Here is a 72,089-nt window from a genome sequence, read left to right on the forward strand (position 1 = left end):
CCTCTAGACACTCCACTGGCTTGGCTTGGGTTCATGCTGAACTAAATGGAAACATGCTTGTTCCTCTCCCAGACAGCAATTACCACTGTGCCAGGTTTGATACATTAACAACAAGCTTGCCTTTTCTGTTCAGCTAATTTAAAATATTGTTACTGTTCAATGACCAAAGTATCTGTAGGTGTGCAGAAAGGAGGACAATAACAGCATTAAGAGAAGAACTCCATTATAGTCTTTTTAGTGGTTCGGTTTCAGGATTTGTCCATCTTAAAGGGCAGGCCAATGTTTATTGACTCAGAGGGAAGTCCCACAGAGTTCACGGGGTCCTACTCTCAGTGCAATGTGAGTAATAGGATAATCCACAGGGCTCACAAAGTGCTTGAGCAACAGTTCTTACCAGAGACTTGGGATCTTTTCAGCTGGAAGTGGTGGGGGCTGAGCCTACAAGTTCTTGCATGCAGTTAGTTGCTCCACCACTGGGCTAAGACTCATTTTGAAGCTAGGAAATTCCAATTTCTGGATCTCCTTCTGGATGGCTTCTGGTCCCCCATCATGATTGCAAGGGGTCAGGAACAGAATCTGGCAATGGGGCTCTGCACCAGAGCTCTTTCAATTTCCTAGCATTTGTGCAAAGTGCAATTGACCACCGGCGGGCACATGTTGACACGCTCCACTCAGGTATTGGATATACTGTGATCCTGTGTCACACGCAACTACAATTGCAGGAGAAGCAGAGTGGGTTGGGGAAGGGGTGCGGGGCCAAGGTGTCAGCTACATGCAAGTTTGAAGGAGCAAAGGATGCTAAGAGAGAGGACTCTCCCGCACCTCAAAAAATGTAAGGAGAAAGGGATGAGGAGAGGGAGGATTCAGTGCTGCCCGCAGTCATTCTCGCAACTCCTGTGGGGCAAAATCTATTCCCCACTATACAAAAGCAATTCCTGAAACCAACTGTAGCCCCTTCCCCATTCAGACCAAGTCCATGTGATTTACTTCTGAGGAGGGCATGCTTTTAACCCATTACACTTTTCAGAGAGAGGGAGGGAGGGAGGGAGGGAGAGCAGAACTGCATTTAATCTCTAACGTACTGGGAAAGCCAGAGAAAGCAAGAAGCCTTTGGTGGGCAAGAGAGAGGCAAGAAAGCAACTGAAGGCTGATCTAGATCACCTCCTTTGAGTTGCAGCAGATAGAAGATAGAATAGCGGAAATTGCACAAGGAGGGTTGTTTGGTCTGTGCAGTGTGACACACCAGTGAGACAAGCATTACCATGCTGGTAAAAATGCTAAAGAATCTGCTCAATTTCTGGGAAAGGGAAGACAAATGTGGAATCTTTTACTCCATGTTCTCACTGATCTTGTTTCAGCAGAACACAGCTGAGAATATCCATCTGTAGGACACCAGGTTGTCTCAATCTGCAATAGGATATAAGGAATGAGGGCAGGTCAGTCTTATAAGCTTACAGCCACCGAGGACAAGCCGTCATGAGTCTGAGGTGGCGGCTTCCAACAGCAGATCGTTAGCCCCTCAGCCGATTTATACATTATGGATTAACCTGCATGGAGGCTGCCATTTCTCCCATGCATATGCCTGGTCCCACAGCCCCTGCTAACCCAGTTCTCATGACACAGCCTAGGACAAGCTGGGTGAATGCAAACACCAGGCAAAAATGGAATCTATTTGCCTAGTAAATTTTGATGGGCCTTTAGTTGTACAATTATGGCATTTTTACAGGTAGGTGGCTGTGTTTGTGAAGTTGTCCGCTTGATGTACCATATTAACTTGGCTGCAATGGGTAGAATATATCCATCCAAGTCACTGCTTTTCCTTCATTAAACAGTTCTGTCTATATAGATCACAGCTTTCCTCAGACCAAACCTGAATTGAACTTGAGAGAGAGTGTTGATCTGAGGGACTTAAGACCTTCTGCAGGAACTTACCTGTTTTGGGGCATTTGGTGCAGAGAAAGCCCACTTAAACCCAAGTATCCTTAAGGCTGCACAAATGAAGCATAGTCGGCTTGTGCTGTCCGCATCACTTGCCACTGCCTTGGTACTGGGAAGGAGGAGGGGCTGTGGAGGGATTCCAGTTTCATTTGGGGCCCAGTCTTTTCCCTACACCACCAGTTAGACTGAAGCCTTAAGAACATGAGCCATGGGAGTGATAGGAGAGCACTCTTAAGCGATTAGCAGAAAATCTTGATGATGTGGAAGACAACTCTGACTTGAAGCTTATTCATGTAGGCATTTGTAAATGGGTGTCCTGCAACAGCAGGGCTTGGACCCAGTGGCCTTCATGGCACCTTCCAACTCTACTAATCTATGATCTGAAGAGAGAAGGAAGGTGGAGAGAGAGGAGATAGCCATGGAGGTAGGATTAATCCCAGCCGGAACTTGTGTGTGTGTAGAGTGCAATTCTATGCACCATTAGGCTGCACCTATTCTAATTAACCTATTGTTAATCTAATGGACAGCCAAAGTGGGGGTGGGGGGGGCATTCAATTGCAGTTGTGAGTTTTTGGGGTGTCCAACCCATACAAAAACCCAAGAACACTACTTCTTTGTGTATGCTTTCAATTAAACGGATTTCAATACTTTTATCCAGAATACTTTTATTATATGGATCATCCTATACAATGGCATTTTGATAATGGGGAAACATTTACAAACGGGGGAGGGGATGCGGTTGTAGGACTTCTATTATTCTCTCCCTCCCCCCACCATGCACGCTGCACCTCACACTCATTTCAAAAGGTTGCTACCGAATACAGAGAGGTTATTGCTTTTGTCAACGCACCACAGATCAGATATAAATCTTCAGTGGCAAGAATAGAGGATGTTTCATCCTTTCTTTGTAAAAAGTCTTTTAAATATCCAGCTTAAAACAAAACTGTACATAGCCTAGTAGTGTATTGAGCGTACCCATTACCTTTCAGGGAGCAGGGAGGAGACTTTAAAATTTAAAGTCTATTTAATAAAAAAAGTATTAAAATGTTCACCATTATGTACAAATCCCATTAAATTACACATAAATAAATATATACATTCAACACATTGTTTTCCCTTATACACATAAAACCTCCCTGGATATATATATATATATATTTATTTATTTATATATATAATATTTGGCCTATATAGGCAGAAAATAATTAAAAATTATGTGCCTATTTTTTCAAGTTTTTTCCTATTTTAAAAAACACAAGACCTGATGATGCGTATAAAGCTGCAACAGCCTGGCTTTTTTTTTTCCTTCCTTTTTTTAACTGGATGGAAGTTTCTACTTTTTCATTTTTAGTTTTAGCTTGAATTAATTTCTCCTTGTGAAAAAAAGCTCTGTTACACCATACTTTAGTGCTTGCTGCCTCCCTTTGCATCAATCATGCAGAAACCACACTGACATGAGAGACTATGTCCAGAAGTCTGAATAAAAAAGTGAGGCCAAGCTGACAAATTCCAACCTTCCGAACCCTGGCATTCGCCCGAGTAGAACATCATCCCCAGCTGAAGGGAGCTGTGATCAACACATTTGGGTGGTAGCTGAGCTGGGGAAGTCCACAGTATTGCGTGTCCTACGAGGCTCAGTCTCAAGCTGTTCCGTTGGAGACTATGAATCTGGGTGACTGGTCAGGAATGCTGACACAGCCTGGGGTTAACACTGTTGTTTTCCAGAGACCTATAAGCTTCTCAGAACCTGGAGAGCTCTCCCATGGTAAGGTCTGTTAGAGCATGACCTAGTCCTCTTGCAGACTCCGGCATCCCAGGGGGCTCACGGAGTTTCTTAGTGCCCACTCTCCCCCTGGGTACATGACCGCACACTCTGAACAGTGCATGGACTAATAAGCCAACACATACCCCCCCCCCCCCCCGAGAGGGCCTTGCTACAAAAGCAGCCTGCATTTGGCCTATTGCAGACATGACATGAAACCACTTTAATGAGCTTGTTCTTTGTCTGTGCGCCTCCCCATCCCAGCTGACCCTGCAGCTGAGCAGCAGGGAGAAAAAAAGATTGAAAATATCTGACTCCTGTTTAACTATCTGGAAAGGATACACTATGATTAGCGTGAACTGTGATTCATTGAAACAAGCCAGGATTAAACCTTGGTTTAATGAGCCAAGTTTTTTTAATAACCATAATTTCAATAACCCATGATTTGTTCCTTTTCAGACACAACCCTGGCTAGTGGCGCATAGGAAGGAGCTTATTTCCAACTATCTTCCCACGGTTGCACAAGAGAAAAGGGAGTGTAAAGCCTGAGGCTTGAGAAGCACTCATGCACATAGCTCTAGAACATGGATGGACAACATGCAGTCTCTGCCACTCTATCCCTTGGCGGGTGTTCAAGGATAGGCTGGACGTCCACATGGTGGGCATGTCGTGAGCGGAGCCGGCTGGCGCCGGAGGTCAGACTAGATGGCCCGGGAGACCCCTTCTGACTCGCTCTGTTTTCTATGTTTCTATCCCCACAAATCAGAGGCGGCCGGGGAAAGGCATGCGTAGCAATTACGGGATGCAAGCTAAATTTGACCCTTTCATTGTTCTGCAGTGGTTACAGAGTAACCAAAGCATTACATATACTCTCCATGGACAACATTTTTAAAAAGATATTTTATTATTCATTCATATCCAGCCTCTGGGGAGGTGACCTACGAAAGGAGAAGTACAGGAGGCAAAAGAGGGCCTCTGTTTGAATGCGTCATGCCTATGAAAAGCCCAAAGGGTCAATGTTAGCCTGCCTGCAGGATGTGTTTGACCCTTTTAGTGCTCCGTAAAGGGCACAGAGCCACCAAAAGGAAAATTCATCCATTATGGACACAAATTTTCCAGAAGATTCGATTTTTAAAATTATTTCTTTTATTCATTTATGTATGGCCCACTAAAGGAAGGCGACAAGGGTAAAATGCCCACTGAAGAATTTCAGTTTGGCAGGAAAAGCATCCATACTGACTATGAATTGCCCAAAGGTGTGAAAATAGCTTGCCTGCAAGCTAGATTTGGCCCTTTGGATGCTCCGTAGTAGGTATGAAGTGAACAAAAATTCAGATTTAGCCACTATGGGCACCCTTTTAAAAATATTTATTTTTGGGATGGAGGGGTGCAGCCTACAGAGGGAGGGTGCCCATGGGCCAGTGGACCTTTGCACTTGCCCACTCCCACGCTAGATTAACGGTTTAGAGTTGAGTCTCAGTCGAGCCAAGGTACCCAAGAGGAAAGGACGGATCTTGCCCAGGTATCTAGAAACAGCACGTAACAGACTTCCATGCAATAAAAAATAGCACCAGTTTTTAGTGTTTAAAGATAGTTGCACCCATGTTACCTTCTGGTACTTGGTCCCACAATTTCTGCATAGAAGCAGCTTTCAAGAAGAGAGGGGGGGGGAACCCAACATGTGTATCTCATGAAGGATCCAAAAATGTACGCTTGAAAAATAAACACACCTCAAAGCAAATTGTAACAGATATCTACATGCCCTCCTGGCAAGAAGATCTTAAGTCTGTGTGTGAGAACGGCTTTAGGAAGCTTCCCTCCTGTCTGTCTGTCTGGCTGTCTGTCTGTCTGTCTGTCTCTCACTTCCGATGCTTGTCCATCTTCTCAATGCTTTTATTGGTTTCTGCCGGGCTCTGTTCCCCTGCATTCATGTAGCTTTTGTCCGCGATTTTGAGCGCTTCGTTCAGGTAGTTCTGGACAGATGTCATGGCAGCACAGATTGCAGCACTTCCAAAGCCGTGCGTGATGAGGCTGAAGTGAGTCAAGCAGCCTTGGATGCCAGGGTCCAAAATCGGGCTTGGCCTTGTGTTACCAAGAGGGGTTCGGTCCTGGGTGAGGAGCTCGGTGAATTCTTTACAGATCTGTCTGCAAAAGACACACAGACGCATGTCACCAGAAGAGGCATCAGCAACAGTACACCAATCGGAAAAAGCGGCCCTTCACCTGTACTTCAGGAAGAGGGAAGTTCTGGTCCAAGGGCCAGTTCCAGGCATCTGGGATTCCCCCACCTCCTTCCCACCAAACAAAGATCCATTTGGTAGTTTCCTGACTTTTGTGTCTTTCCCCCTTCATTTGAAAAGTCTGAAATGCCTCTCCCAAGGCTTAGCTATTGATAGCAAGGAGCTTTCAGCTAAATATGCTGCCTTTTTTTTTTTTTTTTGCTCCATCCCTTTTGCTTTTGGCACCACCCACCACTGAAGTGCAGTCAGTTCCCCAAGAGTTCTTCCCAAATAAGATTTGGCCCCCAGCCTTCTCCATCCCCACTCTCCAGAGATATACAACTAGCTTAATGAGTGAGGGGATCACAACCAGTGGTGCAAAACAGAATGGCCCAGCATTTCTGCCCCCAAAATACCCCCCAGGAGAAATGTTTCATGCACACACGCACGTGCGTGCGCACACCCTTAAATATTGCAGCCAGACAGGTGTAGGCAGAGGTTTGGAGCAATGCTTGCGTGAGCAAATAATCGATAAGTAGCTGCCCACCCCGTTTTCTGCTTAGAACATCCATGGGAGTAGGTAGTGCCAGACCAGTTGTCCCTAGAGCCAAGGAGTATTCACAGTGACGACCAGCTGTTTTTCAATGTTGAAGACAGGGGACTTTTCCAGATGTGCCTAGAGACACCGGGGATGGAATGCCTGGGTGCCAACGCCCATAGGCATGGTTCACAGAGACCAAACTGTGCACTCAAACCTTCTGCATGCAAAATGTGGGTTCCACCACCAACGTAGAGGACTTCCACATGGGAATTGGACCCACAGCCTTGACATTACCTGCATCACGGCCTGACCAACTGAGCCACTTGTACAATTGACCTGCCTGGTGTACTCGGAACGTAAGTTGCCTCGTACTAGGTCATCCCAACGGTCCAGTTATGAACCACTCTAATGGCCTATTTATGCTTGCTCTAACAGGCAAGACCCTCTCCGGGACCTCAGGCAGAGATGGCACCATCACCCCAATCCTGATCCTTCTAAGTGGAGAAGTCTGTGCTCCGTCACTGAGACTGGGTCTCAGGAGAGCAATGTGCTGGCACAAGCGCACCCAGCAACCATCATCCTGAAGGAAGAATCAGCCTGGGATCTCTCCTGTCTCCGGATGTGCTGAATCAGGCTTGCTCTCGATCGGAGACATAAATATGCCCCCACTGCCCTGTGGCAAGGTAGTCCAGATTCTACAATGACAAAATGGAAAAATGTAGACCAGGACAAGCCATGAATTAAAACAGATCTCTGTGGTCTTTCTGGATTATTGCCTGATTACAAAAATCTGGCCAGTTTCCCCCTCCCCCTTAAACATAGTTTATTGATTAATCAAATCTGCATCCAGAAAAAGGCCTTTTAAAAAAGCATTTTCAGGGGATGACTATGTCGGCTGGAGCTAGCAAAGATCACAGGAAAGCCTCAGCCGTGTGGCAGTTTTGCTTCCTGTGTGAAAGACACAACAGAATGACCCTTTTGAGATGGCGCTTCCAAAAGTGCGTGTTCAAAAAAAGGTCAACCAAATAAAAACCTGCTAGTAGATTAACCAGGGCTACTTTTTAGTGTATCCCAATGGGATTATTTAGTATAATCAGCAACACACTGTAGCTCCAGTTTGCAGTAGGGGAGGGGGGAGTGCAGAAGGAAGAACAAGGCTGAAGGCCTTTGGCACAGCTGCTTTAAGTCTGGAACAAAACAACCTACCCAGTCCAGGGAAGGAGGGTGGAGGAACTGCTTGCTCCCCAAGTTTTGCCACACCCAAGCTGGCAAGGTAGAACATAGGGAAGAGGCATTCTTCTTTTCGGTGCCCTTAAAAAAAAAAAAAAACTACCCCCCTTCCATTTCTCCCAATGGGAGGGAAAGAAACTTTAAAGACTGGCGTTCATGGAAGGTATGGTTGGGCACTGGCTGAGGCCCCTCACCCAAACAATGGCCCAGTGACACAAACTCTATAGACTCACTCCTCCTCTGTGACCAGTTTCCCCCAGCCATCCTCCTGTTCTGGCCCAGACAATGGGAGATGAGAAAGAGGGGCAGACAGTACCACGCCTGCTTGCTCACGGGCCCTCTGGCTATGAAGCAAGCAAGGTGTAGCGAGGAAAAGTGATGCGTAGCAACAGCAGCTGGTGGTGAGAAGAAGGGGGGCTAGGAGGATGTCTCCGAAACCTGGAGCCAGCACCAAAGCCAAGCCACGTCCAGGCTGGGAAGAATTTCGTCCCATTCTAAGGGGGAAACGGAAGGCTCTAGATCCTGAAGACTGGAAGCACTTCTTCATGCATCCCTGGATGGCTTTTGTTTTGCCCTCTCTACCGAAATTCCACTGGTGGAGGGTAAGTAGAATGCTTGCAGCACAGAGGAAGCTTCTGTCTCTGTGAGCTAGGAAGGGAACTGCAAAATTTTGAAGCCTGGGGACACCACCAGGGAACCAGAGGGCTGCATGCCATTTTGCCTTCAAAGGAACGGAGGGTTGCTTCTGCAGGGCTCAATCCAATGTTACTCCTACATTAGGAGTAGGTTCATTGAAAAGAATGGAACTTGAGCTAGACTAATGCCCACTCTCCTCACTTTCATTTTATTCTCTAGTGGGGAGGGCAGGGGAGGGCAGGGAAAAAACAGATCCTTGACGGGGGTGAAAGAAAGGGAGGGAATATTGTGCAGTAGCAACAGAAAAGCAACACCCACCATTAATGAACAAAATTGCATTGCAATTTTTCAATAGACTGTTTTAAAAGATCCATAACCCTAGTTATCTATAGTATGTATTCCTATATATTAGCATGTAACAGAACATACAACTATTATTCAAATGCAGCAAAACCCCCACATTCACTGTTTCAGTTACTGCGGTTTCACTTAACCATGGCTGACCATAGTCCAAAAATGAGATGCAATGCAGTGCAGTGCAGCCTACTCGATTTCATGAGCCTTGTGCACACAGGGAGGGATGAGCGGCAGCTGGGAAGGGGAGTGTTCCCCATGCAGATGTTTCCTCTCATCCCCCGCCCCATCCATCCATGCACAGCACATTAGGGTGCAAAACTCCAATATTGTCCAGGCAGCATGACAGTGGAACCAGTTGCCTAGAGAGGTGGTGGGCTCTCCCACACTAGAGACATTCAGAAAGAAACTGGACAGCCATCTGAGCGGGATGGTGTAAATTAGTGTCCTGCAACAGCAGGGGGCTGGACCCATGGCCTTCATGGCCCCTTCCAACTCTACTATGCTATGATTCTATGAAACATTTTTCTCATGATCCCCTGCATAATAATAAAGCACTCCACTTATCAGGAAATGTGGGTGCTCCAGTTCACAACAGTATTTTTAGTTAAGAGCCCATGTAACATATTTATGGACAAAAAATGTAAGCCGATGTAACTGTTTCATCTGAACCAATGCTTTCCATGTACAGACACCCCCGAAGCTGCAAAAACAGCAGGACCAAATCTGTTTTCTAACAAATGTTTCAATGGCACATCTTGCCAGGCAGCAGAAATTTAGCACACCAAGTAGTAAATGACAGAAAATTAGCCTTGGGACTAACAAACAGATCCAAAGTAAAAATCAGCCTGTCTCTCCAAGTCTGACAAACAAAAGTTCTTTGCCAATTTTTAAAACCTGGATTCCCCCATAAAGTTAACCGCGTATGAGGAAATATATCAGACTACAGCTCATGTGAAAATATTCGCCGTAGCAGTCTAGCTGCCACTTGGTACAGGAAGAGTCCAGTGCAATCCACTTGGGAAGAGGATCCAGAAAAGAAGATTCCAGAACTGACCGGGGAAAGGCACCTAATCTATGCACCAAAGACCACAGTCTAGTACAAGCCAATAAATGGCCTGATGGTACAAGGAAAGGTCAGGAAGACCTAATCCACCCTCTTTGATCAAAACTGCATCCTTTTGGGGATGTGTGTGATAAGAAAGAAAACCCTTAAATGTATGAAGCAAATCATTAAGCTTCTAGAAATATTTGCCAAATATAAATGAATACTATGCAAAACAAACAATTTGAGGTATAACATTCATTTTGATGCATATTTACTCTAGTCAATAGACTTTCTGTAAATGCCCATCTGTCAATGTCCCTTGAGACCTCATTAATTAACTTATTCAAATTAAACTTAATACTTTGTGATATGTTTCTTGGGACAAAAATAGCCACAGCACACAATCTAAATTGTCAGTTGGCTAACACACTGTGTGGTGTGTCCTCTCTAACAGACATGAATTCCAGCTTTGACAAGTTAAATAGACTAACCAGATAACTGTGCAAAACTGTTAAGCATCTGCACCAAACCAGAACAGAAGAATGGAATTGCAAAATAAACAATAGAAGATCATTAGCACAGAGAATAAATTTATATTCTAATGCATTGTGCCCAAATCCAGGAAAACTAGAATCTTTCGAACAGCACACACCAGAGTTTCCAAACATAAATTGAATATCAATGGAAAAGTAGGAGATCCCTTCATAGTGCCTCTCTCTCAAGACAAAAGCAGAAAACAAAACTCAAGACAAACCACCAAAACTCCAGACAAACCTCTCTCAAGACAAAAGCAGAAAACAAAACTCAAGACAAACCACCACTGGGCCTAACTCTGGCTCTAGGAGCTCTGTATACAATTTTAACTCATTTCTAAAATTCTGGAGGAAATTTACAATTTCTCAGTGTGGTAAAGATCAGTTCTGAATACATTCTATCAAAGGTTTCCTTTGCATTCAGAGATAATGCCAGCTGTATCCGTTCTATTCTTATTTAATGCAATCAGATCCACAAGGGGATGTACCCAAGAGGCTCTGAATGTTCCACAGTTAGGAAAAAAACCCCACAGGGATCACTGGGATTTGTGCCATTATGCAAGAGGCACATAGTACCTATTGAACTCAAAACATTTCCCAAGATACAATTAAAATGAAAAGCCACTTAACTTCCTCCCGTTGACTTTTTAAGCACCACTTTCAAATAACCACTTTTCTATCCAGCTGCAAATGAAAAAACACGCAACACTCTTTTGTTCAGAAAAGGCTGTAATCCTCATAAGAGCTAACATACAATGCAGTGAGACGGCACAGTTGCCCTCAAAATTTCTTCCTGAGTATCTCCTCCGATACTCAAAGAGTATCTCAAAGTTCACTTTGATGAAAATTTCACCAGCAGATTCAGTGAACATAAATAAAACAAGCTGAACCCCAAAGTGGCCACAAAAAAAATTAATGTGATGTGTTAGACTACAACTCCCAGATTCCCCCAGCCAGGAGATTATGGGAGCTGTAGTTCAACCCATCCTGAGACGGCCACAATACAGAAGGCAGAGTTATATAGAGTATCTCAAAGTTCACTTTGATGAAAATTTCACCAGCAGATTCAGTGAACATAAATAAAACAAGCTGAACCCCAAAGTGGCCACAAAAAAAATTAATGTGATGTGTTAGACTACAACTCCCAGATTCCCCCAGCCAGGAGATTATGGGAGCTGTAGTTCAACCCATCCTGAGACGGCCACAATACAGAAGGCAGAGTTATATAGAATATCAGGGTCTATCCAACATCTTTGGTTTCTTCAACAAAATAACTAAACCCATAGAACAGTTCAATTTTACAAAAATCCTGAGACAAAACCACAGAAAACCCAAAAAGCAGACTTTTGATATAGAAAATGGGAAGAGCAGCATTTTGCTTGAGGGTAAATTTGCTGCTTTAAAAAGCACTACATGATCCATGTTTAGGTAGCTCTTCAACTTCAGCCTAAGCAAGAGAGTCGTCCAACTGGCTCTTTATTACTGGGTTCTGTAATCATGGGGACCCAATCTGCTCTTCACCGAGCAGTTGAGCATTGAATGTTGTTAAATACCAGGCTGTTGAGACATACTGTTCTGAATCCAGCTGAGATAACAAACCATGGGGAACAACCCACCGTTCCTGGGTCAACAACAGACCATGGGTTGTTCATGGCTTGTTAGCATAGTGGGATCAGACAACAGAATGACCAGTAATAACCCACAGTTCAACAACAGCCTACACTCAATCCATAGTCAGCCTTTGAGTATGATTTCTTGTGTTGTCTGAACCCAGTCATTCTGATCAGATCCATTCAGCATCTTTGGGAACCCATGCTTCTATTGTTATCTTCAAAAGGAAGTCACCAGTCCTTTCAGCTGCCGAGCTAAGTTTGAAAGCATTGCTCAATTCCTTATGCAATGTAAAAAGGTCACTCTGCTTTGCACAATCCACATTGCAGAGTTTGGCTTTTCCAGATGGCATGCAGGTCACAACTTAACTTCTAATTTGGGGGCTGGGAGAAGAAACGTATCCCACAGGCTGTAGATTTTGGGAGAGGCTGTACCACGACCACCTGTGGTCGCTCCTTACTCCCCACATTAATTGAGAACCCAGGCCCTGGCCCAGAACTCAGCTCTAATTTGCAGGTAGTATTTTGCATTCACATGTCCTTGGTGTGCCCACTTAAGAGCTGCTGCTCTCTAAATTACAAAAGCAAGAGAAGAATTTCCTAGAAGAAAGGAATATAAGAACTCTCTGTCTCAAAACAGCAGTCCCCTTGGATCAGAAACATGTCACAGTCACTTTATTGTTGTTACTGAAACTCACTGGGCAAAAGTCAAATAACTAAATAAATAAGCCTCATTTGGATTGTGGTAAAGGGACACACTCAACAGTTGAGAGTTGGCCCATCCAGGCCCAGGATCATTTTGGTTCTCCTGCTGAAGATGTGCAGACACAAGCAACAGAGATATTTCCGTGCAATCTTATCAGATGCCAACCTCCCAAACTTAAGCACCAAGTGGAAGTTTGCCAACTTTAAATGTTTCTAAAGTTCTGGTATAGATTGCTCCTTACTCCCCAAATTAATTTGAGAGCCCAGGCCTTGGCTCTGGCCCAGACCTCGGCTTTAGTTTGCAGGCTAGTGCTCTGCATTCATGACATGTCCTTGGTGTGTCCACTTCTTAAAAGGAGGTTCTGGGAGCCGGTGATGGGAAAAAACAAGTTCCCCTTGTTATGGTGCTTGGGCAGGAGCTGATCACCGGATGCCAGGCAGACAGAAAACTCAAGAGCTTTGCCCTTTTTGCAGCTCTTGCTTTACCTAGGAACTCTGTATACCACTGTCAGAAGCAGCATCTGTTTTATATTGTCTCTCTGAAAAACCACCATGAACTTTTGTTTTTAAAAAAAACAAAGAACAAAGAGGGAAGTAAGATCTCCTTAAGTATTATGCTTAAGTCCCATACATATTTCAACAAAAAAAAAAAAAAAAAAGACACGGAAACATAGAAACAGAGTGGGTCAGAGGGGTCTCCCGGGCTATCTAGTCTGACCTCCAGCTCCAGCTGGCTCTATCATGACATGCAGACAGACAGAATGAGCCCACCATCTGTTTCACAAACCAGGATGTACTATAGCTCAAGGGCCAAGAGACTAATCCAAGAACCAGACGTTTCCTCCTCAAACCTCACCTTCACAATGAGAAGCAGAACGAGGCTCAAACTGCCCTGGGATGGCAGCTACAAGTCACTGCAGAAATATTTCCCATAATGCTCCAGAGCAACACTACTGTGGGCACTCCAGGGCATTGTGGGAATTATAATAGGGTGACCCCTCAGAGGCTGTTGCTACCACACAGTAAGCCCTAACCCTCACTGGCCACTACATTAAACTTCCCACCATGACCAAACCTGGAGCCAGAGTAGCCTAAAGCCAGCAGAAAGCCTTAAGTAAGCCTCAGAATTGCTCCTGTCCTGAAATCTACCATATTTATGGAATCAGCAGTCCTTAAATTTGTCTCCTTAGGATTATTGAGGAAAGTTGTTTAAGCATTAGGACATCTTAGGGGTGCTATGCAAACACGCACAGATTATTCTACAGCAAAGAGACTCCTGTTTAGACAAAATACCTACTTTGCAGCAAGCAGCATGTTCTTCCTGGTGGCCATCTCATTGCGGCCCAGATGGGGTCGAGTCAAGTATTCAGCCACAGCTTTAGAAGGAAATTCAGTTTCACAGACGTAGCCAAAATCCCGGGCAAGGTGTACCGCTTCACCTGAAAATGGGACAAATGTAGGAAAAGAAAAAATTTGCTTACTTGATTCTTCCACAATTATGGTCTGCACAAGAACTTTGCACATGTTATTTCTCAGTGATAGATCTTATTAAGAGCATAACATCTAAAGTAAGCCACAACCTTGAATTTACAAGAGCTAAGCAGTGCTGCCAAGAACAGGACATTTCCAAGGGCGTTCATTCAACTTAATTTGGAGATGACTTGATGGCACAGAACAATGACAATTTTTTTTTTGCCAGTTATTTTTAAAATGCTACCAGATTTCTAAGGAGTAAATAGAGGAAACATTTTATGGAGACCATCTGATCACTTATATTATTATTATTATTATTATTATTATTATTAGAACATTTCTATGCCGCCCCTTGCCGAAGCCTATATCCAACCGTTGCAAATAGCTTGCTTGCTTGCTTGCTTGCTTGCTTGCTTGCTTGCTTGCTTGCTTGCTTTCTTTCTTTCTTTCTTTCTTTCTTTCTTTCTTTCTTTCTTTCTGGGAATCTGGAACTCTACTCTGTTATACTAGATATACAACAGAAGTACTGCTATAAAATATGTTATGATGTTTATATCCTGTCTTTATTCCTCTTGCAAGGAACCTTAAATGGTTCTGTATGGTCCTCCTCTTTGTTTTATCCTCTCAGCAAGCCTATGAGAGATGGATCACTGTGTCAACTTAGCCTAAGGGGACACTAGAACTGGGATCTTCTGGTTCCCAGTGCAACATTCTAACCTCTACACCGCACTGGCTGTCTAACATGGGTCTCCAAATCGTTTGTGGGCTAAATTCTGTCTTTTCAACAAATACTTCACATCTTCCCCCAGTGTTTCTGCTAGACAGTGAGTGAGGACAAAGATATTAATCTGTAGCAAGTACAGGTAATATATTTAGAAGTCAGACAGCAACTGAAACGACATGGATTACTCAGAATATCAGCTTCCATGTTCTTCATGCAGCCTGAAACAAACACTCCTCTAGGAATGAATGACACTTGTCAAAACACCTGGCGGATCAACTATTCCCTTTGATGGATTGATTCACCCAGAAATTCACCCAGCTCACATTCTAGGTACTGAAAAACCATAGGGTGTCAGTAGATTTGGCCCATTAAAAGTTCAGAGGATGAACACTGGGGGGAAAAAGGGGGTCACATGTGGAAGTTAATCACTTGACTGTACGAATGCAATACCACAGATCAAATACTACAAGTATTACTTTGAAAACAAACTTTTAAAAACTGTTTTCTGTGGAGGCAATTCATGAACTGATTTGACATTCAACAAACATCACCCGAACAAGCAATATTCATGCATTGTGAACTAGATCAGGGTATTCCAGTTTCTTAAGGGGGGGATGCTTAAAAATCCAACTGCAAATCTATTAATTCCTGACTTTACAGCTTAGTTGGGCTATAAATATGTAACCTGGTTTTTAAAATCTACTCTATTTTACTTATTTAAATCTAATTTTCTTTTAAAACTGTACTAATGAATCACTTTCATTTTGTTAATCTCTGTTTGTACTTACGCTTACCTTTCATTAAAATCATCCACCAACCAAAAAAAGAGAATTGAGCTAGGAAGTTATGTTTAGAAGTCATCCAGTCCAAATACTCATCAGCAGAAGATCTATTCTACAGGATGCAACTATGGTATTTCTAACAACAGTCAACGACTCTGCTTAAAAGAAACACCCATCACTGCCTTCAGCAGTTTGATCCAAGCCCAAATAGCTGTAGAGATTCCTGCTAATATTTATCAGAAGCTTGCCTTTCCTGCAATTTCCACCTTTTGGTTTTAGTTCTACCCTTTGGGGAAAGGAAGACCCTAGTTGTTCCATTCTTCTGCAAGATAGCCCTTCTAATACTTATCCGGAAACCATCCTTTGCCCTGAAAGTTATTAAAGACCGGTGGCAATTTATTATAAAATTGAAATAATTTATACAGTTATAAAAATTTATAAGAAATTGCTACTGCTCAATAGGGTTTGTAAGGATGTAGTTCCGTGCATCTTTTAGATAGGAAAACAGTCCTCTGGAACTGTAGGACTTCTGCCCTGCCCCATCTAAAAATGTATCAGATGGCATACTAAATTGGGAGTTTGATTTTACATTGGGCAATTTGTGGCTCTTTAAATGTTTTGACCTAGAACTCCCATAGTCCCTCAGCACTGACTAAGGATGATGGAAGCTGAAGGTTAAAGAATCTGATGGGCCACAAGCTGCCTCGCTCTTTTTTACAGGCTGCATTTAGTTAAAATTGTTTTAGGATGTCTTATGTTGCTCTGGGTACTTTTAAAGTAGAATTTAAAAGCAGAGATAAGCTCTGTGAACGAAATAGAGATCATTTCACACATTTAATGCAGCAATTCAAATTTGCTAGACGTTATACCCAGCAAGGGTCACAGCCAATCTCAACTGCCTGAAGAATGTGGCTATATTATGTTCATTTGCAAACACGGTACTTTATTTTTAGCATTCAGTTATAAATATTTTAAGACCATAGACTATAGGCCCCGTTTTTTGCCTCCAAGTTTCTTGCCAAATTCAAGTAGCAGTAACAACATCTAATACAAGCCCACAAATCAGAAAACTGGAACTAATTCCATTAGCATCCCATCTGGAAATCAGAACCTTTAAACTTCAGTTTAAAAATAAATAAATTAGGAAGAGTTCTGAGAATTCCACTGGGGAATCATTCATCACTGCAGTTGGCTGCTCCAGGGCATTTAGATCTCTCCGTTCCCAAGTAAGCTTTCGGAACGAGTTCTCCTGTTTTGGACTCGTCTGTATGTCTTTAGTCGGGGAGATCTCATTAGTAATTTTAGACCTCTCTTCCCAGCTTTTAATAGCTGCTTTTAGCAATGTTTCATCTCTGCACAGAGCTTTTAAAAAATTACACACCAGGACAACAGTTTCTAAACTGCCTGGTTGGGTACACATATGCCCAGAGACAATAAAAAAGACAACAAAATATGTTAGTTGAATGATGGAACGGTTCCTGCTATCCCACTGGAGAGGCTTCAAACAGTCTGTTTCAAACAATCCTGTAACTTGTACAGAGAACAGTGGTGCAGCAAAGTCCACTTCCACCATAACAGCGGGGTTCACTGGACTCAAACATGGCCCCAGTTATAGTTGGAGGCGAAGGTTGCCAGTGCGCCTCAGCCATCGAAGCTTTGAGAAATGCAGCTGCACCCCAGCTTCCCACAGAATGGCACCCTCCAGGTTCTTTACTACATCTGCCATCAGCCTCAGCCATCACTGCCAAATGAATGATCAGGGATGATGGGAGGTGTAGTACAAAACATCTGGAGAACCACATTGAGGAAGGCTTCTTCCATGAGCACAAACTGAGAAAAGCTTCCATGAATGCAAAATTCACATCAGCACAGAGCAGTTCCTCATTCACAAGAGAACTGCATGGAGGTAATACAGGTATCGTCAGGTACATCACCCAAGAGCTTTGTCTATGGAATGGTATAGAAATGAAAACACACTGAGGATGTTAATCCTCCTTCTCAGGTTCCTTACACTTACACAATTCCAACCACCTGTCCCCAGTAGCTGTATCCATATTCTGCAAGGTTTCAATGGCCCGTTGCCCATTAAACTTAAGATTTGAGGACTGTGCACCCGAAGTGCACCAAAGTTTATGCCACTCCACCCCTTGTTCTTTCTATTTCAGATAAATTGGTGGGTCATAACATATCAGATAAACAAATCTGTGCTTCAGCTAAAGGTGGGAACCTTGTATAAATACTTCCATTTCAAAAGACATTTTCATTGCAGATAGAACTTAAAGCGGTTCACTCTTTTACCCGGAAAGGCTTTTTAAAGAAAAAGAAAAGTAATGAAGAACCAAGACTGACCTTCCACAAGCGATGTCAGTAATGTTACATTTGCAGCTTTCCTTCTGCCAGCTGGAAGGTTCAAACCAATTTTGTCCAGTTTCTCCCTTAGTGATCGGCCACCGTTTTTAGATTTGGCCCTGTATGCAGGGAAAGAAAAGGGCTGGGTTTATTTAGCTGCATTTCTGAAGAGGTTGCGTTTCAAAGCAATTGGAAAATGGCAAGTTACTGACATTCATACAGTTCAGTTGGGAAGGGGAGATGACAAAACAAGCTCTGACCTACTTTTTCATGCTCTATCACACAGACATCAGAAAACAAGATCAAAAAGAAAGCAGGACCAGAGGAGAGGGTACACTTTGCCTTTACACCATCAAAATTATGACCAAATATAATGAAAAGTAAAACCTTGTATATGCATAGGGCATCAGATGAGCTTTTGTTGGGTGAGGGATGTTAACCAAGACTGTAATCCTAATCAGCCTGCCCCAACCTGGTGCCCTCTGGAAATACTAGGCATCGGGTAGCTGCAATCCAACCTTCCTGACAGGCACCAGGATAGGGCAGGCTGATGTGCAATCCATCAGAATGAATGGTGCCATTTAGGGAAAGGACAGAAACACACAGGCATACTTCCCTCCTCATCTCAGCCTGTTTTTCAGAAGCTATTACTGGCTGTTCCTCAAACACACCAACAGATGTTGAAGGTATTTTAAAAGGACAGCAACTGTGCACCCTCCTCCAGAGGAGAACAGCCCTCTGTAAGAAAGGAAGGCAGCCTTTCTTTAAAGAGCTGTCCAGTCCAAACTGCATCGCTAAGAGGAAGAACTAGCACAAGTTCCCATTAACAATTAGCACCTGACATCAGAAAGGGGAGGCACACGGACTCACCAGATGCTGAATATCCCCAGCATCATGTGAAGTACTGCATTTCTATTTAAATGATAGTGATTGTTCAAACTGGTGTCTGAACATTTCACTTAGCACATGCAAGCATTATGCAACCTTGTCCTCTTTCTGGTGATAGTTAAGTGGCTACCCTATTAAAAGTAGCCACACTCTTTAAATGCACTTGTGTGTTTTATTTTTAAATACATTGCAAGAACATTATGAACTTTGCTCAGAGTTCTCTCCCTGTAGAAATTCGGGTGACCAGCTCCTGTACTCTTAGCAATGGCTCAATGTGGAGATATTAACAGGCAATAATGTTAATTGCATTGCTGGTAAAATAAAAGGCACCTCAAATTTTGCACCGTAAAGGCATAGCAGCAGAGTAGGTCTTTTTTCCTGGCTACTTGGCACTCATAACAGACTCTTGAATAGTTACCCCGATTGGAAAAAAATAATAAAATCAGTGGACACATTTATTTATGTGAATGCCATTTAAATATTGTGCAGATATGGTTGAGCAAAGCAAACTGAACATAAATAACACAATCTGCACTTTTTTTTTTTTTTTTTTTGATTGAGAGGGAAAGCATCCTATTAACAGGAATAGAATGCATTTCTAGAGCTGTTACAGCACTTTTCAGTTCTGGAAATGCAAAGGGTGGCAAAGAGAAGAGAGAAAGTGTGAACACAATGCTTGGAAATAAACTCAATTAGGATGCAGTGATTGTATTTCTCTTTACAGATTTATTTTGTGTTCTCTCGACATACATGGTTTGAAGGACAAGAAAGGATTCACTTTCAGTTTGGCACAAGAAGGCCCGGTTACAGGGATGGTTTGGAGGCAGAGGGGAAGGGAAAAGGAAAAAACGAAGTACTGGCTCCTACCTTCTAAGAACCCCTCCCAGCAAAGAAGCGTTGAGGCATTCTGGGGGGGAGAGCCTTCTCTGAACCTCTGCTACTGTCACTTTATATTTAGATGTTGAACTGAGGAGAGAGAGCCTCCCAGGAACAGAGCAGAACACTTCGTTGGGATTGATCACTACCCCGATGAGTCCATCCTTCTGGCAAGGGAGACCTAATGCATTGTTTTTCGTTAATGAAATGGGACCTAGAGAACCAAGATATACAAAACAAGATGGAAACAAAAAAACGGATGGTGTTTCTCCCTCCTCTTAGGGAAGCCTACATCATTACAATTTAACAGATCTGTTTGCATGCCTTAAAAAAACCCGAAATTGACATTTTAAGATCTATAGAGTTCAACCCACTCTTGACAGAAATGCTCAGCTTTATTAATGCTACAAAAATGCACAGTTCATTGAACAACCAAAACACAACAAAAAACACAGCAAACAAGGGCTCTTTTTCCTTGCACTTACTGAAATGACATCCACACATTACAGAAATTAAATTCTAGGAAGAAAAGCAGTGGAACTTAACTGCTACCTGGACACACTTTGGAAGAAGTGAAGGGTTGGAAAGTTGAAGTCTAACCCCTTTTCCCCAACTTTTTTTCCTTTTTATCTTCTCCCACCCCGCCAGTCTGCTGGACTGTGCAACAGTAAAGTATTTAAACCCATACACCCAATACTTGAGGATTCTCAAAGCGGGTGGCACTAACAGGAGAGAATAGTTAAGTGGTTAACAAAAATCTCAGATCTGCAGTTTGCTGCAAAACATTTCTGTTTTTTCTCAGACACATTTTTCCCCTCCAAGTCACCCTAAGGTTTCAGACAAAACCCTCCTTTGACTTAGAGATGACATGCAAACTAGGGAGGGGAAAGCGAAGTCAACAAGGAACAAAACAATGTCATTTACCTTGCTTCCCCACCCTACCAGCAGCTTTATAAATGCCAGCAATTGAAGCTTTTCCATGTGGATCAATGCTAACCAAACTCCTTTCTCATCCATTCAGCAGCATCTAGTAGTTTAACTCATTTCTCTCTGCCTAGGAAGTCTGCCAACTATTTTACTTTGCATGAGCCCCTGTAAGAGTATGTACAGCTAAATTCCATCACTCTTTTAAAAAATTATTCATGGCAGTGGTGAAAAGTTCTCCTTCTCTCATACTGAAGGGACCCTACTAGAAGTAACACTGGGGTCCAAGCGAAAAATAAAATTTCCGCCTGAAGCAGTTCTTTTTCCTGATCAGTTTGCACAAATTAATTAAAATCATAAATACCCAACTTTTCTGTAGTATACTATCCTTCTGTAGAATTTGAGTTCAATACCTACTCTTCCTTAGATTAGTGGAATAACAGTTATTCTTCAGTTCCAGTCAGCTACCAAAACAGATTACTAAAGCACTATTTAAAATTATTTAAAAATAATTTTTCAGCTATATTGTATCTGCATTGCTAAACAGTCCTGGAAACAAAACTACATGGGATGCTTCCAGATGAAATGAAAAAAAGATCAAATATTAAAAGAGCATCTGCACTAATATTTGATTCTTGTCTTCTACGTCCATAGATAATTTCTTAATTGGAAAATGTCTTCAAACCAATGCAATTGTACAGGAATTTGCTCTGCTTGAAACAAAGTATAAATGTTTGCAGGGGCAGCAAGGGTTAACCAATTTGTAGGTTATAGATGAGAGACTATCTGTTCTGGTACAGTGATTAAGAATTGTTCTTGAGAAATTACAGTTCAAACTAGTTCAAATTTCCTAGCTGCACAAGAAAATTTAACAACCCATTTTAAATCCATTTTATTGGACCCAAATTGCATGCCTTGAATAAATAAGGCCTTTTTAGGCATTGGTATGCAAAACAAACACACACTAGTCAAATCCACAACCCACTTACTTTGGAGTAAATGGGTTGCGGAAGACAAGCCTCAGGCACACACGCCAACTCATGCAAAAGGGGGCTGGGGAGAACAACCCTCTTTTGTTTCCAAGAAACTTCCCTTAAAAAAGGTCACATAACAGGAAATCTTATTCCAAAACAATCTACCCCCAACTAAACCCATCATTTAGAAGTATAAAAATGCATTTTTTTAAAGCAAGCATAAAACAAACAGCAGAATGCGCACTTACTGACCTTTTCTAATGACTGTCTGGTCATGCATTAATAAATGCTGATCTTCCACATTCTGGAGAGAGAATGTGATTTTTTTTAGAACACAATTGTAGAATGAAATTTATGACCCTCCTCCCCATCCAAAAAGACAGATGCATACTTTATTATCTTTATCCTAATGGCTCCCACATAAACAAAAAAGCAGAGAACTACATTCCAGCTCCTGCCTACCTGAAACACCTAAGCTGCAAGGAAGAGCTTTTCTCTTTTGCAGTATGTTTCTACATGGCAGCAATCTGTGGTGACTATGCCTAAAACCTATTGAAAGCAATGGATTGACAGTAAAGCTGCAGTCCTAAAGCCTTTTTAGGGGGATAGCAAATCACACTGAAAGCTTTTGAACAACATATATTCAGTTCATGCCTTTGCTTACTCAGAACTAAGTCTAAGTCGGAAAGGGCTGTGAGAGTGTTTAGGATTGCAGCCCCCATACACTGCAGCCCCTACTTGCGGACACCACTGATTCTAGGAGGAACTTTGACACTACGAGCATTAGCTGAATTTCAGCCAGGGCATTTAAGTATCTGATTTATATCCCACCTTTTTCTACTAAAGAACTCAATGCAGCTTATGTCATTCTCCTCCTGTTCTCAATCTTATCACCACAACATCAACCCTGTGAGGTAAATTGGGCTGAGATCCTGTGACTGGTCCCACAAAGTCACCCAGTTGGCTCCATGGGACTAGAACCCAGAGCCCAAACAAAAGATCACACTGGCTCTCAGAGACCTAAGGATCGCTAAGCCAGTTCTCACTAATGCTGGAGGTGGAAGGGCATCCATGGGCTAATTTCTAGACTTCCCCACTCCTAGAATCCCATTAGGTAGGGAACTGCTCCTGCTACCAATGGCTGCCACAAAAGGAAAAAGGATGGAACCTAGTGCTAGCAGATGTGAAGGACTGCATTTAGCACTTCTGAGTTTCTGCAGAATTTTGCTGTCTAATTTCAGCAGCAAAATGCCTGTTTTATTTTTTATTTTTTTGCCGGTGTGCTGCTGAATTTCAGCATTGCACAGGCGGGATCAGGGATAGTGAGGGCCACGCTCCAGGGTATGGGGGATATTACTCATCCCTGCAGCGATACATTACAGGTCCAATAACCATAACCTAGGAGCACATTCCACAGAAATCACTAGGACTTATTTCTGAATGGGCATATATAGGGTCAATCTGTCCATATCCTAACAGCATGGCCTAACTGCAGCATACTGGATTAATAAGAAAAGAACATTGCAAAGTTCTTTAGGCCAAAGGTTTTTTTGGAGGGAAGGATCATATCGTAGCTTCTGTTGGGCAATGTCTGGTCTACATGGCGTCGCTCCTTGTCCTTCCAGAATTTAATTCCTTCCGATATTTTTTGTAATTAAAAATACTGACTGGGAGACTGGCACTCTGCAAAGTGAAATGTTATGCACCAGCACCATCTCTATTTAGGATCAAAAGAGTGGCTTGATGTTTTGGAGTCTGGGCCCTACCTCTACCTTAAACCTGGATTCTTGACAAGCGATTTCTTGGGTCACCCAGAAAATGAGCAACTGGCTATCAAATGAATCATGGAATGTCAATAAAGCAGCGGTTTTTGAGATGGACAAGACAAGGCAGCCATTTTCTATGACCAGCCATGATACTTGTCCAAACATTCAAGTGGATCCACCAGCCTAAAGGGGTTGGGGATCCTTGGTCTGAATGGCTTCTCAATGGCATGGATAAGGTGGCTAATTTTGGAGGCCGATGTGCTGAATGGAACTATAATGGAACCAATATAATTGAATGGTCAGAAGGATGTCATACAGTTTTAGCCTATGGAAGTGTGGTGCATCTGCTGTATCTGTCTCAGGAACTTTTGATTGATAATGGAGAAGAGGGAAGCTTTGTTTCCTTTTTTTCTCGAAGGCTAAGGCTGCAATCCTAGGCACAATTACTTAAGGGTAGCCCCTATTAAACTTGGTAGAACTTGCAGACGTGTAAATTGTATTCCACAAATATCGCCAAGGCAGTTGTCATTAAGTGAAACACTCTTCCATCAGCAGTGTTGGAAAAACACAGACTTTCCGTGTTAGGTTGTTCCAAAGATTATTCAAAGGCATGTGGCTTGCTTTACTCTTAAGCAGAATAGCAACCCAGTTGCCACTCCAGATGTTTTAGATCACAACTCCCATCAGCCCTAGCCAGCAGAGGCAACTATCAGGGTTATGGAAGCTGTAGTCCAAAAAGCTACCTCTGCAGTGGAAAATATGCAGGTTATACAATGAACCTTGATGGTCTGACAGATACCTGGCAATCCAGTGTCATTCAAACCACCCTATGCATGCTAAATAATGTTGCGAAGTTCATGGAGCAATGCATCTGGTGTATGGTCCTTCTCCATGGGAATTGGGTCCATGGAAGTGTGGCATCCTGCCACATGCCCTCTGTGCTCCTAAGAAACTAGGAAGGTCATAGGCTGATCTTGGGCCGCTCACTTCTCCCAGTCTAACCTACCTCCTTCATAGCCCCATGTTCCCTGGAGGAAAGGGAGGCTATGCATTTGATAAATAAATAGAAGGACCAGTCCTTAGTTTCTAGATTTTTCTTTATTTGTTCATTATTACTTTTATATCCCAACCTTTTCCTCTTGCAAAGGACACAAGGCAGTTTACACAGTGCTTCTCTGCTCCACTTTAACTTCACAACAACCCCGCAAGGTAGGTTAGGCTGAGAATCAGTGATTGGCCCAAAACCATGGCCTCAGGAGAACTTTATCTGATGCCAAATCCCAGTGCAGCATTCTAACCATTATGCCAGACTGGTTCTCTTTTGGAGATGCTCATTTTACAGGAGACACCTGCCACAACACCTCAAAATGCAGTTGCTTTGATGAAGCAACCCAGCTCCTCCATTATGCTAAGGGATGCCAAGGGATGCCAAGACATCCCCCCTCACCCCTTCCAACCCTGATCCCAGCATCTTTACCTGCACCTCTTCCATCTGATGGGCCATGTCATGAAGTCCAAGGTTTTCTGCCAGGCTGGAGGCATCAAGGCCGTGTCCATGGGGCAGGAGCAGCTCAGATCTCCTGTAGGTTTCCCTTCTCACCCCAGCAGAGCCACTCTCCAGAGCTGGGAGATGGGGAACCAGGCCAGACCGGGCATGGTGGGACAAACTGGAAGGATCTTGGCTGGTTTGCCGGCTGGGCCAGCTGGTTTGCTGCTGGCTGGGAGGCGGTGGTGGCTGATGGAGGGAGTTGATGGAAAAAGGATCCCCAAGATGTGAATAAGGATCATTGGACTGGGAGTAAGGCAGAGGCTGGTAAGGGGGTGGAAAGTAAGGGGGCTGGAAATCTGAGGCCCCTGAGTGGGAAAGGGGTGGTGCAGGGCTGTACAAATGCTGGCTCACGGCGGAGAGGTGGGGCAATCTAGGGTTTCCATTGCTGCTGCCATCATGCCGGTCCTGAGGGAAGAAAGAGACACTAGATCAGTGCAAGAGCTTCGAGAGGCTGGATCAAGAGGAGAGCAAAGGTGGGGCTGGAGGGGGAGCAGGTGGGCAGCTCAACACACCTGCATCCTGAACTAAAAGCATAAGCTGGAAGAAAATTCCATTGCAATTAATGAGTCTTGTCAGCACATTCTGCGGCAGTTGCAAGGCAAGGAAGGTCCAAATTCACAGAGTGAAACTACCATGAGATCATTTTTGGGCACAATCCTCAATTCTAATCTTCCATTGGCTCCACTGATGACACACTTAAGTTCTCTGATGCCATTATTAATCTGAAATGTTGCATTTTAGAACTTTGATCGGTTCTTTCCAAGTAATTCCTGTGCCCTAAAATAAAAGTATCTGTTCTGGAGTGTACACTTTGATCCTGCTTAGGGTGGTGATTAAATTGTACTGGAATTAGGCATTCGTTAAATGTTACATTGGAATTGCAACTTTACTTTCTAATCTTTACATTGCTCTGGAGTATGCACTGAACAAGAAGGGTCTTATTGTCAAGCAGTATTTATGAAACCATTTGATTTTTTTAAAGAGCTCTGACATCTCATTTAAAAATGTAATTCTACTGAAAACATGGTCTCTAATGCTAACCAGAATCACAGGTGCTAAACCCAGATACTTTTACAAAATTAGTTTGTAACAGCCATTTGAGGACATGCTTGGGGTGGAGAGAACACATACAGACTAACTTGACATACATTCAAACCTGGATAAATTTACTCAGAAGTGCTACTGAGGCTCATAAGCATATGTAGAACAGCATTTTATTTTGGTGTTCTTAAAAATATTTTGCGCACACACTAAACGAAAGTTCCTTTCCACAGAAGTATCTTTCATTATATTTCCAAGTTTCTTTTTCCAACAAAGTACTCAGTATTGCAGTGTTCCTATTCACTTTTTCTCTCCACTTTTTAATTAAAAAATCAATTTTGTTTAACATTGTGGAAAGAAGAAAAATCAGGCCCCTTTTTCAAGTTGTTGTAAAAGTTATTTTGACATTTGGAAAGACTCTGTCGCTAACAGGATCGTGTTAGAACGGCTGCACCCTAGTCAATTCCCCCCTTTATTTTTGTTGGTACTCCAAGGGTCTTGCCAAAACTTTTAACACTCCCGTCTCCATCCTTGAGTGAAATCATTGTCAGGGGCACCTGCTAAGGGAGGAAAGGAGCTATTAAAATGTCCTGCAAGAAAACCCCCAGCTTTTTGCAGTATTTAGTATTTGAATAACACAATGTTGAAGTTTGGCAAAAATAAGATTTAAAACAGAACACAACAAAATAAAAATCTTGCTTGGATCGCTAGGAGTCGTTCCAAATAGCCATTTATGGTCTTATGGTCCAATTAAATGCAAATTCGGAAAAGTGTAAGCGTGCAGAGGAGGTCGAAGTCGCAGGGACGACCCCGGAGGCTGAGCCAACTTCTCCTGCTCGCGTTAAAATAACAGGCAGGTTAAATGAAGGCGAAAGAAGGGGGCCCGAGAGGGGACCCCGCTGGAGCGAGAAGCGGCGGCAGCTTCCTCGCGAGTAAGAGGTGGGACCCAGCGACGCCGCGGCTCGACGGGCCGCCGCGTCGGAAGCGGCACAACCCCGAACGGGGCAGGCGAAGCGGAGTCAAACCTGAACGCCACTTCTCCAGGCCCGATTCTCTGACTCAGAAGGAAGCTCCACGCCAAGCCATTCGGGGCTCGTCTACTCAGAAGCAAGCTCTCTTCTTGCATTTCCTCCTACTTCCTTCATGATTCCGACTCTCTGCCCTTCGGGGGCTCAGTTCCGCGGAAAGGGTGCCGGGGCCCCGCAGGGACTCCACGCTGCTTCTCCCCGCCAGCCAGACATCTCCCATTTCCCAAGGACGGGTCCCGCTTGCGGGTTTTTCGGTGCAGGGGTCATCTGCACGCACGCCTTTGCTCAAGGCACCTCAGCGATTCTAGGATCAAACCTCTCCTCCGATGCGCGTTCACTTGGACGCAATTCTCCGCTGGGTTCTCTGCTGCTTACGACTCCGGCTCCACATTTACCTGGGAGTAAACCCCGTCCGACCCGATAGGGCTTAACTGTTTAGACATAGGCTTGACTTAAAAATGGAGTTCCGCAAAACAAACAAAAACCCCCTGCCACGAGTGCGGGGTTGGGGACGCACACATGAACCCTGGCAATTAAGCACTAATCCAAACAAACTTTCCCCAATAATTTTTATTAATGAACCTTTCTTCTCTCGCTGGGCTGTGATCCTCTGCCCTTCACTTGTGGGGTCCATTGGCGAAGAACCCCGTTTAAACTTGCGCTACCCATCTAATCGATACGAGTTCCAATTTCTGAACGCCCCGGAAATTGGACCAGACTCCTAGAAGATGGACTCTTGGTCCATTTCAATCCAGGAGACGAAGATCCATTTTCGTTGCCTTCCCACGTCACACGGACACCCTTGCGCCCTCTCCCTTCCCTTCCACAGTCCCAGCCCAGGTATTCCTCAAGAAAAGTCTATCTAGGATTCGGAGAAACTCCACAGCCTGGAACAGCGTGCCCGAGGCAGGAAATCCTACGGCCACTTAACTAGCAGTAAACCCAATTGAGCTGCAAGCAGTTTTATTTCCAACGAAACCTCAGATAGGGTAGGGCTGTGCACACCTTTCGGAGCCCTGCCATTGCTGGAATTGAACCGTAAAGTCCTACGGCTGCAACCCGGTTTACTGGGGAGGGGGAGGCATCGGGACAAGAGGCCTTATTTACAGGTAATCGGGCTGAAATCCCCGTCATTCTTCCAAGAAACAAAGCATCACGCCAAGCGTGGAGGAAGATACATTTTCCAGTAAATATGCTTAGCGGAGTCGCTGCACAATCTAACCCGTCCGTCGCTGGTTTGTGAATCGCAACCGCTCCATAAGCTCCGCTCCTGCCTGTCCGAGACGGGACGACTGAGATTGCAGCAGCCCGCTGAACTGTCGGGGTTCCCCCAAAAAGAAGAGCGCAATGCAAGGAGGGGCGGCGCAGCCCAAGAGACCACCCAGAGTACGGTTTATTCCGACCCCAGGGCAGCAGCCGCCTGGTCTGCGTGGGGAGTGGGCGCGGGAAGCTCCCGCTCCGATGCCGGCTCCTCGGGAAGCGACGGGCCCTGCAGCCATTCCCGGCCAGCAGCCCCAGGCTGCGGCTCCTGAAGAAGCGGACCAAGGAGCCCTCGTGCCCCGGGAGGGCCGACTACCGCGCCGCTCTTCCACGCACAAGGGCTGAGGAGGATCGGGGAGTCCCTTTAAGCGCGCGCACAGCCGGCCCGTTGGGGGCAAAGCGAGCAGCCGAGGCAGCGGGCGCCGGGGCAGGTTAGGGGGCGCCGCGTCGCGCCGCGCCCCTCCCCGGCTCCCCTTCGTCCTCCTCTCGCGAGGGCTCCTTGCATCGCACAAGTTTAGGAGCTGCGGCACAAGCGGGGGAAGCGAGCGGCCGCCCAGCGTCCCTCGGCCACGCGCTTCCCGGCTCCAGCGAAGGGCGAGCGGCGCCGCCCCGCCAAGGTGCCGAACCGCCGCGGCGCTTCCAGGCCGCCCGGGCCGCTTGCGGGGCGCGGGCGGGCGTCTCCCGCGGGAACCGACTCGCGGAGCTGCCTCGGGCGCCGGTGCCCTTTCGGTGCCCAGGAGCGCCCGCTTCCTGCCAGTCCTGGCCGGGGCCTCTCGCCGGCCCGCCCGCCTCCCGGCCTCCCCGCATGGCAGACGCGCGAGTCCTCCCTCCCTCCCTCCCTCGCTCGCTCGCTGCCAGCGGAACCAGTCCGACAGGCCGGATCACTCGCTCCGCGGAGTTCAGTTCGCCGGCGCGGCTCTTCCTCTCCCCCCCACGGCCTCTGCCCAGCCCGTGGGCGGACTTCAGACGAGGCGTGCGCGCACGCTGCAGGAAAGACGGTGCTTCGCTCTCCCCCGGGGACGAAAGCGCAAGCGGCCGCTGCCCCCGAGGGGACCACTGCGTTCCTCCCCTCCCGGGCAAAACCAAGCCCCATCGCTTCTCTTTAAACCGGCAGGGAGGCAGGGGGATTAGACCGAGGGGAGGGGAGGGGAGAGGGGCTCGATGGAGCGGGAGCGCATCTATCCTCAATGGAGTTACCGCGGTGGTGAGAAATAGGATAGCCGCACAGCCAAGGGAGTGAATGCCACGCATTCGTGCTCATGTCTACTCAGAAGTAAACCACGCTGGGTTGCATGATCGCCACTTACTCCCAGGTACGGGGAATTTAGGCCTGCAGGGCCCGAGGCGGCGTTCCTGGAGAGCCCTCGGGGGAAAAGCAAGACTGAAGCGTGCGGTTTCACTTACCATTGCGCGGTTCCACGTGCACGGAACTGCACTCGCTCCGGGGGCAACTCCAGACCTGTGTCTATGGGGGAAAGAGTCGCCCGGCTGCCAGCACCGGCTGAGGAGCGCTGGGAGCTGGGCGACTTTTTCCCGTCTCAACATGAATAGGTCCTCGAGGTGCCACACACGCCTTCCCGCCAGCGGGCGGGGGGGGGGGTTCAGGTACTGTATCAACCAGGCAGAGGGGTTTTTCGGCCACAGTGACATCCCACTGATACTGATGCATGCAGGAGCTGCACCGAGCAGCTGCCTCCGATGCCAGTCTCACTGAAGTCCCATTCACTTCAATGGCGGCACTCGAAGCAGGGCTATCACTACAGACAGCCCATTCATTAGCTCACAACATACAAGACAAGCAGGAGAAGGGATCGCGCCCAAAGCAGCTCATTTGGTATATTCCTATAGGAAGTGTCTGTCTTTTGTCAACAGTTACAGGGGAGTAACCGGGCCGTTTCTGTACAGCTGCTCTGGAGTGAGCTTTCTTAAAAAATGTATGGCATATTACTCCAGAAGGCACTTTGGATTGATTTCAGCCCAGGCTTGGTTACTCAGAAGCAAGTCTCATAGAAAGAAAAGCGACTTATTAAGTGCAAATAAAAATGTAGCCGAAGTAACCCCATTCGGTCTTACGTCTTCCCCAGTATCATGGCATTTCTCAGCTTTTATCGAGAAAGCCACAGGATTTTTAAGTCGCTGGGCATTATTGTTGCGAGTTGTCACGGCCGAATACCCGAAACCCGTCCAAAATGAAGTAGTATCCAGAGACTAAAATCTTATAGAAGCAGGAGAGAAAATCGAGGGAACTTGCATCACCTCTCAGTTCGATTCACACATTAGTTTAAAAGCAGAATTTAGGCGATTTTTGAACTAGCCCAATCTCTCTTGTTACAATGCTTGCATTTCAGACCACGTTCTTGAGCCAACTAGTTTTAATAGAATCCTATAGCACTTATGTAGGTCTACGCCTCGTTACCACTCAGTGGGACTTCCGAGTAGCTCTTTCGGGGATTGCACAGTTAAGGCGTTCACTTAACTGAACGGTGACCCAATCAGTTAAGTTGATTAGCTTACGCCTCATTAGGACTAGCGCCTTATTCTAGTTTATGAGGAAATCAAGCCACATCGATCTCAAGGGAAAGCGTGCCTGGGAGACAGGTTTGTGGTCAGAAGAGCGCTGAATTTCGCATTTTCGCAGGCTAGAGTCTGATACAGGCTTACAGCCCAGGGCGTCTACGAGCGCGCTCCCATCCCGCCTCTCTACCCAAGCAAGCAGCGGCAAGACCCAGCCTCGCGTGAGAACCAGCCGCAGCCGAAGCGCTCACCTCACAGTCCTCTTCGTACTTGACGTTGTCTGCTAGTTTCCACAACATGGCGTCCAGTCTCCCCCACAAAAAAAATCAAAAATTAAAACCAGGAAGGGAAAGGGGGCGGGGGGACAGGCTCCAGCCCAAAGTGCGGTAAATCCAAGGACAGCGCTGGGAAAAAGTCGCTCTCCCCGCAACCTTCAGAGAGCCACTTCAAAGGGCAGGCAGAGGAGCAGAGACAACTTCTTCCCGGGAAAGTAACCACTGGGATGCTTTTCCCTCCCCAGCCTGCCTTAATGGCAATCTCATTAGCATAGCTCCTCCCCAGGGACGGGCCGGGACGTGCGGGCTTCCCTTGGCGGGCGGTGCAAAAGCGGCCAATCGGAGGAGCCCCGGCAAGCCACGCCTCCCCGGCGCGTTGCCCGGGCGCACACGCGCGCGCCTGGGAAAGCGCCAGCCTGCCCAAAGGCAGCGCACGCATGGCTGGCAGCGGGGCGGGGAAAGGGCCAAGCGTCCGCGCGGGCGCGCGCGGGCGCGCATGCACGCGGGCGGGCGGCGCGCCTCGAGCTGCGCTGCACACTTAGCGCTGGACCCCGGCCGCCCGGCGCCCGGGCGAGTTAACCCGTTGGTGGCCGCGGAGGGAGAGAGGGAGGCCGCGCGATCGCGCCTCCCTCGAAGTCCACCCGCGGGCAAGAGCGAGCGCGGCAGGGCGGCCCAGCGCCCAGGACCACGCCAAGGGGAGAACGGAGCCGTGCCCGCACCCCGCTGCAGCCAAGCGCTGGGGCAGCTCCGTCCAGCTCACGCGCACAGGAGGGCATCGCCGCGGCTGCTTTCCAGGGTAAAGCCACTAAAGCACAAACTGTCCAGGGCACGCGTAATTCAGTGACTGCCGCTTTCCTAGTCCTGCGCGTTCGGCTTCTCTTTTAAGACAGAGAGAGAGAGGAAGGCCTGAGCCTAATTTTCGGGAATGTGGTCTAGGAACGGCTGACATTTTAATCCCAGGATAACAGCGATTTTGCTGCCCGATCTCGTGCAGTTAGGCCGCCTGCGTTTACTCGAGTGTAAAAGCCCTGCTTTTCACCGGGGCTTATACCTCGTTAACTACGCATAAGATTGCAGCTTCGGGGCTGTGTGTCCAAACACCGCTAAGAGTACCTTAAAGACCGACAGCTCTGTCAGTGACAGGACCATTTTTCCCCCGGAACCAAGACTGCGCGATTGTTCTTGGGATCCAATACTCAGCGCCGTCTCTCTCTTGCAAATACGCGTAAGAATGGCTTTGCAAACAAAGCGGACGTCTTAAGCCGAAACGCATCGACTAGGAAAAAAACCCTCTATTCCAAAGCCTTCAAATTATTTATTTTTTGACACATTTCCATAGGAATAAGCGCCCCCCCCCGAACTCTTCACTCGCGACCCCATTGGATTGCATGAATGAGATGATGTAAGCACGTTTAATTCCAAGGGGGGCAGACCCGTCGCGCAAACCCAAAGAGATCTGGAGATAGCACCTTGCGAGATCACAGACCTGTAGTCACACAAAACCGTCGCGGACGAAAATGTACCTCACGGTACACCTGAAAGTGTTTAGAACGCTACAAGATTTTTTTGGGCTGCAATCGTTGGAAATAAGCCCCATTCAACACGATGGGACTTACTTCAAAGTAGACCTTTCCAGGATCTCATTGCCTAACCGCCCACCCCCACCCCCACCCCCACCCCCACCCCCACACCCCCGAAAGCCACACACACAACTGAATTTTACACAAGCGTAGACTGAAGCGAGTGCAATCGCTCCCCGAGCTTTACGGGCCTCCACCCAGCAATTTTGGCGTGGGTTGATTAGGTGGCGAAATTGATTTAGCATAATAATAAACATCAAGAAGTTCAGATTGCTAGCGAACAAAAGTCTCTAAAGTTTCGTTTGCGTCCACACCCTTCTCCGGATCCGCCACAGCTTTATGGAGAAAGCGATAGGGTAAAATACTGATAACAAAATGTATTCCTTTTTAAATAAACGTGTCCCACAGTGATGGATAAAAACCAAACGCGCCTTAACATTCAGTAATCCACTAAGCAGACGCACAGAATCTAATGCGTCTTCTAATTCCCCAGCCGCAGAAATACCTGGGGTGACAGCGGAAAAACCCGTTGATTTTAAAAGGCGTTCTTTAATCATCCAGTTGAAATCAAGGGGACCATCATTCTGTCCACCGCGGGCAGAAAATGACTTTCTGGCAACAGAGGGAAGCTCCTTTCCACCACGCCATCACTTTACCTTCACTCGGTTTCGCTCAAGCACAAGTTGAAGCGCCTCCTTCCAGGATGGAGGGACGATTTGTCATATAGACTTTACCAGCTCAAGGCAGCCTGGAAACAGTGAAGGTCTACGAGATAAAGGCTGCAGCTCTTGCGGAGAGCTTCAGGTGGGAATAAGCGCTCTGAAACTCAATGGGACTCATTTTCCAGTAACCCAAAATAAAAGCTGCCTTCCATTTCTTGGGCCACTAATAGGGAATGTGTTCAGATTTATGCATTTTGAATTGCACGCTGCTTTTCTGGAGCAGCTAGCATTCCAGGTGGATTATTAAATAGCAAAAGAATGACAGGTTTTATTTTGCTTTTGACATCTAGGAGTTTTCCCTTCATTCATGTCCTCTTCTCAGAGGCCAAGACTTTTAAACAAGACCCCCTCCCCAAACTCAATGGAGCACTGTGTTCAGAATCCACGTGTTCGCTGCCCTGTATTGTCATTCCTCTCCTTCCGTTTCAATGACTTCTTCGCAGATGCACAATGACAATATAAAACACACCTGATTCTAAGCACACTGAGTTAGAAACAACTCCCACTGAAATGAGCGAAGCTCGATTATGAGAGAAAACGGCTGGAATCGGGCTGCAATCACACGTCCTGTGAGAGAAGTCCAGCAGAACGAGTTCTTTCCAAGTTGTACATATCAAAACTGCTGTCTTGCATAAACACTACGGGAGAAGTCAGCCTCATTAAATTTGAAGGAGCTTATTTCTGAGTAGACATCCACAACTTTAAAGTCAGATTTGGATTTGCTTGGGGGAGGGGGTCGAAAACTTCAGAGGGCATGTATTTAAGCATTTTTAACGCTTCTGTCAGCACCTGGAAGAAATTTAGAGTAATCCAAAATCTAAGTTCACATTGCTTAGCTTTCCCAGATCGAGCATCGAACACTTTTTTGAAACAAAACAGTGCTTTAGACATGGATTTTTCTCAAGTCAGTTTCCTGCATTTCTAGCGTGATTTTATGTGTTTGCTTGGAAGTACATTCCATTGTGTTCAATGGGCTTTCTTTCCGAATGTTTAGGACTGTAGACTTAAAAGGGGTTTGGCTTCTACTGTATTCCTGTACACAACTGCCTGGGAGCCAGTCCCACTGAACCAAAAGGACCTCATTTTGAAGAGGGATACATAAGACATCATGGCACTTTACTCTGCTTCCTGTCTTTTCTTGCTTAGATGCTGCTCTCTTTTGGGCTCAGGTAAAGAGAAAAATGAGGAATTTATGGGGGTGTTCTCAGGTGGGGTACAGAGCTCCTGGAAGTGCCTGACTTTTCCCCAAAAAGAAAGTGTTTCTTTCAGAAAAGGTGGCTTTGGTTTTGTTGTCTTAGACCTTCACGTGGAAGCCTCCTAGTGGAAACTCTGGAACAAAACTGATGGATTTATTGTTGTCACTATAAGCAAAAGGTAAATGGGAATCTACCAGAACTTCAGATGTCACTCGCAACAGATTATCAAGGATTTCTGGTAAAATATGTCCCCCACCTCTCCCTTCCCCTTAAAATTAGGCTGATGAAAAAATATGCTTGGAGACAAACCAGGAGTCCTTTAGAAGAACGAGCAGGCTTGGTTCTGGTTCTGATCACAAAACTCTTCATCTTAGGAGCACCAGCTCCCTTAATTCCTAGCACCCACATCACTATTTTGCACCTGGCTCTGGCTGGTGATCACAAGGGATCTGGTTAAAGTGACAGATAAACAAAAGAAGAATGAAAATGTCAAAAATAAAAATATCCAGTGAAGCCTTAAGTCTGCCTGCCTCCGGTCGGTGGAATGATATGCCTCGAGCCCTATGTGGAAGTGGTCCAGGAGAACTTTAGCCAAATGTTGGTGGTAATAGCTCCCCCTATAGGTCACACTTTGAAACTGACCAGGTGAAAATCCCAACAAGGATGTCACTAGGAGGAGAAGAAAGGAGGAGAGAATGCTAATCACTGAGCCATTATCTTTATCTGTCAATCTGGCACGCAGGTACTGAATCACAGCCTGGAATGGGGCCCAGGAGGGGCAAAAGAATCTGCATTTACTACAAAAAGGTGAGGTTTATCTCCACTTCTCTCTCTCTCTCTCTCTCTCTAGCACTTGGCGTCTTTAAGACCAGGCATTTCAATAAGAAAAGACTCAGTTCACCTTTACAGTTCCCCTGTGAGTGACAAACCTTAATTTCTCTCTCTTCAAATGTCACTAGTTTTAGGTCAAATTAAATCATGCTTGTAGAAAAGCCTACACTGAGAAAGGGCAAAACCTGAAAAGAGGCAACTTAATGCAGTAGAGTAAAATTATGGTTGCCCCTTATTTAGAGGACATTTCCATAATCTGGACATTTCAGATTCTTCGGAAACAGGCAGATAAAATATCAACCATCCATCCTTGTTGACATTTTAAGCTTCAAGTTTCTGATTAAAATTGAATGTTTAAAATACTAGAATGAGTCTCCTTAAAACATTCAAAGGAAATTAACCCCCACTTTTTAAAATTGACTTGAATTATATTCCCTTCATCACATATGAAACATCTCAAGCAAGGTTGGTACCCCAAGTAGAGAAGTAACTGAGAAGTAACTCCAATTGAAAGTAAAATACACTGGCATACAACTTATTTTCATGAGTTGCCTTGGGTTAACAATGAAGATGTTCTCTTTGTCAAAAGCAAAAAATATTAAAGATGTATATGCATAAAGCCAAGGTACCATACACTATCTAAAAATGAAAATCACTGGGAATGATTCCCCACAGTAAATGGATTTAGAATCAGTCTTACATTTCTGGGGCTTCCTGCCCTTTATTGACAGAGTGACCAGGCAGAACAAGTGTATTAAATCTACCTGAGACGCTAAGAGTATATTTAAAACTGATTTGATTTTTTATTATAAATCTAATATTAGCAATCCAATCCTATGTTTTTACTCAGAAGTAAATCCAACTTTATTCAATGGGACTTTACTCCCAAACCTTGCAGTACAATCATAGAAGTCTACTCTGAAGTAGGCCCCTCTGAGGTCAGTAGAACTTATTCCCAAGGAAATATGTACAACATTGCAGCCTAAAATGCAGCTCATGAATTTCTATTCACAAGAAATACCCACTGAATTCAATAAAACCTTCTTAAGGGGGTAAGTGTATAAGGGACTCGCACCTAAGACTTCAGCTCTAACCCTAAACACATCTGTTTGGTAGGAATCAAGAAAATCTCCCGGTCCATTTGCTACAAGCGGTTTAAGGAAATATTAATTTTTTCAGGAGCAAAATGAGAGTATGAATAGAAATCTTTCTTACGGTATTAAAAACATGCATGGGTGGTTAAATGAATACAAATTTAAAGGCCATTCTCTGTACCTTGGAAAGAAGCAGAAAGACTCTAGAAATAAAGAGCTGCAAAGCTTGCACAGCAATTATAAAAATGACCCCCAAATGCATTCCTCATGCCTTCCCAAGTAGGATTCAAGATTCCCATACCTCCTCCTCAAATTAGTTTTGTTTAAATAGTTGCTTATAACTTGTCCAGACCAACACATGGGGTCCCTTTCAATTATGCTGCTGGCTCTAAATGTGTCAGTCAGTCAATTACTAACTAAATTAACATATACGTGTGTGTGTGTGGGGGGGTGATTGCTGCTTAGGGGTCTTTCATCCTAAATATATGTATAGTTTTATAAACTATCCAGATCTTCTGTGAATGGAGCAGTATATAAAAAACAAAATAATGCCCCTGTCCCACAAAAGAGCAAATTCCATTAATTTCTGTCTGCATTTCTGTCTGTTTACAGTTATATATAAGAAACTGGAGTGGGCGGGTAGGGGGATCATTATTCTCATCAAGAGCAGTGTTACATATATTCACAATAAAGTTGTTTCTACTGATAGTTGCGAATTCAAGTTCTACTAGAGTAGACCCATTGAAATGAATGGGACTTCAGTTCCGTTAGACTGACATGCAACTCAAAGGCTGCTTTCTAGTTAGTGATACATGTCTACTTAGAAGTAATCCCATTGAATTCAGTGGGGTCTATTCCAAGATAAATGGGTAGAAGCTTGTAATCTTGCACACTGATGCCCTAAGGCATGCCCATGGAGTCAAATAGCATTGCACCTTGCACCAGTGCCCACAGATTTTAAGAGCACCTCGTCCCCTGTCCTTTTGGAAAACAGCTGAAGTCAGTATGCTTTTTTAAAAAGTTCTGCTTTTGCTATGCACACCTAGGCTGCAGTTCTGCATGGATTTAGCTGGGAATAAGCACCATTGCTCTCATTGGGACTTCCGAGAGATGGTGTGGATGATCAGGCTGCCACTTGATTGTAACACGTAGTGAGTTGGCTAGAAATACAGGTGCACCTAAGGATTAACCCTAAAATACTGAGGTGCACCGAGTCCTTACCTCCCTTAATAGGACTCCTGGAAATAATTCCCATTCATTTCTACATAATATCCTTCTATAGGAAGCATGGGTCTTGGCGACAGGTCGAAGACCCAAGGAATGAGAGAGAATTAAAATTCGATTAGCCATTGCTAGAACTAAGGGCAATTTACTGGCATAGTGAAATCTTGGGAGATGTGAGGGTGTGGCACATGGCAGTGTGGTGTAGTGGATAGAGTGCTGGGTTCAAGGGAGATACAGGTTCAATTCTCCACTCAGCCCTGAAGGGTGCTGCCTGGCTTAGAGCCAGGCATGGCCTCTCAGTCGAGCCTACCTCGCAGGGTAAATGTATGGATAAAAGAAAGAGGAGCATTCGTGTTCTCTGCAGGAAGAAAAAGGTGGGATAAGACCGTGGTAGTGAAAGCAGTAGCAAGGTTGCTGATTCAAGCAAGAAGTGGATTTGCACTTCAATTGCAACATGGGGACCCATACTTAGCAGATTTACTCTGAAGACTGTTTCGGCTTCTCTGCTCTTTGGAAAGAGGTGCTCAACAGTAAAATCAAAAGCCCGGGCAAAGAGATCTCCTACGGAGACTTATTCGACTTCACCTCGAATGAGGAGCTCCGTATAGCTCTAAAACTTGCCAATTCCCCTAATGCAAGACAGCTCACAAGGGGGTGGCCCCGTTTTTCACCCATACTGCCTTCGTGCTTTTCATACCAGGCAGACATACAGAAACAGTATATGCGACCCCTCTCATATGTACTCCATGCTAAGTCACAGTAGCTTCAGCGGAGCTAACGCCTGAAGATGCATGTCCATCGGAGATTGCAACAGGGCAAGCTTTTTTGCCCTCCCTGCTAGAAAATTTAGAGGTTTACCCACTCAGAGTTAGACGTCAGCCTGCTGTTAGAAAACGCAGGAAAGGGGGCAGCAGAAAAAGGGGGCAACCCGCCCGCCAACTGCAGAGAGAAAACTGATACTTTCTTAGCAAGAGCAGCTCGTCCTTGCTTCGACTGCAAGGGGTTCTTTCCTTCTCGGAGCAGATCCCACGGATTCAGAAGTTGGACTGACAACGAGAAATCGAATTTGCGCAGGAAACCTGTCTGCACGGGATCGCCCAGGTGCTCCGCGGCGCTTCCCCTGGGATTGTGCAGGAAGCGCGGCAGTGGCGCGGCGGGGGGACATTCAGTTTCTCGGGTGGCTTCCCAGCCCGATCGTCAATTCATTGAAACCGGAGTGCGTTGGCTTCAGGCCGATCTGAGCTGTCATCTCTTTGCAGAGTTGGGGCTCCAGCGAGTTTGCGGCACTCCGAGAATTTCCTCACCCACCCGAAGATGCAGCGAAGCAAGCGACAGTCCGCGAGGCGAGCCCAATAAAAAAGCAAGATTTTGCTCCTTTGGGGCCTTTAGCGGGGATGGGGGAGTTTCAAGACCCCCCGCAGGCTTAATCGAATCGGGGGCACAGACTTAGGAGGCGCCCCTGCCCAGACACAAACGGATCGGCTTGCATTTCTGCCGAAGGCTGTAACCCCGCGGCGTTCCCCAAACCGCTGCCGTCCCCACGGGATTACAATGCCCAGCAGCACCAGCCACGTGTTCAGGGACGCTGGAAGAGGCAGTAACGTCCCCCGGCGAAAAAGGGAGGAAGCGCCAGTTCGGGGGAAGCCGGATCCCCCCGCAAGGGCTTCGCTGGGCGAAAGCCCCCTGAACGCAGGCCGCCAGCACGGCCGCGCCTCCACTCCCGCCGCGCCTCGGCTCCCCCCGGCACCGCGAGCGCACAGCCCAGGCTGTCAGCGGGACGGCTCCTTCCCAGTCCGACCAGGCGCCGGCAGAAGGTCCGCGCCACAGCCGAGGGCTCCGGGACTGGCTTCCACGAGCAGCAGCCCCCCTCCGCTCCCTGCAACCAGAACTCTTGAAATGCCACGAAGAAACGCGCTGGAAACGGGCTGGCAGTGCAGCGGGGATGATGGGAGTTGCAGTCGCATCGAAAGCTCGCCTCCCCGCGCGCGCGCCCGGCCGCCCGCCGCTTGTCCGCACACGCGCGCGCGCGCACGGATCGAAGAGAAGCTCGGTCTAACGCCACGCGATTTCGGCGTCGGAAGAAAGTTTGGGCGCCCTCGCCTCGGAACAGTGCCCTGCGACCGGCGGCGGCGGCGGCAGCGTCTCGCCGAGCGGCGGCGGACGGACTTTCGCGCAGCAGGGAAAGCTCCAACCACTCCGTCTCCGGAGCAGGCGCAGCCGGCAGGGACCCCGCTCTCCCCCACGCGAGACCCAAGCGCAAAGCCCCGCTCCGGCCCCGGCTCCCCCCAGCGCCGCCCCCATCGCGCGGGCTGCGCACTGTGGAAGGAAGACCTACTTGCCAGTCGACCGTCCCCAGCAGAGCCATAAGCCGCCCGGTCGGTCGGGCCTTCCCGCAGGACCCGCGGCGGGCGAGGTGCGGGGATTCGAACCCGGGGCGGCGGCGGCGGCGGCGTCCCGGCCAAGCGCTCTACCTGAGCGCGCGGCGACGAAGAGCCCGGCGCCTGCGCAGAGCCGCTGCTCCCTCCCCGCGGCGGCTCAGCAGGACGGGCCTCGTTTTTCTGGCTGGCTCTGATTCTTCGCTCGCTCGCAATCTCGGAGGCGCAGCGTCTGGCAGCCTCGTGGCGGGCTGGAGCTGATGACTATCTACCTGGCCGCCCGTTCTCTCCCCACGCCCATCCGCTCCCTCTGTTTCTCTTATCGTATTTGTACCGCGCTTTTTTCCTCCTGCAAGGAAGCCGAGGCCGCTTACGTGGCCCGCCTGCCTCTCTAGGTTATCCTCGCAACAACAGCCCTGCGAGGTAGGTTGAGCTGAGAGGCAGTGGCCGACCCAAAGTCACCCAGTGATCTAGTGGGCACAAGATCCCAGGACTCTCGAATACCGGTCCAACACTCTAAGCACCGCGGCTGCTTGTATAAGAAACTCCTTGTCGACCTTTATTAATAACATTTCTATTTCACTTGTAGCTGAAGCTCTCTGAGCAGTTCACAATATTTAAGTCACCCTTCAAGATTTCAACGAGGCCCAACCTTGCTTATCTTCCAAGATGAGGCAGGATCAGGCACTTCAAGTTACATTGAAGTTTCCATATATTATCATCACCATCACTCTCATTATTCGTTTTCTGGGACCATTTCCAGGTTGGGAGGCTGAGTGCATTTTAAATTAATATTATTATCATTATGGTGCACGGAGATCCAGTAAATCTAGAGAGAAAACTTCACCTGTTGAATTTGTACCCTGTTCTATGGGATAGAAAAAAAAAGCTTGCAAACTTTTACAATAAGGAACTTGTAGGTCCATAGCCTGGGGCTCTGGAGGGTAGGGGAGAGTTCACCTGCCTTTTAAAGACAACATTTTGAGTTTGTAAATGGTTTGAAACAAAAAGCGAAACGAAATGGGGGAGGGGACAACCCTTCCTGACTGCAGGGGCAGAGGTTGGATGGAGTTGCCAGACCTTTCAGGCAAAATCTTTCCTATCTTGGAGACCTATGGGGCAAGGTCAGGGAAGTTTCACCTGCTGAATGTCTGTTTCTTAGTGCTTTCATTTTATTTTTTATGCTTTACCTACAAGATCCCTTTTCATGTGGCTGGGGAAGTTACAGGTTAATACATCCCCCCACCAATTTTATGGATCTTAGACATTACTGAGGAAGCAAACTGCTGTCAAACTGAAGGGCATCTGTTGAACTTCAATCAAAAGACTGACAAGCAAAAGAGGCTTTGGAACTCCTACTACTCCAAGTAAAAAAATAAGTTTGCCATTGCTGGACAATTTTGCTAGGCAAAATGAGGCCCCTGCCCACCAGGAGTTTACCATTCCATATTGAGCCGGAATTGCTACATCTAGATTTATTTCTAAAATATATATTTATTGCCTTGTAAAGTTGTGCATAAAGGGTCAATCCTGCACATGTTTGGACAAAAAACCGCTTTCTAAGGTAACCTTGATGTGGATTTCACTGGCTAGAAGAAACTCTGGATTCAGCTGCTGTTTTCTGACAAGTGGGATGGAAACAGGAAAGCTTGCAGAGGGATGATCCAGCCAAAAGTAAGCACCTTTAAGTCTCAATTTTGATGGCTGAGAGATGCACATTAACCCGGAGCATGCTTACTGGGAAGGAAGTTCAGCGTGAATCAAGAGGATTTTTTCCCAAAGTAACTGTCTGAAAGAATGTCATTTTCAACCAGTGCCACACAGTGTAGTCGTATCTACTCCGAAAGTAGTTCACTGATTTCAGGAGTACAGTTTCTCTTCAATCTAAAATAGGCCCTTCTTTGTGGACAAGCTTACATATGCTTAGATGGCAAAAAGCCCTGCAATTTCCAGCCTTCCCTAGGAAGTGTGGCTGCCTTGGGAATTCTGGGATCTGCAGAATATTCTTTTTATTTTTCCTGATTGAACAGGTATAGGATTGCACCCTTATGCATGGCTTTTACAAAGCAAGCCTGGTATTGCTTCAGAACGAAATCTAATAGATTTCCATGGGACTTCCCTCAAGGCAAATTTTTAGGAGTCTAGTCATGCTGCCATGCTTACTCAGGACACAAAGGGGCACAGCGCCCTTACTCTTAGGAAAATGTAGCTTGGATTGACCTATCTCATCTAGGGAGGGTGGGTAGCCAAAAAAAAATCCAAGATCAGCCCCCTCCCCTTCCAACTGAACTATGATCAATCCCAAATACTGTTAAAAAAATAACTTGCTTTAAGTACAATGCCAGATTTTTCTCCTCATTTTTAAAGTGATGTGTTGGTTTTCCATGACTAATGAGGATAATGATTTTGCATAATAATTATTTACAGTGTTCAGAGAAGATGCCAGATGCAGGAGAAAAGAAGTCTCCTGAACCTTCCTTAGTATTTGCTTAGAAGGAGGTGTCTGAGCAGCACCGGGACTGCCGCACCTGCTAGATTTCCCTCTTCTACGGAAAAGGGCATGAGCCCAGTTCTCTTTTGCATGATCTGGCCACTCTAAGAGCAAAGGCTTTTCAAAAAAATACTGAGTGAAAAACACAAGAGGCTTTGGGGCTGGGAAGATCATCTTGCTAATCAAATCCAATGCTTTCCAATTGTTTAATCCCTCCCCATTCTGTAACGAAGTAGGATTTGCCATGATTTCCATTTTAAAAAATCAGACACCCTCTGCCTTCCTCATCCCCATGAAAGTTTTAATTTGCCATGCAGCTCCACTAAGCTATTTTCATTCAGGAGGCAGCCCTGTGAAGTTATTTACATGGTTTTTGTTTTTATTTTTTTGGAAGGGAGGAAGAGAGTTTATGTTCAAAGACAATGTAAATACCTTGCTTTGTTTACAGTACTTTGGTTTCATCAGGGTACAACCCTGGCCAAAAAGGAAAAAGTCCAATTCAAACCAGATCTTTCTCCACCCCACTTCCCCCAACCCCCACCCTGCATCCCCATATATAGTTTCAAGTTGGCCGTTTTTGTCTTTTGTGCTGTTCTGTGTTTTGGTTTGCCAGTGTTGTTAGGCACCTTGGACGGTGCTTGCGAAAAACTGAGGCAAAAGTCCATCGGTTCAAGGCGTCAAATAATAATGTTTTAATAAATACACCAACAGGCAGCAAGGTGGGAGGAGCACCAAATTGACCTTCACCTCTGCACTCCTTCTGCCAGGCAGAGGATGTCTGTAAGCCTCCAGTGTATGGGCAGCATCGCGTTTGAAGCCTGCAATCCTTCACCCACGTACCTGGGAAGAAGTTCCTGGAACTCGAAGGGACTGACCTTTCAGTAGACATGTCTGAGAGTGTACAGCAAGTCAATACAGTAAGTGGAAAATGGCACGTTACAGCCAACCCTACAAGAACTTGTCTGAATTTCTATTAGTTTCTTAAGACAGAATTCACCCAATATTAAAAAGCTCTGCAGCCATAAGAAAAGGGATTTCAACATGACTCACACCCAGGATTAATTCCAGGACTTCAAAGTGTTCCACTGCTATCACCACTTTCAAGTTGTTAGAAGCAGGACTAATTTTAACATAATTATTTATCATTTTTACTATCCATGCTTCTTAAACATAGCACATGAAGACCACTGTTCTGTTTTTATTGCTCTTTTCAAACTGCCATGTTACGGGTGTAATGCAGGAGTCTGAAAGATGGCTGTATTCATCACTTCTGCATAGTGGTGCAGCAGTTCCCCCTCGGGGGAAAGAAGAAATAGTTGGTGTTTTACCTCTGACAATCTTTTACATATAGGAATAAACTGCCCCCCAAGTGACAACCATCCTTTTGCAAGCATTACTCTGTTCAAAGGTGTACACCAGGGGTGGACTCATAGAAGCTATTTTTCTTTTTCTAGAAACTCGAGGGTCCTCCAGCCTGAACCAGATGGAACATAAAACTTCATTTACAAACTTGGAATGAGTTCACACCACACGCTAAGCCACCAGGACCTAGCGTGCTATTTGACTCGAGTACCACCCTCCCCCTTGGAGTGTCTTCTTTGTGGCTAAGAAACCAACCCAACAAACCAAGTTCGCTGTAGGCTTGCATTGCTACCCCTGAGTTTGCTCTGCCATTCAAACCTGGTTGGCATAGGCCCAGCTGAAGCTGCAGATCTTACCAAGCAGCTTGACAAATGAGGGAGAAAGTGCTGTCCCTCTGGCCAGGTGGCTCAGCTTGATTTTCACAAAGGGCTCTTGAAGTTCAGACCTACATCCATCTGAAATCCAATTGATAACCAGGAATATGCACATTTCACCTGCCTCATTCCTGTTTGCTTCAGTGGGCTTAAATGCCCTGATCTGTAACAAATCTGAGAGCTATTTTCATAAGCTTCTCAGTGAGGCAGGAGTTCTACTGGTTGACTTCCAGTGGCAGCTGCCACATGCCAAGATGGGAAGTGACCACAGCTCAAGGAGTAGGCCGTACTACGTGGGAAAATGCTAATCTGTCTCCTGTATCTTTTCTCATCCGTATGTTAAGGCTAAGTCTTATGTTCTTACCTGGCAGACAAAGAAACAGAGCCTTCTTGGAGCACAGTTCCCTTGGATCTCCTGGAGAGACCAACTCTGGGAATTCTTCCCATTTTCCCTCTTCCCTCCCTGAAACCTAAGATGGCAGGAAAGATCAGGATACTCCGGGGGAGGGAATGAGTTTTTGCAGTGCTGGCAAAACTTAAATCCATCAAAATGGTAGACTTAATTCCCACTGTCATATATAATCACGCTAATAAGGTACCAGTGATATGCTGTCAGCATCACAAAATATGAAATGCCAGTTGTTAAAAAGTGAAAGAAAGAAAAGTAGCACACACCCTTGAGCTTGGATCTCACTACATTTCTCTGACAGATGGTAACATAATTGTGTTTGCAAACAAACACATGACTCTATCAATTCTTTCAAAGCAGTTTCAGGGTCATATTAGATGATCACAGGTGGTTAGTCAAGAAAGAGGTGAAATGTGGACAATCTATCCCTGTTATTTCAGTGAAGTCCAGAGACTCTGGATCAAGCGTGTGTTTAAAGAAAGTTTCTAGCTCTTCTGGAAATTTGCAGGAATTCTAGTTCGGAATCTTTGCGCTTTGTGGTTCATTAGCAAAACACAGATAAAAATGTTCGTTGGGACACAATCCTGTGCTTGTTTAGATGGGAAAAGGTCCTACAGATCTCAGCATTTTTAGCCAGTTGTTGCAAGTTGTAGGACTTACTCCTATCTAAAGAGGCATAGGATTGTACCCTTAATCCCATAAAGCACAATCCTATGCAACTTTAGATGGAGAAAAGATCTACAATTCCCAGCATGCCCCAGTCTTTTCAGGCTCCTCACAATGCTTTATATAAGCCACCTTGAGTTTCTCATAAAAACAAAAGGGCAGGATAAAATTATTATTATTCCAAGTTTTCCCAGTGATTGAGACTTAAGTTGGCTCATAACATTACAAATTCATACAATAAATGCAAAGTAATAATACAAAGGGTCATTTTATATAAACCCCACTTTTTACATTTTCATATTAATTTTCTGGTTTTTTTCTGTGATATTTTGCCCCAGAGGTTTTGGAGTAGATAAATAAATAAAAGCTGCTATTTTGTCCTCTTCCCTCCATATTTAGTAACCACTCATCTTCTTAACTGTGTTGTAGTTGCTATGGTTTTCCTGTGTTGTAGCCTGGGGTCCAAAGGAGCCTATCCCATGAGTTCAAGACAGGGTTGTCCATTTAAAACCATAAAATACAACTAAATAAAACAGCCGCATAAACCTGCTAAAATAATGCCCATAAACATTACATGACAAAACTAGACACCCATCCATTGAGAAGCGAGCATTTTAATTGCAGTTGTCACTTTACACTGCATGTCAGGGGATATAATGCCAATTATTCCTCTCTGAAAGACTGTCACACAGCCTTGTCATGGAGAAGAAGTTGCTTGTAGCACTCCTAAAAGAACCTAACGGATATGACCTACTTACTGAATTGGAAAACCCGAAGCCTGGAGAGTGAGGGGGAGATAGCCAATGGGGAACAGCATCTACAGAGTGGGCTCAAGACGTAAAGCCCATGCTTGCTTCTTCAGCTTAGTGACAGCTCATACAGCAAATGAAATATGTCCTCTGGCAATAGTTCTGTGCAAAAGGCTTCCAGGGGCTGCTAATGGCAAGCCCAAGCCATAGCCCAGAAACTAGCATCCTTAGGTACCAGTCAGTGAACTAAATCCTGTGAGTCGCCAACGTCCCAAGTAGCAGCACAATCCATCCTACCTGATCTCCAGCTCCCCAATATCCAAAGAGGCTTCAAGAAGAGGAACAGGTAAGCCCCAGGAGGTAACCTAGTTATGCCCATGAGAAATACGGTTCTCAAGCTGGTTGGGGCAGCCAGTCCTACAATGTGATGATGCTGCACCCTTGAGAGTGGGAGTCTTATGGGGCTTATGGCCTTATGGGAAGCCTTATGGCCTTATGGGGAGTGGGAGCTTTAAACAGCCCTGCATAGGACCCCAGATGTGAAGCACATGAGAAATAGTTCTCTTCTGTCCTCTGCCTCTGTCACTGTCACTCCAGGGTTTCTACATTTCTGATAGGTTAGAATAAATGAAGGAGAATCCAATTCTGGTATGCAAAGACATAATTAGGCAGTTTTGTGCTTTAAATCCATGCATATCATGGCTACAGGAATTAAGTGACATTCACTTCTGCTACCCTAATGCTAAATACATTTACTAGGGGACAAGTGCTATCTTGGTTCTTATTCCCAATTAATACATTTCAAGGTAAAACAATTATCTAAAGCTCAAAATAATAACAAGAGCATCTGTAACTATGTGTCTGCTTGGCTATCTGCCCCTGTAACCAGAACATGTTTTCAAAGATGCAATCCTATGCGTATTTAGACAGAAAAAAGGCCTACAACTCCCAGTGTGCCCCAGCCAGCTAGCATTCGACTAGATGTCAGGACTGTGCTTTTAAGAGAAAGGGTGCTGGGGAAGCACTCTCAGCCAGGTCTTGACGCTGGGTCTCCTTGCATGGCCTTCATAATTCGTTGCTTCCTGGCAGAGCCCTGGCCCTTGGTTGTGAAGTCCAGCCTTAGCTGTATCCTTTGGGGTGGACAAACAGTATAAGCTGAAGGCTAACTATTGCACGGAGTTAACTATAGCACGGGGCTGGTTCTCTGAGATCAATCAGTTACTAGGGATAAGAGGGTTGTGGGCAATGGGGGGACTATCCCAGACTGGAGGTGGGCAGTTGTGGCCGATGTTGTTGGAACTGCAGCTCCTATAATCTCTCACCAGTGGCTTGACTGGGGCTGATGAGAGTTACCAACCAACAAGAGGAGCAGAGCCGCATCTTGCCCTGTCCTCAACTGAACTACAGTGGTACCTCAGCTCACGAACTTAATCCATTCTGATTTTGGTCACAAGCCAAGTCAAATTCTCCCATAAGGTTCAATGTAAATAAGGATAATCAGTTCTGTAAATATTTTTTAATCACAAAAATTTGAAACAAAGTAACAAAGTACAGTACAGTAGAGAACACTAACCTGGGCGGGGGGAGGTTATTGTCTGGAGGGAGAGTCCAAATGATAATCGTGCGATAGCGATCAAGCTGCAGGGAGGGGCCACGATCATGATGGTACTCATGCAGGGAAGATGGGTGTGAGTGCAGTTGTGCTGGGGGTGGGGGGAGATGGCCATGATCGCGATAGCGCTCGTGCAGGGAAGACGGGCGCGATCATGGTCGTCACCTAATGTGGAGTTTGCGACCTGAGGCAAAACTTTTCTGAAATTTCTGTATGAGACCCAATTTGGTCATGAACTGAGGCATTCGTGGGCCAAGGTACCACTGTACTACCTTGCTCATCTCAACCCAGTGGTCTCTGTAGTGCAGGGAGCAGAAAACTGGGGCATGATCCCATTAAACTCTATCTTCAAGCTGGCTCTTTCAGTGGGATTAAAGTAGGGTAACCTGAAGTACTCCAGAAGAGCACTTAGTGTCAAAACAATAGAGGCCATGGAGCATTTTTCCCCATTCAGCTCTCCATATTATGCCATGTGACAGATCATCTTGCAGGTACTCTAAAGAAAATATAGTTCACCTTCGCTTTGCAAATAAATTGAACCGTAGAAGCAGAAATTGTGGCAGCATCTTCTGGAAGGGTAGTTGTGCTAGTCTATTGCAACAAAGGAAAAACAAAACATCACCCTTAACCCCTGCAGCAATTAGCAAAGAGTCTCAAAGCACCTGAAAGACCAAATGATTCATTATAGCATAATCTTTCATCAAATTGTGATGAGCACCACATCAACCTGAAGCCTGAGAATATGCATATTCGGTCTGCATGCAAGTCTGTTGCTCCAATTGAGAGCAGGTCAGTCACCCAGTCCTATGCATGTATAAAGAGAAGCAAAGTCTCATTGAGCTTCATGACACTTCCAGGTAAGTCAGTAAATGACCCCATTGCAGGTGCATTGCAATCAGTGGAAGGTAAGTCAACACAACTTGTCTTCTCACTGGGGTGAGCACCTTGTAGCCCTCTAGATGTTTTGACCTGTAACTCACATCACCATGGTTACATTGGCTAGGAGCTGGTGGAAGCTGTAGGCCAAAACATCTGGACAGCCACTAAGGTGCCCACCTCTTCTCTGGAAGAGAAGCAAATTAAAGCAGATCGATCGTTAGAACTCGCTTGAACATAATACATTGTTCCCATGTTTGTCATCTGCAAGCAGAGAATCCCTGCTTGGTGTTCCATGGGGAAGTAGCTCCTCACAGTGGTGTAAAAATACAAACCACTGTGAAGAAAGCAAATTTTCATGGGGTCTGTGGCACATTATCCACGTTTTGGTCACATTGTTCCAAGAAACTCAGTGTGGCCAAGGTGGCTCTTTCCCCTGCCCCATTTATTCTCACACCAGTGTGATGAGTTGTCCATGCTGAGCATGGGTTGCATGTCAGTGACCCATATCCAAGTCCAGCATTAACCACAGATGACATACTGACCAGCAGCGGGCATTTCGTCATCCTACCTTTCCCCCAGTGCATGATGTTCCAGGCTTCTCTCTCAGCCCACCTGTCCCTATGGTCAGGTCAGGCTATTTACACCTGTATTTCTGCCTTCTTTTTCTCCAGGCAGCTAGCTGGTCTCTCCAGCCTCACCACACTAACTCACGCTTGTTCCCAGCCCATGCCCTCCCCATTTTCCAGGGGCCTGGGCTTGGCTTTTCTCCATCAGCCTCATATCCAGGTCCACCTCCCATGTTTACCCATATGAAAACAGGTCACTGCTGAATGTAGGAGGCAGGAGCTCTTCCTGATGATGATGCAGCAACGCAGCAGCAACTGTGGAAGAATGAAAATTTATTTATTTTTATTTATTTTTCGATCTATATCCTGCCTTTTTCCTAGAAAGGGCTCAAGGCAGCTTACATCATTCTCCTCCTCCATCTTATCCCCACAACAACCTTGTGAGGTAGGTTGGGCTGAGAGTCTGGGACTGGCCCAAAGTCACCCAGTTGTGGCCCAAAATGGCAGCTTCTGATGCACACTGGGATGACTGTGTGTCCTCCTTTTTTACAGAGGACAACTCAGTATTTGGAGGGCTACTATGAGATTGGCATCTGTTTGAAGGTATCCTGTATCTGAAAGGCAATTCATGCAAAGCCTAACGATCAGAAGGAGAAACTGGGCCTGGAAGCTGGCCATTAACATGGCCTGAGAACAAATTGAGTAAGGCATACAGGTTACCCCACATGGCCTTCCACACTATGGTACATTTATTTGAATTATAATAATGATTCCACAGTTTGCATCTATACATATGAATGAACACATGCAAATATTATGCAAATGCATGGCCTTTTTTGGTGCTGCATTTCCTCTTTTTTTGGCAAATCCTAAATGGCTTCCCTGGATGGGTGGGGACTGTCTGTTACAGAGGTGAAAAAAAATCAGAGAATCCTACTATAGAAGTGTGATAAGCCTCTGTGTTTCTCTGGATCAGGGCCATTAAAAGAGGTGTGTTCCTGTTGAAGGACTTGCTTTTCAAATTCAAATTCAGGTTTTCAGACTCCAATGTATGCATGTGCATTTAAAAAACCTGTGACAATCTTCTCAACCTGAATTCATTTTAGCTCTACAATTCTTACAGATATTTTGATAGAAAAGAACAACGACAAAATATTCTGCAAATATGCTGTTATGGATTTCAATTTCTAGGAGTTCCTTCCTTTTTTCACCTGAAACCAAAACCACATTCACAAATATTAAAGCAGTCTAAAACAAAATTCTTAGAACAAACTGAAAGGGGGAATTAAAAAAACCCATATATTACTGAATTATATTGATCTCATTTCCTCATTCAACTCCCCAGAAACTATTTTCAGTGCATATGCAGAATAATAATTTAAAAGTTATCTCTTGTACTTATGCAGAGTGTTTTCTTTTCACCATAGGCAATTCTAGCCTCCTAGGATTAGGGCAACGGATTTCTATATTGGCAAGGCAAACTTCTCCCAAGCCCCTTTCCTTCTAGAAAATAAGCCCTGAGCACCTGCCAACAGGTTCATGAGACTAACACTGGAATATTTGTTTTCTGATTGTCAGGTAAACATACTCAGCATGTTTAAAGTTCCTATAGTATACTTTAGCATGTCAGACTTAATTAGTACTAGTGTCATTCCAGCAGCAGTAATTAAGGGATACGGATACAAGTATACTCATTATGTTGATATTGTTGTTTGCTCCGAGGCAATATCCCAGCATGCCCTGAGAGAACTGGGTATATTCAGCTTTGAGAAGAGAAGGGAGGACATGATATCACTCTATAAAAACCTTAAAGCTGTCACGGAGAGGAAGGTCATGATCTCTTCTCACTGATACCTAAATGTAGGACAAGGAAAAATCAACTCCAGTTGCAACAACCCAGATTCAGATTAGATATCAGGAAAAGTTTCCTCTCTGTCGGGGCAATACAAGAGTGGAACCAAATGCCTGGACAGGCGGTGGGCTCTCCCTCACTAAATACATTCAAGGCAAAACTGGGCAATCCTTTGAGTGCGATGGTGTACCGTGGGTCCTGCAACAGCTCTATGATTCTAAGAAGAACTCTTGGGTCAACAGTCCACCACGGCTGATGGGTAACTGGCAGAGTATGGTTCAAGTCCAGCCCTCAGTCCGGTTTTATCTGGCCCTGGCTAATTCTATCAATTTTTTAAAACCAAGGTGTGAGAAGACATTTCTCTGTTTTGCTCAAGGAGGAGAAGCCTGGGAATGGCCGCTCATCCAGATGCTATACGACACCTCCAGGATCAGTACGGTGTGCCTGTGCGCACCAGGTAATGTGGCACACCTGTACTGCTTGTGGGGTTCCTGAGGGCAGTCGCCTGGCTTCTGTGTGAGCTAAATGCTGGAAAAAAATCAATGCTTCATCTGATCTTACAGGGCTGTTCCTGTACTTTTATACTTGGAAGGGAAAGAAAGCTATTCTCAACTGTTGCAAGAGGATGAATGTTTAAGCATCCATGTTACACCTTCCTTTGAAATTTGTGTAGTGCTTAGAGTTTTGAACTAGGATCCTAGAAGTCCTTGGTCTCATCTGATAAGCCAGTCATTACCCCTCAGCCTAACCCACTTCACAGAGCTGTAGTAAAGATAAAATAAGAGAGGTGCCAGGCATGCAGCCTTCATACCTATTGCAGTAGGAAATGCACGGTATACATATAGGTAACAGGGAGATGTGTTTTATTTATTGTGAAAGGCGTATCCTGCATAACTTTAACTAAATTTGCAGGGAATGTCCTGGGTAGCTTTTTACTGATCAGTGCTGCCAAATTTATTATAAAGCCATGTCATCCATTATTGGCTTGGTTGGCATGACAAAATCCATTGCAGGCCCTGGACCATGAGAAGGAATGGAGAGCTCACTGGCAGAACACATCCTTGGCATGTAAAAGCACCCAAGTACACTTGGGTCCCCTAACCATCCAATGGAACCATTCAGGTACACTCCTCACCATCCAATGGAAAAACTCCTGCCTGAAACCTTCAAGAGCGACTGCCTGTCAGTGTTGGCAATATAGGGCTCGACAGACCAATAGGCTGGCTGAGTATAATGCACTGTCCATGACTTCTGTTGGTGTAACGGAACCAGGGCAAAGAGGCATGCAATGCTGGCTCTATTTTCTTCAGAGCTATGGGTGGCAACAGCCACTCTTGTGGAATTCTGTATTGCTTCTGAGTTGAGTGGCAATTTTCACCATAGCAAGAGAAATTAAATTTCTCAGCAAAACTATATCGTTGCCATCATAATGGGGGGGGGGGGGAATGCAACGTGAGTTGGTCTAGACTTGGCAGCTGAGAGCTGGCAGCTTCACAACAGACCCCCTCCTAGTGGAAACTGAAACGGCTAGAACTGGCTTGTTGATACGGATTGGCACAGCGGCCTGAATTGCTGGCCTTTCCCTGGGGGGCAGAGCTGTGGGGCCTGTTAGAGCCATGCATGCATAGCCACGTTCGCCATAACACCTCTGATTCTCAGCCTGTGTCTCTCTGGCAAGGAAGCAAGAGTGAGCATCCCGAGCGGCACAGAAGGTTGCATCCAGCTGTGTCATTCCACTCGTGCAAATGACATTGCACTAGCAGCAAACCCTTGAGCTACATTACACGCGAGGGCAGAACCCAACCACAGTGTCACTCGCACAACCAGGTGCAGACCAGTTGCAAGGAGGTCGGCCAATGCTGGCCCAGCAGGCACAAGCGGCAGCACATGGCTAGTGCAGCAGCGTGGGCTGGCTGGATTGTGAGCTTGAGAGCGCAGTTGCGTGCCATGTTGCAGGGGTCACAAAAAGTCTGCTAAGAGGGGAGCTAGTCATCTTCAAGCTGTACTTTTCAGGCGCAAAGTGCCTGACGATCTTTATTCTAGTCACAAAATGTGGGCCAGATGGGAGGACACAAGACATGACTACCATGTTTTTGATCCATAAATAAATTTCACCCACTACCTCCAGCCAGCATTCATGCATAAATAGGAAGAGATCGTCACAGATAATGTTCCCAGCTAAATCATTCAGTCAGGCCAGAAAGAGGAGGCCCCTTCCAATTCCAGTTTCTCTCTCTCTCTCTCTCTCTCTCTCTCTCTCTCTCTCTCTCTCTCTCTGTGTGTGTGTGTGCGCACGCGCATACATATATGTGCATGTATATGTATGCACACACCAGTATTTCAAGTCCCAGGGCAGTACTGATAATACTCACATAGAGGAAAAAAGATCAAACCAACTTAAAATAGTAAGCTAAAACAAGTTCCAAATGCATATGCAATAAAAGCATGACAGAAACAACAAAAAACCAAGTCCAATGAGACTTTAAAAACCGGAATAATTTTTCCCAACATATTAATATAGTGCTGACAAGAAAATAAAGGGAGCATCAGGTATCCTTCATTGGGAGGGAGCAGCATTCTGAGACCCCAGCTTTGATTGATACCTACCTAACTCTAGGTGATAGCACCGATTCAAAGAAATTCTGGTAATGTAATTCCCAGTGGTTTTAGATTGACTGGCCAACAAGTAAGTTTTTCCTTTCAAATTTCACAGAACAAACAAATCAACCCTTAAGTGGCTGTTCTCTATTAACTAAACAATGTTACTAGCTTCCTAGGAGCAGCATTTAATCACTTTGTGAGGACAGAGTGTCTACACAGCAGCTGAGAAAGTTAAGCTCACACCTCAGCAAAACTTTGAGTCATGGGCTGGCCTCTTGCTAGTACCTGTTTGATAGACAGGTGATCTATACAATCAACAGAATAAGATGGTAGACCCCTTCAGGTGTAGAGTGAAACATACTGCTGCAAGTTTCTGCAGCATTCTTTTTAATTTTTTTTATCTCAAGCAAATAAGGAAGGAAAGAAATCTAGCATACCAAACTGAAATGTTCAGGCTGGTATTTCTCTTTGCTGTGCTCATATTCTATTTCCTGAAAGCAATATTTTTAATGTAATGGAACATTAAAAATGTCATTTCCCCCACCTTTACTCTAAAATGGTGTAGTTCCCTCTACCTCCTTGAAAGTAAAGCTTTAATTTCCTGCATGTGTATTAGGGATTTAAAAATTATTACACTGTTTCTATTACATTATTATATTATTTCTATTCTGTCCTTTCTCCTCTTGTGAGGAACCCTTATATAGCCCCATTTTATCCTCATAACAATAACCCTGTGGGTAGGCTAGACTGAGAGAGATTGAGTGACTCAGTCACCCAGAGAGCTTCATGGCTAAGTGGGAACTAGAAGCCAAATCTCCCTGGTCCTTAGACCAGTTCTCTCTCCACCAAGCCACGCAAGCTTTCGCTCTACCCCTCTGTAAAATGGGAATAAGTGCAAACCTAGTCTCCTTGCATGATGATTGAGGTAAGCAACTTGCAGCCAATTTTTTTGGCCTCCAGCTCCCATCACTCCTAGCCAGCATGGCCAGCTGTGATGGATGATGGGAGCTGTAGCCAAAACAGCTGGCAGGCTCAATTTAGAGTGAAGAGTGGCATACAATTGCTTCAGGAACCAAACATTTGAAACAAGCATTAAGAGAAGCCAGAGTTGGTGCAGTAGTTGAGACGGTGACCTGGGAACTCCCGGATCCAGCTGCATGTGTCACATTCATATCCAAAACTTCGTCCAAGGGCACTTAAGAAGGTGTCTATCCTGTTTCATCATCACAGGAACTGCACACAGTGAGCTAAGCTGAGCCATAAACACTGTCTCAGGATCACTCCCATGAGTTTTGGGGCAGGACATCAGTCACTTCAGTCAGGATCTAGCCCCATATATCCTTCTGCCCCACTGGCTGTTTCTCCCGGAAGTGCTGCCCGCAGGGCTTGTTGTCTGATCACAGCTGTCCAAGAAAGCTTCAGTTGCCAGTCTGGACCATGGAACTGAGGTGGGTGCCAACCATCCTGTGCTTTGGGCAAACCTGCACAGCCCTTGCTCCTTGGCAGCTGACACTAAAGTGAGCTTCCTTTCTGCTCAATAATTGGAGAGCAGATGGGGTCTGTCTGCTTTTGGGCAGGGGGGCAAGAAGCAAGCCATGGCTCAGTGGTGAAGCATCTGCTTTACATATAGAAGATGCTAGATTAAGACTCCGCCATCTGCAGTTTACACAGAGCTGCCAGCCAGTGTCCACAGTACTGGGGTAGATGGACCAAGCACATGCCTGTGCTCCTTCTTGGATGGGTGATAAGGGAAAAGGAAGGCCACCCTGGTTCTAACAGCCTTCCTGGTAGAAGGGTTTGCAACCCCAAAGCAGTTGTCCCTCCGGATCGCCTAGTTGTGCATGGATGCATGTCCCTCACCAGCTTTAGACAAGCCACTGTTATTACTCAGGCCTGTCCTTACGGGCCCAAGCTCGGCTTACCATTTGTGAAGTGCTACCCAGGCCTGGGATTTCCTATATAGGACACCAAAAGTTGTTTAAAACATTGCTTTATTCTATCGTTTTGGGAGTGATGAAAAAGCCTCCATACCAAATCCAGGCAAAAACTTCCCGGAGAAGACAATCATGGTAGGGGAAGTCGGAAGCAGCAGAAGGAAAGGGAGACAAATATGAGATGGAAGGACTCCACTGGGGCAGCCACGGGCTTGAATCTGGAAGAGCTGAGCGGGGCCGTCCTAGGCAGGACAAGTTGGAGGGCTCTCATTCACTGGGTCTCCCTAGCCGGAGACAACTTGACGGCACATACCACCACCACCAGGTAATTAACTCGGCCAACATAAAACACACACACAATCAAATCCCAAACCAAATTAAAAGAAAATATGGGGAGAAGTGGTGCTTAGACTGCATGGCTTAATAATGTAGATTGCCCGGTTTCATAATGGTTGCATTTACATAAACCCCAAGGAGGCTTTGAAGGGAATGGAGGGGAGGGGAAGATCTGACACTTCTGCTGAGATGACTATTGTTTGACTGGAGACAGTTTTCTGCAAGACTGGTTTAACAAGGTAACAGTCCATTGACTCCCGAAGATGTCAGTCCCCGAACAAAGGAAGGGGAGGGGAGCCAAAATTCCATCCCCACCCCCTCCATCTTGCGCCTCCATTTCTGGCTTTACATCTGCATTAAGAACCGGAGTATTTCTCCTACACAAGGAGGAAGTAGCAGCAGAAGCCACAGCAAAATCCCAAGCACGGATTTTGAATGCGCTGGACTTGTATGAATGCCAGTCTTTCACCTGAGCAAGGGAAGTCAAGAACAAACCGTGGTATTGATCTGTACTACTTGCAATGGCTCCTGACTGTAAAAGACTGATCAATTGTCCAAATCGGTTTTGTTGTAGAAGACTTGACTCAGATCCTGCTAGGAATTGTGCTCAGTTGAAGTCGTCACCTTTGGGATAGTTTTGCTTGTATCTGGACGAGCCTCAATTCGCGAGAAACACCTGAGCAAGAAGAAATCTCCTTCCCTTTTTACAAAGTACTTTCCTAGCTTATTGTTTGCTCTGTATTCTAGCATTTCAGCTGCATCCTGCTTGAAATACTGCGATTGAAAAGCAGGCTAGGAATCATGGAAAGGAGATGCGCGTACTGCGATGTCCTGCTCTTTTCCTTAAAAGGAGGTCTTGGATAAGCCACATGCAGGACTAGCGTCAAGTTGAGTACCGGCAGGGGCATACATTTAGCAGGTGTCTGGTGACAAGAATAAGCACCATTTTGTTACCGAAAATGATACTTGAAAACAATAAAAATAATAATCTGCAACCATGTGTTTCTTTCTATTGCTTTCATTTCTATTTATTTATTTATTTGGTTTACATCCATCCCTTTCCCTTTTTTAATGCATTCAGAATGGCTTACATCATTTGCCTCCTCCTGCTCTCAATCTTATCTCCACAACAACAACCCTGTGAGGTAGGCTGGGCTGAGAGTCAGTGGCTGGCTCAAAGTCACCCAGTTGGCTCCATGGCTGAGTGGAAACCAGAACCCAGATCACCTGAGTCCCACCCTCATGCTCTTCACCACTACACCACACTGGCTCTCATCCCTGATAGCCAAAGCTCTTTGAGTAGTTCTCAAAAATTACAAGCTCAGCAGACAACATAATAAAATATCAAACACTTTGATATACAATATTAAAAACAACAAAACCATTGCACTCGATACAAAGCATACTATGAGCCAGAGAGTTCCAGGTACTGCTCAGCAGGGAGAGCATTCCACAACTGCCAGGGGCAGGGGTACCACTGAGCAGCACAGGATCGCACTGTTGCATGGCTTTCACCTACAGTTGCCAGCTTTTCCCACAGCCTTTAAGAGCAGACCAAAGTATGTAAGTTTAGCAGAATGTTGATCTTCTGGCCTGGCAGTAAAAAAAGAGGAACTCCTTGCTTGGCAGCTAGAACTTCAAGATGCAGGGATGCCGGCAGAGGGGAAAGTGACAACCTCATTCTTCAAACTTTCAGCATGTTACTTTTCTTTAAAAATATTGAAAGTGCTTTACAGCCACATCAGTATAAAACAGTAGCAAGGTTTAAGTGGGTTATTTGTTCCAGCTTTGAGATCTAGTTGTGATTTTGTTGAAACTTGATCAAGAAGAGATGTATAATTTGAAAAATTTGATAACTATGGGAACAACAACCAACGTGGGCATGCAAGTGTGTGGGGGTGAGCATGTGAGAAATGGGTTTGGTGACATGAACAGATTAACTGCAAGACATAATTCAGGGGCAATCATATGCCTGCTGAGATAGAAAAATTCCTACATCACCAAGCCAGTGCCTAGGCATGAATAGAACTACACCTTTATGTATCTGTGACTTATGCAATCTGCAGCTTAGGGAGGTCTACTCAGAAGTAACATTCATGCAGTTCCATGGGGCTTACTCCAAGGTAAGTGGGTAGGACTGCATTGTTGGATCATTTTTTTTCTACAGCCCCTCTTCACTGCTGCTTTCAGCACAAACACTCTCAGCCTGGCTACTAAATTCAAAGTTAAAGGTAAACACCAAGCCTAACGAGAAAATACATCATTCTTTATTATTTATTAGACTTGCACACCAGCCCATTAGCCATAAGGATCTCTAGGCTGCTTACAACATATTTCTACAACAGTGAAAACAATACAGTGCATAATACATTTAAAATTATATATAATATAAAAACTAACAGTAAAAATGAAAATGCTTGTTCCCTTATTTAAATGTTCAATTTCTAGGCTTATCCTCAGCAAGCTCCAAAATCAGTTTTGGGGCACAGAGTAAGAACTCTGCTATCAGAGTGATTTCCCTACATTTTCTGTCCCACACCCTTACTCCACAGTTATTTTTACAAACAAATAATTAAAAGCAGCTTACAATTTTGTCCTTAAAAGGGCCTGCAAACCAGGTGAACTATGGCCCTACACTTTTGGCTGCTCCTCTGAACTTTTAAACTGCATATGCGCTTGGTAAAAACATAATTGCTTGAAAAAATGTCAGAGATTGGGGATGCTTCACTGACAGTACAATTTCAACTCATAAGTAAACCCTACTGAGTAAATTGCTTTTTATTCCAAAACATGGGTGTGTGTAGGACTGCAACCTTATTTTGAAGGTTTTTTTTTTTTTTAAAGAAAAACTACTGAATATAGTAGTGAGTATAGAACTACCTTCGCTTTTGCAACGTTTTGTTCATTGTAAAGTTCTGGAGTTACCATCTTTGATTTTTAGCTACCTTAACTGTGGTGCTATTAACAGCAGCCTGGTCTACAGAAATTTATTAGGTAAATACCAGGAAAAGCTTCAGCAGCTAAATAGCCATGTGTCAAGAGGTCATTAAATAAAACGTGGCAAAGCTGACTCCACTTTAAACTGTCTCTTATCTATCCTGCAGATCATAAAGGCAAAATAGTTTTCAGATCCATAATGAATGCTAGCAAATTCAAAGGATGCAATGCTAACCATCTTTACAGCAGTTTTCCATTGCCAGAGAGTAATAATTTTGCTACAATCCACCACATACTTAAGTGCGTGTAATTTTCATTAGTTCCAGTGGGACTAAGTTCTTTTGAGATGTGCCACAGAATACTGCCTGTGGTCAAAGTGGTTTTCTCATTAAACAAAGAAGGTAAGCAGAAGAAAATTTTCTTATTGCCAAAGAAAACAAAAAACCCCTAATCAGATAATTGATTAATACCCCATCCCAACTTAATATGTTGAATTTGCTTAAACAAGTCTTTCCAAGCCTACATTCAACAGTTTTCAGATTGTACTATTTCCCACAACCTGATATGCAATTTGCACATAACATTTTAAAAATTCAGATCTTTAAAAGTGTTTTGTGTAAATGAAACATGCTAGAAGAATAAAAAGCTTGTACATATGATAAATGTAACTGACAGAAGCAGTCCATTTTTTTCTCCAAGTCTGAAAAGATTGTTTTATCTGGATAAATTAATTGGTTTCCTTAAGAAAACAATCATGATCTTTTTTTAAAAAAAGTTGAACAAATCAACAATTTGCATTCAAAAATATTATTGTTTTCAGATTTCAATGAAACTCCTTTTCTTAATCTGCCCCCTTTCTGACAAACTACATACAATGCTCTTTGGGAAAATTGTCTCAACCATTTTAAAAGACCACACCTGATTATATACTCAGTTAAACTGACCATTTAGCCCTGAATATTGCAACAGAGACATACAGATTAAGTTTCTCACCAATGCTATTGGAGGTAGCTATCACAATTTAACATTCCTACCTTTTGAGATGAATGGTGAATGTTGTGCATTTGGAATTGCAGTGATACCTGATAAGCTCAAGGATTACTCTACCTTAATGCTTTCATCTTTGAGTCAGGAATCCTATCGAAAACCAGGAGAGTAGATATTCCCAGCTGCTTCCAACTGTTGTTCCTGAATCACACTGACCTAGCCCACCATGGGTTAATTTACCTGAAGGAACTGACATATCCTGCCATTTCTGCATGGGATCTGGCTTACAATTTTGTGCAAACCCAGAGGGCAATATAGGTTTTCTGGGAGTTAGACAAGCCTCAAATAACTCAGAAACAAGACTTGGGTTATTTGAAGGTTGCTCAGCCCTTAAACAACCTTTACCACCTGAGTTCATATGGCACAACAAGGCACAGTAAGCCAGACAACCAACTAGCATGATGCGAAAATGACCCAGAGGTACCCAGAACAGCAAAAAAGCACCCGTAGGTAAATTAAGCCAGGTTGGGCTTTCTCTTAGTTACAAGCCAAGTCATTTCCTTCCTCAACAACCACTCATAGTTCTCTACATCTATTTTGAAAAAAGAAAACCAGACAAACAACAAAAACCTTACTGGTACTTCCTGTTTCAAATTCCTTGAATCTCACAAGTGACTGTCCCTCCTTGCAGCTAAAAATACAACAATAATAAAGCATGCAGCTGGCAATAGGATGGCCTTCTGGGACACCCAAAATTAGCTGCCAGAGTCTGATATTTCACTTTGCTTGTTAATAGGATCAGTTGTGTGGCTCTTAGGTCAAACAAGCCAGAGCTGTCCCTAGAAGCAAAAATGACAAAGCTGAGGCTGTCGTACTTTGCACACATCCTGAGAAGGCACAGCTCCCTGGAGAAGACAATCTTACCACGGAAAGTCAAAGGCAGAAGAAGAAAAGAAGACCAAAGAAGAGAGGAATCCATAAAGGCAGCTGTGGCCTTGAACGTAGAACTGCTGAATAGGGTGTCATGGATAGGAGATTATGGAGGGCTTTCATTCATGGGGTTACCCTAAGTCGAAGATGACTTGATGGCACACGACAACAGAATCAGATGTATGTCCATACATCCCTGAGCATCTTGGCATCCCCTCTGCATGTGTGGACAACTAAGGGGCAACAACACAAAACTTTATGGGTGAGCCAAGCAGGCTGGCTACTCTGTCCACATGTTGGCACTCCATATAGAGGCCTGAGGCATGAATAGACCAATTGATTTCTGCAGAAGCTGTGGCAGCTATGGCTTTGGCAAGCATCCATGATGCATGTCTGAATGCCTCTTCATTCTAAGGGCCTCCAAATGAAGATTTTAGGGCACTCTCACCCTGCCTCGTTCCCTAAATTTTACTTGGGACTTTAGAATATGTCCTCCTCCTCCTCCTCCTCCTCCTCCTCCTCCTCCTCCTCCTCCTTCTTCTTTTGGTAACCCATTTCTTTTTCCCCGTGACTATTTCTGTCTTTTCTCTTACCATGGAAACCCTGTTACACAAAAATAAGAACAGCAGCAGCAAAAGACAGAATGGTTATATAATGCCTTTTACTGTTAGAGCTAAGATGTTTTCTGTTCAGCAACAAACTAAGATGCCATACCCTGAGAGCTTCCTAAAGGAATCTTATCTATAACAAAATGTAAGAACCAAGTGTTCTTCCAGTCCAGAATTTGGCCCTGCGAAGGCAAACAGCTGATCCCGCATGGAGAACCTCAGTGATGAAGGCCTCAGACCCAGTCACAAAGCATCAAGATAAAAAGAGAAGTACTTATGTGATCAGATAATGACTGTTCCCTTGTTTATTTAGGTATTTCACTCAGCAATTCATCTAAACTCAGGGGCTACCCTTGAGGACAGTCCGGATACTTCAATTGGTTCAAAATAGAGCTGCCAGGCTGCTGATGGGGACTGGGCGTTATGTTCACATGACTCCAGTCCTCCGTCAGCTTCACTGGCTCCCCACTGAAGTCCGGGCCCAATTCAAGGTGTTGGTGATGACCTATAAAGCCCTAAACGGCTTGGGTCCTGGTTACCTGAAGGAGCGCTTACATCCATATATGCCCGGCCGCCCCTTGAGATCTGCGGGAGTGGCCCTTCTCTGGGAACCCTCCGTGAAAGAAATTAAGAGGGTAGGTACTCGGAGGAGGGCTTTCTCTGCGGTGGCGCCCAATCTATGGAATGCGCTCCCCAGAGAGGTCCACCTGGCGCAGTCGTTATTTGTTTTTTGGTGCCAGGTGAAGACCATTTTATTTAAACATCATTTTAATTGTTAATACTATTTGCTTATTTTATCTGGCCAGGGCAACATTTTATATCGTTAATTTGTTTTATATTTTGAATGTATTATATTTTAATTTTATGTTGTGAGCCGCCCTGAGGCTTCGACGAATGGGGCGGCATAGAAATGTTTTAAATGAATGAATGAATGAATGAATGAATGAATGAATGATCAGCTGAATCCTAAACAATGGCACAACAACGGGAGCTAAACTGCAGAAGGGAAACCCTTTACAAACTTATATTCAGGAGCTAAATCCCAGAGGGGAGATACTGGAGAAACTTACTGTAGCAGCAGACAGACCAAGTGACAGGGTTCATACAAATTGACAATCCACACCCTCAAGGCTGAGTATGGGCAGTCTGAGGATTGTCACTGAACCATGGTTGTTGTTGAAATGTGCTTGCTGCGCTAACAAGCTAACAATCCATGGCTTGTTAATGATGAACTACAAAGAGAACCCATGGTTTCTTTTTGTTTTTTTGAACTGTGGGTTGTTCAAAGTTAATAAACCATGGTTAGTATAGGCGGGTTCACACACTAACCCATGGTTCAGCAACAACTCAGCATAGCAAACTGAATTCTTTTTACCCATTTCTTGAGCATTTGGCCTTCAGATTTCTCTGAGTGATCAAAAAAGGAGATATGTTTAGCCTACTTTTAGGAATTACATAACTTTAATAGTCATATAGAAGTGGAGATTATGTGAAACAAGGCAGTAACTTTTCATTTTTTGACTGAACCTTCTCTTTTGCCTTTAACATTGAAAAGTTAACAGAAATAAAGCTTATGACAGTTTTTCCCGCAACTTATTCCCATTTTAGAAGGAGCTTTCCCAGCCAAGTCTCTGCCTGTTTAGGCTGTCATTAATAGCTCAGGAGTAGAACCAGTAAATGAACTGGGACCAGGCTAGTCAGTTTCCCCCTCTCTTTTCTTTGTTACAGGTTTCAGATGTCCTCTTCTGCTATGAAGCTATTAAAATCTGAGGTTGGCTTTCTTTTGCAAGCTGTCAGTAAAGTCACGGTAGGGCTGGAAATTGCCTCACTTGCCATCCCACACACTCAGAGCTCTGCAACTCAACCAAGCCAATGAAAAGAGGCTGATCAGAGGCAATTTTAGCCTTCAAACCTCTGTTCAAGCAGACATTTGTCTTGTGACAGGTGATGAGACCTTGAGACATTCTTCTCCTGCAGGTTGGGCCTTACTCCAGCCTTCTCCAACTTGGCTTTCCCCAGGCATTTTGGATTTCAACTGCATGCTGGGAGTTGTCATTCAAAACATCTGAGGACAGCCGGTTGGGAAGGGTTAGTCTTCACCTTTCTATCAAGCCTGTCCAACTTGGGACCCACCAAACTGCATACAGTCCGCTAGCCAAGCTCTGCAGCCTGCCAGGACCTACCTGACAACTGAGTTCTAGTAAGATTCCCTCAATGGGAATAAATGGACTTTGAAAGTGTCATGGGAACTCCAACAAAATAGCTATCACAGGAGAGGGTTTGTCCATTCACAATGGGTGCCAAGGTGGGCAACAGCCATTTCCCACACAGCCATTTCTGAGAAGGCAAGCTGGTGAGACTAAAAGAAAAATCTCACCTTAATGGCTTGGGACCTGGATACCTGAAGGAACGCCTTTTTCCATATTTGCCCTCCCGCGCCTTGGGATCGGCAGCAGAGACTCTCCTCCGGGAACCCTCCGTGAAAGATATTAGGAGGCAAAGTACCTGGAGGAGGGCTTTCTCTGCGGTGGCGCCCCATCTATGGAATGCGCTCCCCAGAGAGGTCCGCCTGGCACCGTCGTTATTTGTTTTTCAGTGCCAGGTTAAGACCTTTTTATTCCAGCAATATTTTTATAAGTTTTAATATTGTCTTTTCTATGTTTTTAGCTGCAGCCAGTGCGGGTCGGGAATTTATTTATGTTATTTATGTTATATTTTATATTGTAAGCCATCCTGAGGCTTTTTTGTGAATAGGATGGTATATAAATATTATAAATAAATAAATAAATAAATAAATAAATAAATAAATAAATGTAATTTTCTCATGAGCCTAATTCCAGCAGAAGTGCAATCTCAACTCCAGGACACAACATGATTCTTTTGAGCCCCTGTACTGATGGTGCTCAGGGCAGCAAGTTGCTTTACTGCAGTCTAGCTTCTCACAGTTTGCTTGTGTGTGGATTTGAAGAAATAAAATCACTGTCAGGTGGAACCAAGAGCCTTCTGAACACCAAGAGAGGTGTCTGTGAGCAGACTGGTGTTGATGGGCACAATGTGGGAGACCCACCCCCCTCCAGGAATGCAACATAGGAAGACCCCCGCTGAATCAGGCTCACGTGCCCTCAGACCAAACCTCAGCAATAGTTGCCTCTCCACTGTTGCACCCAAGGGACTGGCCCTCAGGGGAGCTGCATGCACTCATCATGGCGAGTAGCAGTTGGTAGCCCTGTGGATGCATCTAATCCCCTTTCAAAACCTACTAAACTCATGACCCTCACCACAACCTGTGCTAGCAAATTCCATCATATAACAATGACGTGTGCGAAGAAGCCTGCCCTTTAGTCTGTCCTGAGTGGGATGACCCTGAATCCTAGCCTCAGAGGGGAGGGAGAAAACAGCTTCCTATCTACTTCCTCCACAGAACCTTGTTCCCCTCAATCATGTCATCAGTGCTTTAGTCACCCTAATTCTTTCTAAGTGGAAGAGCACCACATGTTGTAACCCTTCCTTAAAGGTGAGTTGCCCAAGCTATTTCTGCCACTGTTCCAGCTCTACACCTTCCCTTTAAGATGCAATGACCTTATGCTGCATTCCAAGGGTGGTCACACCATAGGCTTGCATGCAGATAGGATACCACCAATCTGATTTTCAATGACTTTCTTGAATCCAAATTTGCCTTTTTCACAAGTGGCCAACATTTTCTGGGAGCTGGCCAACACAATCCCATGAATCCTTTCCAGGAAAAGAAATTGGTTAGAAAAAAGAAAGGTTCCCCTGAGAAGATCCCAGCAATTTTCAATGTTCCCATTGCTGAAACAGCAACCCAAATTTGCCGCCTTCAAATGAGACAGCAAATTTGTGGCCAGGGGAGGTATTTTTGTTCATCAGTGGCAGTTTGTAGCCATGTGCATGGGTTTTACATTTTACATGCATGAACAGCAGAATTAAAAATCACTCTGAAGCTGAGCACATCTGGAAGGGGCTGTATTGAGAAAGCCAGATGTGTTGGAGTATAATTCCCTTCACACCCAGATATTATGGCAAGTTGGCTGGAGCTAGTGAGAGCTGTAATCCTGTGTGTTCGGATGGCATCATGTTGGGAAGGGCTAGTTTAGAGTTGAGCAAATGCTGGCCTTTGTCCTCCAACTCCCATTAACCCATACTAGCAGAGTCATTGGTGGTGGATCATGGGAGTTGTATCTGGAGGGTCAGATGTTACCTAGCTTTGCAAGACAGCCACCATTCTGAAAGGTCTGATAGAGATAAAGACAATGCTTCCTTAAAGACAGGAACCAGAAAACCCTGGTGCATAGGCCACTGTATAGCCAAGTCTGGATTATTGGAAAGAAGTGAGAGGTGTCTCTTTAATAATCTAGAACATACAGAAGTAGTCTTCATTACAGGTAACAACTACAGACTTGGAGTAAGCTGCAGTTTGTGTATGTAAGGCTCATTGGGGTTAAGATCCATTGAACTTGTTGGAGTTTACTTCTGAGTAGAGAGTTAAGGAATATATTCTACACATAGCTGCAATGTCTGTCTTGTGACATTTGGAAACATGTGTAAAAAGAGTGGGTGGCATCAACTTCTTCTTCTTCTTCTTTTTTTTGAGAACTGAATGCATAAACCAGTCATAGTATCAGCAATGAAATTATCAAGCCCAAACTGTGAATGGCAGCATTAATTCAATCACTGATTGAACAGGCATTTGGCACTTAGTCACCTTTCTGTAAGAAATTAACAAATTTAATCATTTTTTGCTAGGTGTTGTCTCATTTAGGAGTGGCTTAGTTCAGTGGAGATGCGCCTGCCTGAACCCTGGAGAGCCATGCCCTGCCCATATCGAAAGTGCCAGGCGAGGTGGACACATGACACATGATCCGTGGCAGGGGAGTTGCGGAGGGTCTGTGTCTACAGACGGAAACTCCTCAATGGTTGGAAGAACTCTCATGCTCAATGGCAACATGAATCACAGAGACGAAGAAGTGTGACTGTCCTTGGGTTCCTGGGTACCAGGGCATGCTCACTGACCATGCTGGAGAAGCACCAGACATTGTGGAGAACAGTCATATATTAGCAATGTGAACAGAGACTGGGAATAACCTTCAAGGGATCTTAGTGGATGCATTTCAGATTGTCTGGTGGACTGCAGGGTGAGCAAGGGAAGAATACACATGGTGACCAGGCAGCGGTCTGAGACTCCCGGTCGAGCTGTTTGCATTCTTCAACCCTTCTGGAGACAAGGTGCAGTCAATGGGCCATCTGCGTTTCATCTGGGCTCATTCCCCACGGTGCGTGTCTGCTGTTTACGCACATTCTTGATTCAGTTCCTTTACGCTCCAGAAATACATAAAAGCAAGAGTTATAAAATGGTCCAAATATGTTCAAGTTGGAGGAATGCCTATTTCAGCTTAGCACTGGAGGGACAGGCAAGGAAAAAAACTGAGGCAGTATGCTTCTGTGCACCAGTTGCTGCGGATGATGGGTGGGAGAGTTCTGTTGCTATGACTGTCCTTCCACTAGTTACAGAAAGCTTTCTTCATTGCGGCCATACAGTTTAAGAACTCTGTGGGAGTCTTTTTGTTGCTGCTGGTTGGAAACTACCATGTCCCTTGTATATTGCATTCATTCTTGGTAGGCCACTGGTCTAAGTTTTTACTCAATGAAAGAAAGACAGGATATCCATGTAGCATGTACAAAAATCAAATCAACTCAACTCAAACTTTCATTGAGGGTTTTCAGATCTGTCTCAGTCTAATTTCATCTGCACTTGTTCAGATGTATTTATTTATTTTTAAAAGTCACCCTAGGACCCAAAGGCCATGGACAGAATATGTTTGCCTAATTAAGCAAATAATAGATTATTACATTCAAAAGCAAAAGGCATTGTTAAAAACCACCAAAGCATCTCCTTCACACCCTTAGCCTAATGGCTGATTTCTGTAATTGATTTCTACAATGTGATCTAAAAATGATTACCTTTTTCTGGTTTCTTTTTTCTGCTGTTGGTTTGGAAAGTCCTCTCCTGGTGGCTGAAGGGCCCAAAGTCTACCCAGCAATCCCCAAACTGGTATGCCCACTTCTCACATTGCCTCTAGCCAGCATAACCTTTGGCAGTCTACTCATCTTCAGGGACACATACCTGAGTGGCCAGGTGTCCTTCCTTTCAGGGGGAAAGCCTCTATTTGAAGGGTTGTCCACTTTAGAGATCAAGAACCTCAGAAGGAAGAACTGGGCCTTGAAGATGCACACAAGTAGACAAACTGAACAAGGCTCAGGGGCCACCTAGTCATTATCTTTCACACCATAGTGAGGTGCACTGTGTTTCTCCTTCAGTCCTAACTATTATTTTTCAACATGCATGCATAGATGAACCAGTTAGCACATGTAAATGCTGTCCATTCTTGGGGGGATGCTGGTGATGCATTTCCTCTTTTCACTGATTCATAAGTGCCCATCCTAGGTTGCAAGAGACTGCCTTGTCCTTTTGGCAGCCGTGATCTATCCTGTCACATTTGTGGCTAGTGATGAATGGGTGTGGTAACTGAGCCCAAACCCTGACCAAGTATGAGATTACCAAAAGTCAGCTGTTTTAGGAAATACTGGGTCTGCACTATCCAGCACCTTCACTGGAGGCTATCATGACAGCCAAGTGAAGACCAAAGGAGGTTCAATGCCAGACACAGGATAAGCCTCTGCCCCTGTGGCATTGGATCATTGATGTATTCCCAGGGCTTAATTTACAGCAAGTCTCAGCTCTGTGTTAGTGCTGAAAAGGAGAAAATCTCTCTGAACATGCTCAAAGAGCACTTCCTTCACCTTTGGCTTTCTACAACAATTACACAGGAACTTTCAAGCCATACACATGAATTTGAGTCCGTGTTTTGTCTGTCAGTGTGAACTGTGACAGAGTGAAGTATGATCTCTCTTCAGTAGAATCACTAAGGTAGAATCACTTGAGGTAGAATCTTGCAGCCTCCAGTACAGAAACGATGGGTCAGACCTTCCCTGCTGGTTGCTTCTTTATCTATTTTACCATGCTTCTTCTAATTAATTCTGGATGACAAACATAGTTGTCCACTCCCATTTTAACTTCACAACTATTTTGATAATTCATGATGGTTTTTCAGATACCAAACTACTTATTCACTCTGTACTTTTCAGTGGTGATTGAACAATTAATTCCCCACCATTGTAGACCATGCAGAATGTCTTTTGGTGTTTATACTAAAGATACAGGTGCTCTCTTCTTGTGCAACTTAACTGGTTTGGCACTTGTATCATTCTCTAATTTGCAAACTCCATCTAGCTGTCCATCTCTGACAAAAACATCCCTGGATTCCCCCTGAATGTTTTCTTGCCTCTGTATTCCAGCTTCATCCGAATTGTCCGTCACTCCACTATCCACTGTCAATATATTCTGGAACTGTACCTTTAGCAGTTTCACAGAGATATTTATTTATTTATTTATTTAAACATTTCTATGCCGCCCCTTGCCGAAGCCTCGGGGCGGCTTACAACACAATAAAATACAATAAAATACAAAAATAACAATATAAAATTAACAATATAAAATAAATAACAATGTAAAAGAAGTTGCCCTGGCCAATGCTGTGATTGCCATAGGACCTAACACTGGTGTTGCTCCCTGGTCATCTACGAACTCGTCTTTGACTTTGAGTTAGAAATTTGACTTCCGCTTTCCACATAAAGATTAAACTCTTCTGTCCATGCCTTCAATGCCTTGGCTAAGTTCCAGATCGATTTTCATGCTCTTTGTCATCCCCTCTCTCTCTCTCGTCAAAGTTTGTTACTGTTCTTCTGTCTAGGATTCAGCCAACACTGCAGTCTTGATTTGGGGTTGGGGGGCTGCAGGTCACAGACTTGGATGGACCTGCCTTCAAAACAGACTCACATGTTTTATTCCAAGAAGCCTTGGCACTGGGCTCTGTTGGGATGCTGCCACCCACTCATCAGGCCAGAAGTAATGGGTGCTGCCCTGAATTACTTCCTGGTCCCAGAAAGCACCATCTTCCCAGGCTGGTTCCAACAGTTCTTTCAATCTGTTACGTGAGCGGTTATGAAGAGTGCACTCCCTCACTGCAGAAACTACCCTGGTCCTATGCCCGAGTCATCTCTTTCTGAGCCAAAAGCAAAGTGCTGGTTATGTCCCATAAAGCCTGATATGGCCTGGGGCCAGAGCTGCTTCAGCCATCTGTACCTAGTTCTTGAGATCCTTTGGAGAGGGTCTTCTTTCAAGGTGATCAGCTTCAGAGGCACCTATGGTGGTGAAGGGAGAGAGGTCATTCTTGGTGGTGGCTCCTCGGCTGTGGGACACCCTGCTGAAGGAGGCTAGGTTTGCTTGCTCTCTGCTCTCCTTCTGCCAGCAGGAAAGTCCACTTTATTCAAGTGGGCTTTTGGTTGTGGTTGGAGGCTGTTTTTGCTTTGTTACTGCTGTGTGTTTAATCCTGCCTAATGAATAAGTTTGACCGCTGCTTTATCAAATTTATTTGTGATTGGAAGGTACACTGAGTGCAATTTTTGGGATGAAGGCAGGGTACAAGTCAAACAAATAATAAAACACATCAAGAAAGAGTTACTGTCTTTCCTTACCCAGTCATATTCTGGCACTTCTTTCTTACTCCTTCAACTTACTATTTCTTCCTCCTTCCAGCTTCTACCTGGCCTTTTCCTCTCCTTTTAACACATGCCCACAATGAGCAAACACATACCTATACAGGGGCTCTGATGGCACAAGAGGAATTAGGTGTAAGGGAACAGGTAGGGAAAGAAATGCCTGAACCTCCGGTCAGGGGACAGAGAATGCTCTTTTCGTTTGTGGATTAGAGCATTTTCATTTCTTTCAGGTTGAAGAGAGACAGACAGGCAGGCATTCAGATAGAGAGCAAGGTATGAAGAAATAATTCCCATTGAATTCTATGGGCATGTTTTGTGTTTTATAGGATGAACTATGAATTGGAGCTTAGATCCTTCCTTTGCTTGTACTCAGTTCCTGACATGAATTACTTTGGACTGTCCAGATCCTCCACAACGGTCATGATGTGACTAGCCCCATCCACTATGGGAGCCATTTTGTGCTGATGCCCACAACACTTTCTCAGATTTCTAGATGAGAAATGTTGGGGGAAGTGTAACTTAGAAGACCAAAACTAGTTTTCAAGATGATCTTGATAGGTTAGAAAACCAAACAGAAAGGAACAGAATGAAATTTTACAGAGACAAGAGCAAAGTTCTTCATTTAATCAAAAAGAAAAAAAAAGCCAAGTGCACAGATATAAGATGGGGAATCCTTGGCTAATCAATTATGTATCAGAAAAAAATCCTGGGGCTGGAGATGATCAAAAGCCAAACACAAGTCTTCTTTGTGCTTTTGACAGCAGAAAAAAAAGGGGGGGGGGAATGTAATTGCATCAACAGAAGTATGGTTCCAAAATCATGGGAAGTAACAGTAGTTCCAACTGCTCTGTACTATGCAGACTTCAGCTTGAGTACTGTGTTCAGTTCTGGACAGTGTGTTTATGAAGAATTCAGATTTAGATTAATTGTAGCAAGCCCAACCAAAATGATCAAAAGACTAGAATCAAGCCCTAAACAGACAGAGTGAAAGAACTGGGTATGCTTAGCCTTGAGAAGACCAAAAGGGATAAGACATCACTTTGCAAGTATCTAAAGCGTTGCCCAAGAGAACAGGGCTGCAACCTGTTCTCTTTCATCCAAGACTGTAAAACATGATTAATTTACAAGAATACAAATTTTGGTTGACAGTCAGACAACAAAAGCAGCTGCCTAAGAAGGTGGAGGACAATAGAATTGTGCTTGCTCACGATGACTAACTGTGAAAATGCAGTGTATGGTAAGTCCTGCAGAAAGTAAAATGTCCATATACCGTTTGCAAAATATTAATTTTGCAAGCAACATCTCAGCAGTGATATTTTACAGTGGAATACTTGGCTGTCTTCAGGCCTTGTAATACTGGTTTATTCATCCAGGTTGATGCTCCCCTATTATTGCCTCATGGTTCATCTGATGTAAAACAGACAAATTTGTTTTCCTGTAAAAATACAGCAATGATACCCCTTACCTCAGTCCTGAAAATCTACACCTTGACATCCTAGATCAAGTATTGCAAAAGAGCCCATGCGAAGAATCTTGCAGTCCTGGAAATTTCCCTCCAAGGATGGAGGAGAAATCCCTCACCCATTTTCTGGAGAGCCAGACAGGAGACATAATTGCAGCACCAGAAACTCAGGTGGGCTCCTCCAGAGCTCCTGGTGGGCCATTTCGATGCAAATGAAGCCGTTTCTTTGTAAAAACAACACAAAACACCCATCCAGTGCCATTGAAATTTATTGTGACATATTTTATGTTGCTAATTAGGTAATAATGATAGATGGGGGGAACATTTCCTGGCGATTAAGTCAAACCTTCTGACCTCTGAGGTCAGTATCGGTCACAGAGAAATTATTGCCTTTAAAAAGTGGTTGAGTGTTGGGTTTTGTTTTTTTTAATTACCTTCTAAAGTTTTGAACCTTGGCCATGCTTCATTACAAAATAAGTTCTTTTGCAAATACACTGGCGACTATTACTGTGAAGCATGAAATTGCCCAGGTATTTGACAGTACTGCTTAGAAAGGCAAACAACAGGGGGTCTGCTAGGATTACATAATCTGGATTATTTTTATGCCAGTTTTCGTCTTTACAGAAGCCAGTGGAACCATGCCACTATTTATTCACATCTGACACCTCTGTACATA

At 44.9% G+C, this 72,089-nt stretch overlaps 1 protein-coding gene across 2 annotated transcripts; it reads right to left on the reverse strand.

The window, feature by feature from the left end:
• Positions 1 to 4,447: 4,447 nt before the first annotated feature.
• TFAP2C (transcription factor AP-2 gamma) lies at positions 4,448 to 31,075 on the reverse strand. Of its 2 annotated transcripts, none has more exons than XM_044455293.1 (7): positions 30,976 to 31,075; positions 24,810 to 25,286; positions 21,819 to 21,870; positions 19,660 to 19,849; positions 17,905 to 18,023; positions 13,874 to 14,015; positions 4,448 to 5,845 (listed from the first exon to the last, which is right to left on the reverse strand). In XM_044455293.1, exons 1-7 carry the CDS (start codon positions 31,021 to 31,023, stop codon positions 5,560 to 5,562), a joined length of 1,314 nt encoding a protein of 437 aa, XP_044311228.1. In that variant the 5' UTR covers positions 31,024 to 31,075; the 3' UTR covers positions 4,448 to 5,559. The 2 variants fall into 2 exon arrangements, with proteins under 2 accessions (XP_044311228.1, XP_044311227.1); XM_044455292.1 differs by having other exon boundaries at positions 19,660 to 19,882.
• Between the last annotated feature and the right edge of the window lie 41,014 nt (positions 31,076 to 72,089).

This window comes from Varanus komodoensis, unplaced genomic scaffold (genome assembly GCF_004798865.1).
Source record: "Varanus komodoensis strain SLA01 unplaced genomic scaffold, ASM479886v1 scaffold8, whole genome shotgun sequence".
NCBI classification, from domain to species: Eukaryota; Metazoa; Chordata; class Lepidosauria; order Squamata; family Varanidae; genus Varanus; species Varanus komodoensis.

Coding starts and splice junctions, on each gene's coding strand:
- TFAP2C (XM_044455292.1), bottom strand. CDS start 31,023: ATGTTGTGGAAACTAGCAGACAACGTCAAGTACGAAGAGGACTGTGAG. Junction 21,871..24,809: donor ATCAGATGGAAGAGGTGCAG/GTAAAGATGCTG, acceptor TTCTCTCTCCAG/AATGTGGAAGATCAGCATTT. Junction 5,846..13,873: donor AACATGCTGCTTGCTGCAAA/GTAGGTATTTTG, acceptor TGTCTTTTGCAG/ACAGATCTGTAAAGAATTCA.